Source organism: Engystomops pustulosus, chromosome 2 (genome assembly GCF_040894005.1).
Source record: "Engystomops pustulosus chromosome 2, aEngPut4.maternal, whole genome shotgun sequence".
Taxonomy (NCBI): domain Eukaryota; kingdom Metazoa; phylum Chordata; class Amphibia; order Anura; family Leptodactylidae; genus Engystomops; species Engystomops pustulosus.
In genome coordinates this window covers 138,926,208-138,987,155 of record NC_092412.1, presented here as the reverse complement: position 1 = coordinate 138,987,155, position 60,948 = coordinate 138,926,208, and the positions used below count along the sequence as shown (strand labels likewise).

General features: G+C 40.7%; 1 protein-coding gene across 2 annotated transcripts; it reads right to left on the bottom strand.

The window, feature by feature from the left end:
• Positions 1-12,484: 12,484 nt before the first annotated feature.
• Positions 12,485-56,563, bottom strand: LOC140118586 (ultra-long-chain fatty acid omega-hydroxylase-like). 2 transcript variants are annotated; one of them, XM_072136691.1, is made up of 13 exons: positions 56,433-56,563; positions 43,089-43,311; positions 39,361-39,505; positions 23,280-23,333; positions 22,734-22,861; positions 22,244-22,365; positions 21,070-21,337; positions 20,528-20,594; positions 19,396-19,522; positions 16,060-16,193; positions 14,626-14,690; positions 14,459-14,541; positions 12,485-14,203 (listed from the first exon to the last, which is right to left on the bottom strand). In XM_072136691.1, the coding sequence occupies exons 2-13, from the start codon at positions 43,308-43,310 to the stop codon at positions 14,032-14,034; spliced, it is 1,587 nt and encodes a 528-aa protein (XP_071992792.1). In that variant the 5' UTR covers position 43,311; positions 56,433-56,563; the 3' UTR covers positions 12,485-14,031. The 2 variants fall into 2 exon arrangements, with proteins under 2 accessions (XP_071992792.1, XP_071992793.1); XM_072136692.1 differs by lacking the exon at positions 39,361-39,505 and adding an exon at positions 29,492-29,636.
• Between the last annotated feature and the right edge of the window lie 4,385 nt (positions 56,564-60,948).

Below are 60,948 nucleotides of genomic sequence, written 5' to 3'. Positions count from 1 at the left end.
GAGCGGGTTTTCAGTGCAGCTGGTGGCATCATCACCGATAAGCGTACACGCCTGTCGGCTGACAGCGCTGACAGGCTGACGCTTATCAAGATGAATAAAGCCTGGATTTCTCCGCATTTCCATTCTCCACCAGGTGAAAGAAGCTGAACCTGAATAATGTATGCACTCCTCCTCCTCATTGTCCTCCTTCTCCTCCTCTTTGTACACTAAAGCAGAGGAAACTGGCAATTTTTTTGCCAGGGCCAACTGGCTCTGGCTATAGTACTCTATGTATTTAATTTTTCTGGAGGGCCAACTACCCTGTCCCCTGTTTTAAACAATTTTTGGGAGTGCCACATACAGGCACTCAATCTATGTAATTTTTCTGGAGGACCAGCTACCTGCTCCTCTGGTTTGAAAACTTTTTTGGACTGCCACATACAGGCACTATCCAAATTACATTGTCTCCATAGCAGCCTCCACACGTCGTCTTTTTAGCTGCCTTCACACGTTGTCTCCATTGCTAACTCCACACGTCATCGCCATAGCTGCCTCCAAAAGTAGTCCATATAGCTGCCTCCATACATGGTCCCCTTATCAAAGGAGCTGTGTCAGGCAGAATTTTGGGTTGTTTTCATGGCTTCCACATCAAACTTGTTAACTTTGTCGCCACCCTGCTGTGTAATCCACAAAATATACTGGCAAACTTTTATCATTTACCAATATTATTTCAGCGCTTCTTGCGCATCTGTTTACATTCCCCTCACCCGCCATATCCTAAACTTATAAGAACGCTACTACACTTGATCTTATACAAAAGGTTCTTAAAAGTGCTGTTTGGGGAGTAGCCTAGAGACAGGGGCTTGGATTGGCGAAAGCTCGTCTGGCACCGGAGCGCCAGCTCCATCCCAAGATCCAACTAACATAGTTTTAACTGCAGCACCTTTAATCTACTACTAGTTCACTGCCTCCATACATGGTCCCCTTATCAAACGAGCTGTGTCAGGCAGAATTTTGGGTTGTTTTCATGGCTTCCTCATCAAACTTGTTAACTTTGTCGCCACCCTGCTGTGTAATCCACAAAATATACTGGCAAACTTTTATCATTTACCGATATTATTTGAGCGCTTCTTGCTCACCTCCTTTGGTTCCTCTCTGCCACCCATTGGTTTTAAGCCTGAGTCCATTTAGGGTATGTCGCCATGCTACTCTCTAGCCTGCCGCTGCTGCCGCTGCTGCCGCTGCATGCCGTCCCCTATAGTGTCAGGGTCAATTATTGGATGTTTTAGATGCTATCTAGCCTCATTCGGTCACTCTGTCATTGCCATGCTGTTGCCCATAGTTTTGGCATAATGGTGCGATTAAGCAGCCTCAGGGGCATCCATGCATGCTGCCCCTGCTGTTTCCTGTCCATTTCCGTGGTGTTTCCATCCTTTTCTGAGGTTCCCAGGTGCTTGGCCAAGCTTCCCTGTGCAGATCCTTGGTCCCCTTGAAAAATGCTCGAGTCTCCCATTGACTTCAATGGGGCTCGTTATTCGAGACGAGCACTCGAGCATCGGGAAAAGTTCGTCTCGAATAACGAGTACCCGAGCATTTTAGTGCTCGCTCATCTCTAGCGATTAACCCAAACCAGTATATATTATTTTAGTGGGTCATTAGCTTATTGATGGGATTTTATTAACTCCGAATTATCAATTCTGGTTTCAAGGTTTATTTTGCATTTTTATGGTCGTTCACCTTACCATAAAAATAATATAGTATCTTTATTTTACGAATCGCTATAATTATGATGATATCCCGTTTATATAGGTTTTTTATATATATTTTTTTAATATATTTTTTTTTAAACTCAAGGTTCTTAGTTACATTTTGATCAAATATATATAAGCCCACTAACCACGTCATAGTGACCTTATTTTAGTGGATCTCTATGCTAGTGGGTACAGCATCCGGCGTCCACCATTGCCTCATTACTGCACCAGCAGATAGTTTGTTGGTTGGATTTCTTCAATTATTCCTGAAAAAGAGAGGTGTGTCCATCTCCTTCTTGAATAGATATACTGGATTGGTTTTAATCCTGCATCATGTCATAAGGCCTCTTGTAGGTCATGCTTCATGTCAAGGGGAGCTGCCTTAGAAACGGTCTGGGGGAGAAGCAGCGCCTCAGACCGCCCCCTCGTGAATACGCTTTTAGCGCGTAAAACTGGATTCTACATATGATGTCTTGGTGGTAAGATGCATTCAAGTAGGTTTCACATTCAGTACTGGTGGATTCGGTTCATCTCAATTGGTTTATTACTGAGATTAGGCAGGGAAGCAAAGAACTCTGGGACAAATACATCTAGTACCTGGTTGCTATTTTTGCTAAGGTCCTGAAAGTAGGGATTATTTTGCCTATGTCTTTTTTCAGTATCCTCACTATGAGGATGTCTACAGTCTATGCATGTTCATGAAGGCCCTAAGGATGAGCTATATGAAGTGAGCTCTCTGTTCTCCTCCATTCTTCATGAACTCCATCTTCCCCTTATGCGAGGCCTACAACTTCTGGAGCAGAGTTAATCTTTAGTTGTTATTGCTTTGAGTTGAGACACCCAAGCTCTGATTTCTAGTGATGATAACTGTCCCATCCTATATACAGGCAGTCCCCGGGTTACGTACAAGATAGGATCCGGAGGTTTGTTCTTAAGTTGAATTTGTATGTAAGTCGAAACTGTATATTTTATAATTGTAGATCCAGACAAAAAATGTTTTGGCCCCAGTGACAATTGGAATTTAAACATTTTTTGCTGTAATTGGACCAAGGATTATCAATAAAGCTTCATTACAGACACCTTACAGCTGATTATTGCAATCTGGGACTATAGTAAAGCATTCAGAAAGCTTCACCAGAGGTCAGAGGGGTCTGTCTGTAACTATGGGTTGTCTGTAAGTCGGGTGTCCTTAAGTAGGGGACCGCCTGTATTCAAAAAGTAGTCAAGTATGTCATATATTTCATTAAATAATATGGAAGCACTGTATGTTCATTTAAGGACATCCAGGAACAGGTCATAGTGACCTTTGAAGAGGAAACAAAAAGTATTCCAGCGCAAATCTCCAAGTGGTCTAAAATCTCCTTTATTCGTGCATCGGCAAGTTCGGGAACATATACAGTGAAGAAACGATCAACGCGTTTCGGCTGTTACGCCTTAGTCATGATCCATAAAAACTACTAAAATCATACATCTTAAATGCAGGTTGCAATCACGGTCACATGACCCTAGTGGTGAGGTGGAGCAAATTGGAATTAACCCTTAAGGGCATTAACCCTAGATTGCATGAACGGACATAGTATTGTAAAGGGAATATTGGCTTCACCTCAACACTAGACAAAATGTATAAATCCATCAGCCTATAACAAAAGAAAACTAGATCAAAACAAATTAGATATTGTATGTTACAAACATATATGAACATGCTTATTAATAATAACTGGTAATTAAATCATGTCGGCTATTCATACCATGCGGTTGTCTTGTGTTTAGAACAAAGATCCAGTAAGACTCTCTGCTAAGTAATTTTTTATGGAAGTCTCCTCCCCTGGTGGGTCTGGAAACTTTTTCTATGCCTAACCATCTAAAACTAGAAGTATCCCCCTTGTGTATATCTCTGAAATGACGGGAAAGGGATGAGACATTAAATGCATCATTTGTTGCGTCTGAAATATGCCGTCTGATGCGGTTTTTGGCAGGACAAGTAGTACACCCTACATATTGAAGGTGACACTGTGTACAAGATGCCAGGTAGACAATGTGAGACGTATTGCAATTAATGTAGAACTTAATATTATAGCAAATTTGAGTGCTAAAGGAAGTAAAGGAATTTCCTTGTGTAATGTATTCACATGTTTTGCAGTGTTTATGTCCGCATTTGTGAGAACCTGGAAAGTTTAACCAGGTATAACTATGGGTATTGGATTTTTCGCTGGTAAACAAGCTTGGTGACAGGGTAGTACCTAGTGTGTTGCTTTTTTTAGCTACAAATCTAACTCCCCTTTAAATAATTTCCTGGAAATCTTGATTGCATGAGAGAATGGGTAAATATTTTTTAATAATGTGCTTAATATTATTAAACTGATTGCTGTATTGTTTTGAAAATGTCTCTGGTAAGTGATCTTTACTGTAAAACTCACAGGAGGCTTTATTGCTTTTACTGTTAAGTAATTCTGTTCTAGATTTAGCACTAACCTTCTTATATGCTGAGGAAATTAATTGGTTGTTATAACCTCTCTCTTTTAGTCTGTCTGTCACCACCGCTGCTTCTTTCTTAAAAATAGCATCGCTGGAGCAATTACGTTTAGTTCTAATGAATTCTCCATATGGTATATTAGAGGTAACATGTTTCGGGTGACATGAGGTGGATAATAAAATAGAGTTGCCTGCAGTGGGCTTCCTGTATGGTGTAACTACGATGTTACCATTCTCTATTTGCAAGTTCACATCCAAGAAAGTGATGCTAGGATTCCCAAAATCATGGGTAAATCTAAGATTCATGTCATTGTTGTTGATCCAATGCATCATATCCTGAAAGGAACTGACGGAACCCTGCCAAATCCAAATGAGATCATCTATGAATCTCCCCATCCACCTGATGTTATCCTTAAATGGGTTGGATGGGGAAAAAACAAAGAATTCCTCCCAGGCAATCATATAGATGTTGGCAAATGAGGGGGAAAATCTGGCCCCCATAGGGGCCCCCCTCACTTGCAAGTAAAAATTGCCATCGAATAAGAAAAAGTTGTTATTCAAGAGGAATTCAGTGGCAAGAACAATGAAAGCTTTAAGCGGAGAACTATAGGTACTGTATTTTTCAAGGTGTGTTTCTAGATGGTGAGGGATAGAAGGATAAAGAGCTACTACGTCACTAGTAGCAAAACTGCATCCTTCCAAATTCTCCATTTTATCAAGTGTACGTAGAAGATGTGGGGTGTCCCTGAGATGGCCAGGAGTTACCTTTGTTAGGGGCTGTAAATAGGAGTCCAACCATTCTCCTAACCTCTCTCCCAAAGAACCTATTCCAGCCACAATAGGGCGTAGGGGTGGTGGAAAAGTCCCTTTTTGTATCTTTGGGAGAGAGTGTAAAATGGGAACTATTGGGTGTTATTGGGTGTTCAGGACATAGAGAGTCTCTCAATTTCATATCTATAGCTCCCATTTGAAAACCCTCATTCAAAAGACGTTTGCGGTCTTACAAGAAGATGTTGGATCATTAGTGAGCTTGCGGTATGTTAGAGGATCCTCCAATAACCTTAGATTAAGGATCCTATACAGTGTTGAATTCATAATTATGACTGAGCCTCCCTTATCCCTCCTTATAGTGACCTTTGCCTACCAGCCACTTGCCTTCCAATTACGGGCAACAGAAGATGTAGAAATCTGTTGTAAGATGCACTTGAAAAAAAGAAACGATGACCCAAAGGAGCATTTCCTTACTGTCCAGATCTCATTGCTGCCTTCAGACACAGGAAAGTCCATAATAAGATCCATACCCAGTACGCTGCCAAGGTTGGTCAGGAATTGGAAGAGGCAGAAGAATGCCTTGCTCTAGGCTCATGTGGCACAAGGTGATATATAGTCCTTGATGTCTGAATAATTAGGCCATCAAAATAGAGTTGTGACCCTGATATACATTTCTTTTTCTGCAGAAATATTCTTCTGTGGGACCCAACCATTAATTTAGGCATTAATTAATGGAAAAAATACAATGACAGCAGATAAAGCTATCAAGCTTCAAATTGTAGAATAAAGACATAAATGATTTGTGATTCGCTAGTTGTGAATAACAGCAAATTAAAATGAACAGTTTCATATTGTATTTAGTCTCTTAATTTGCATAAAAAGTGTTGTCTGGTAATAGACAATACACCATAGCAGAACAATGAAACTTGATTTTGCTATTAGTTTTTAAGTATATGTAACTTTAAATGATTTATTTGCTTTGGCTAAAATCTAAGGCCCACAGTTATTAATCATTTGCATCATCTTACTAATTTCTTAGACAAAGTTTGCCTTCGGCAGAGAAAACAGCAAAACCTCAGATTTACTTTCCATTAAACGACATTTGAAGTTTCATTTTAAGGAAAGGCCAAAGACATTTTTAATGCCTACATAATATGAGAGGGAGATCCCAGGGTGGAAAAGTGTCATGTAGACAGCAGACACTTGAAGAATTGTAGGTGGATACGGAATGTTAAAATTTTACATTTCTGACAGACATGCCTTTTGTTGTGGTTTCTAATGTTTTTAAACATCCTCTTTCACAGTTGTTTATTTTGGTCAGTCTCACGTACACATTGTACCCACATACACAGACCAAACATATTATTGTCTGTAGTGCAAATAAAAGGTACAAAAGTTTAACACTCAAAATCTTTATTTGTTGCTTCTCATTGAAAGAAGAATCTAAGGACTTGAATAACCCCCCAAATCATAGCATTAGCCATATTTTACCTATTATAAATAGTTCATTGTCGCCAAAATAGCTTCTAAATTTGAATAGTCTTCAACTCCTTAAAAAGCAGGTCCCTTTCTATATTTGCTTTTCTTTTGTGAGGACTTGTTTTCTGAAGGACTATTTTACTTCATAGAAGTACAATTCAATATTCTGGGAAGCTGGAAGATGCAAATGACATATCCTCTTTCTAATTTAGGTGAACTCAATCACAGAGATACCCAATTTATAAATTTTTACATCTCGGATCGTAGGCATACCCATGCCCCTCTCCGTCCCAAACACACTCACCTCTCTGCGTTCCATCCCGACTGGCCAGCGTGCACGCGTCCCGGCTTCCTAGAGTATTTGTCTTGTTGCTTAATTGTGCAGTGGGGCCTCCCACTTCTCTTTCTACTCTGGTTAGAGCCTGTTTATGCTTCACGCTGAAGGGAGTAGTACACACATTATAGGAAATCTTCAGTTTGTTGCCAATTTGTCGCATGGAATAGCCTTTATTTTGAAGAACAAGAATAGGCTGTCAATCTTAACATAGAACAAACAAATGTTACTAGCACAAAGAAAGGTCAGTTTTATAGCTTCTCTAATCAGCAAAATGGTTTTCAGCTGTGCTAGCATACTTGAACAAGGGTTTTTGAAACATCCATTAGCCTTCTTACACAGTTATCAAACACAATGTACCATTAAAATGAGCCTGTATACAGCTATGTAGATATTGCATTAAAAATCAAACGTTCTCAGCTAGATTAGTCATTTACCACATTAACAATGTGTAGAGTATATTTATGATTCATTTAATGTTGACTTTTTTCAAAAATAAGAAATTTCCTAAGTGACTCCAAACTTTTGAGCGGTAGTGTATGTATAGTATGTTATTTGATTAAAAGGTAATTAACAAGATACCCAAAACAAATTCTAGTTCTGATACTAAAAATGAAAGATTTAAAATCAATGGTATAGGAAAAGTGTAATTAGAAATTGTTCAAATCTGAATTTTGTGCAGCACTGCGATGCATTGTGTCATTCCTCTACATGAACGTGCTCAGTGGGAAATGACCCATGTTCTAGTCAGATCTCATGAACTGAGCACAGTGCAGTGGACAAGGGTCCTTGCATGTAAGGACTCCTTGTCTGCCAGCTGAACGGCAGCACCCATACTGTGATAGTTGTTAAAGCATCAGCGCCGCTATTCGGCCGTTAGGCCTTCCATCGCACTGTGCTTTTCTTTTGTTTTTTGTAAGGAGGTTACTAAATGTAAAAATCGGCTGTGCACCAGGAATTGACAACATTTTCATGGCTTGCAGGGGTTTGGACGTGGGGTCTACAACTCACAGAATATGCTCTGGCAGTGCAGCTCATCCAGGTTAGCCCAACAATGGGAGCTATGACAAGAAAGTTAGCTGTGTCTGTCCGCACAGTGTTTAGAGCATGGAGCAGACACCAAGAGTCAGGCCAGTACATCAAGTGGGCAACAAACCAGCAGCAGGATAGCTACTTTCTCCTTTCTGCAAGGAGGAACAGGAGGCGCACTGTCAGAGCCCTAAAACATGACATCCAGCAGTTCACTGCTATCAGTGTGCCTGAAACTGTCCGAAACAGATTTCATGAGGGTGATATGAAGCCCTACACATTGCAGGGAGCAATTGGCAGAGAACACCAAGATTGGCAGATTTGATGTTGGCGCCAAGTACTTTTTAATGAAGAACATTTGACAGACATGACAGAATGTTCTCTGTGGCATCTCCAGACTCTGTTGCCTGCAACTTCCTCCAGCATGACCAGGTTTGCAGTGGGTAAGTTATGGTATGGAGCGGCATTTCTTTGGAGAGCCACATAGCCAACTATGTGCCATCCAGGAGTACCCCGACTGTCATTAGGTACTGGGATGATATCCTCAGACCCATTATAAGACCAAGTATAGTGCAGGGTTCCTTCTGATCGGTCACAATTCCAGGCCTCATATGGCTGTAGTGTGTCAGCAATACCTGCATGATGAAGGCATTGATGCTATGAGCTGGCCTACCCATTGGTCAGACCTGAATCCAATAGATCACATCTGGGACATCATGTCTTGTTTAATCCAGCTCACGGAAAGGATCCCTCAAGAGAACATCCGCCACCTCATCAGGAGCAGGCCCAGGGGTTGTAGAAGATCATGACGAAAGGCACATGGAGGCCACACACAGACTACTCAGCTTGTAATTGAGTTTCCACTTCATTCCAAATCCAGACCGCCATTCTTTTTGATTTTCATTGATCATTTTTGTTTTATTGTTCTCCAATCATTTCAGTATGTAATTAATAAAGAATTGCAACTAGAATATTTTATTCACTCAGATGAACAATGTGGTATTTTACCATTCCCTTTATTTTTTTGAGCATGGCCCCTATAGATAGCAATTACTGATGGAGGCTGTCAACTGGCTCGTGCCGCATTATATAATAAATTTAATTTGATCATTTATTTTCATACCTCATAAAGAATGGCTGGACCATTATATAAGTACTGTCGTCTCCTATGTCACCCCTTCTTCATCATAAATTGTAAGCTCTAGCGAGCTGTAAAAATAATGGTGCCATATAAAAATATACAATTATTATTTAAACATAAGTGGACAGATTTACTAAATGTTTCTAGCAGATAAACAGATAAGACCAGAGGCGAGAATCTTGCCTCAGGCGGCATGCCTTTTGCTGGACGAGGGGGCAGCATTGTGCTTCCGCCCGCCATCACATGCTCCAGCCAGCCGAAACATCCCCATGACCGCCAGCCGGCACATCCCCGTGATTGCTGTGCACCTGCCCGCCCACGCCCAAAGTGCAGCCCCACCTGTCTGCTCCGGGTTCCACCACTCCCTGCATCCCTCCCTCTGCTCCCAGCTGCCGCTCCCCCCATAGCTCCGGAGGACAAGGTCGAACCTGCCAGTACCATTAAAGAAGAAAAAAAGTAAGGTAACTTTATCTGTATATATATATATATATATATATATATATATATATATATATATATATATATATATATATACACATATACACATATATACACACACATACATACATATATGCAGTGTGTGTATATGCTGTATACTGTTGTATATGTGTATTTGCTGCATGTATACTCAATTGTTGTATATACTGTATGTGTGAGTATATATGCCGTATGTATATGCAGTTTTGGTGATAGTTATCAGGCACGCTGTTTCTATTTTATACTACATGGCGGCACGCTGTATGCATTTTATACAACTTGGTGGCACACTGTATTTATTTTTTCTACATGCCGGCACCACACCATTATTGTGGCATAGAAGTCTATAAGAGGGAGAAGCCATGTAGAACTGTAAGGGAGGAGCAGGAAATCCAGTGTGCCAAGTACATGACGGACATGATGAGACAAAGATTGAACTTTTTGGTGTTCGTTCAAAGCTGTATGTGTGGAGAAAACCACTGCTTATCACCTGCCAAATACAATCCCAACAGTGACACATGGTGGTGGCAGCATCATGATATGGGGGCTGGGACAGGACAACTGTCTGCAATTGAAGAAAAGATGAATGCAGCCAAATAAAGAGATATCCTGGATGAAAACCTCTTCCAGAGTGCTCTGGACCTGAGACTAGGCTAAAGGTTTACCTTCCAACAAGACAATCACCCCAAGCACACAGCTAAAATAATAAAGCAGTGGTTTCAGAACAATTCTGTGGCCATTCTTGACTGGCACTGCCAGAGCCTGACCTAAACTCATTGCAGCAAGCACTTACTGGTAACAACTGCAATCGGGGCTAGCATGGGCGCGTCCTTCTTGCTGAGGATCACCTGAAGAACCGAGGATGTCTGGTTATAACCTATTCATTACAATGTGCGATTAGCAGTAAATGGTACGATCAATGATACAACAAAAAGATAAAGTTAAAAATTACATACTAAAAATGAAAATCACCCCCTTTCTCTAGAAGTCATATTAATTAATAAACAGTAAAAATCATAAACTAGTAAGATAGCGCCACGCCCCAAAATGCCCGATCTATCAAAATATACTAACGGGTTTTCAGGGTGTAAAAGTCGCAAAAAATTACACCACCAATAGCTCCGTACAGCGAAGTCTAAAAAAGTTATTAGTGGCTAAGATGGCAAAATATTTTTTTTTTTTTTGTGCAGGAGGTTTTAATTTTTGTAAATGTATGAAAACATTATAAAACCTATACACATTTGGTATCTTCGTGATCGCACTGACCCAAAGAATAAATGAGACATGTAATTTGGGGTGCACAATGAAAACCGTAAGTTCCAAGCCCATAAAAAAAACGCTATTTTTATACCAATTTCACTGCATTTGGTATTTTTTTTCCCACTTCCCACTACACGGCATGGAATGTTGAATACCGTCATATGAAGGCCAATTTGTTACACAGAACACAAGCCCTCACACAGCTCTCTACATGGAAAAATAAAAAAGTTATAGATTTTTGAAGGTGGGGAGTGAAAAATGGAAATGCAAAAACAAAAAAGGGCCTCGGTGTTAAGGGGTTAGTAAATTAGCAAAAATCTCTACATTTCTGGGGGGGGGGGTTCTGCCAAGTTGGGGTGCAGAGTGTATATTAATGAGCAAAAAAATAACTTTAATTGGCTGCAATGAAACAAAACGTGAAAAATTGTAAAAGGGTCTGAATACTGGCATAAAGGGTGGTGGGTCATCCGCACAATTTCTTTCAATTGTAAAACATTCAAAGTATACATTGCCAGTAATAAATACATACAGCCCCTAGTAATATATATATATACAGCCCCTCGGTAATATACATATATAAAGCTCCCCAGAAATACATATATACAGTCCCAAGTAAAATTACAAAATAATAAAAGTTTACTTGCCTCCTCCTACTCCCCTGGTGCCAGCACAGTGTAACAGCCTGTGAATTTGAAGCAAGTTCTGGGCTAAGGAGCCCTTTAGGTTCATTAGCATGATTTTCAAATTAATTCTGACACCACTACCTGTTGGAGCAGCCCACAAGGATGCCATCTAAAATTTTATCTAGTCAATTTATACATTCATCATACTAAAATCATATTTTTGTTACACAAATAAGCCTGAGCACATGGAGAAAGTGATGTCACCCCTGTTTACCCCCTTCCTCCCCCTGCTCATTTCTGTGTGTAATGTATAGTAAAGCATTGCTAGTGTCTGTGCTTTATCTGCTGCCTGTGAGAGACACAGACATCATATACACCTGACATGCTTTTTCCTCCCATACACATGGCTGAATCCTGTAGAAGTTGTATCTCTCATACACACACAGGGTACAGGGGGGATCACAGCCAGCACCATGAAGCACATAGCGACACCAGCACCAGGAGTGTCACATCATTATACAAGCTGTCAGTCATGTGTATAGGAGTATCTCTCATATACACACACAGGCTGCAGGGGATGTGGCTGCCAGCACCAGGAGTGTCAAATCATAATTCAGGCTTTCAGTCATGTGTATAGGAGTATCTCATACACACAGGCTGCAGAGGGCATGGCAGCAGGCACCAGGAAGCACACAGAGGCAGCCAGCAACAAGAGTGTCACATCATTATACAGGCTGTCAGTCACGTGTATAGGGGTATCTCATACACAAACAGGCTGCAGGAGGCATGGTCGCCAGTAGCAGGAAACATATAGGGGAGCCAGCACCAGGAGTGTCACATCATTATACAGGCTATTAGTCAAGCACTGGGGGTGTGGCTGTGCCTCCCACTCATGAATAAGCTGGACTGCTGAATATGATAAGGGATGATTGGACCCATCTCAGTTCATTTGCATAGAGCTTTAAGACCTGATTAAGTTTACAGGCATGTAGAGGGACAATGAAGGGATAGGGGCAATGCTTTCTAACAGAAGTTTATGAAAATATATTTAATTTTGGGGGGTTAAATTTGCCTGACAGGTTCTCTTTAATACCAATACTTTTGTACGGAAAATGGTTTTACAATAGATAAAAAGCATAAAAACAGAATAACTACAAAAACTATAAACTGAATAGAAACAAAATTATCAATTTATTATTTTTGTAAGCATTTGCATTGAGCATAGCAGAATTAATATTTTCACTTCAGTCATCCAGTAACAAAATCTTTATTCCTAAATGGGGAGATTCAGCCCCACTGTATATTATCTTGGGTCTTGTGATAAATACAATAACATTAAAAGCTTTTCACAGTAAATCTTGTTGTGGGGGATTCCCAATTACCATGTGATGAATGAGAAGTGAGTAGCATCTTCCTTATGCAATGCCAAAACTAGCTGAGGCAAAAATTCCCTTTTACTGTGTTCTCTGTAGCCATGGAACAGGATACAATAAATTCATTTATATCTTGACACTAATAATCACTGAATTATACTCAAGTTTTTGCTGATTAATATTAAACAGGTTGGATATTCATATGAGGTGCTGTGTAACAGCATTGTAGCTTTGAAATATGCATCTATAGTCCAGGATTGTAGCTGGACTTGGCATACTGTTGTGAGATATCTCACTGTACATCCAATCCCATAGAGCAGTAGCACGCTTCTGCATAGATATTACAGCCATCTACAGCTTGTATATCTACAGCTTTGTATGGTGAAAACTGCTGGTAGGCTCCCTACCTTTTTAAATAGTACAATTTGTATGTTCCATATACATAATGCATACATGATCATATACTAATTCTCCTATTAACACAGTATACCCAAGAGATATGCAAATATGAGGTAGAGGGACTGTAAATAAATTAAGGGCCCCATTTGGAATATAATCAACAAAGTGGACTTATAATTTTTGCAGTCTTTTTAATCGTTTAGGTATTAATGCACTTATCAAAATAAAGGGGCTGAGGCCAGGATGGGATAAAAAGAGCACAAAATTCTAAGCAGTAAAGCAATTAATGGGGACTTTCGTGTCACAATTTTTTATATAGCATGGAAGGCTACTATATATAGGATGCAGTGCATTTAAATGGTCAATAAAATGTCAACAAACATTGCATGAATCAATAGTAAAAGTGAATATAAGAAACTTTGTTGTATAACTTATCAGATTCCCCTTGCAGCTTCATTAGATGTCATATTACATAGAAGCTCATTGCAGGGGGAGGGGGAGCAGCGAGTCTCCTCCCAACACCTTTGAAAGAACAGGAAATTCACTGAAAGGCACTGCTTAGCTGCCAAAAAAATGACAGTGGATCCCCTCATCTACACACCCTTGCCAACTGATTGCAGCAAAGTTTGTTGAAAGGGTAAGTGGGCCAGGGGATGCACTGGTACTTTCAATTTCGGGCCCTGCATTTAACCGGAGGTCCAGTTGGCCACTTTATCTAAAGCCTGGCCACCGTGGATCTAGGGACAACACAGAAAGTGTAGTCCCCTGTCAATCATAAGTGACTTCCTGTGGTCAAGGAGGTCACTCTTGGATAAAGCAGTTCCTGTGACACCCCGGAACTTTTGATCAAGAGCAATGTCGAAAACAAAAATACTGGAGAGATGCTGTTCTGTTTTTCTTCTTATTTTGTCCAAGTGCCATGGAAAACCCCTTTTAATATGCTTTAAGGTTTTAGAGCTTCCACTTGAAGCCACAGCCCACCCTCTGCTCTTAAGATCAACTCCGGCTTCCTGCGAACCGACCTATTGGGATCCAAGGTCACTTTGAAGTTAAGGAGTGTAAGAGCAAGCACTACTTTCATTTCAGCCATGGCAAAGTTTTGTCCGATACAATTTCTATAAAAAAAATTAAAAATATATATTATGCTAATAAATACAGAATTAAACAAAAAATATATTATTTTCAAACATAATTACACTCTGAATATATTAGAAGTGTTAAAGTTGTTAACCACACAATTATAATTATGTAGAGTATGTAGAGGGTTAACTGTTGCTGCTTGTGGTTAAAAATGTATAGGGTATATAGTAACAGATTTTAAACACAGTTTATAACATTGTAATACATATTAAACATTGTCTGATCTTTACCTAGGTCCCGCAGAAAACGGTACAAATGCGTGAGACGACCTCTCCTGTGTGGATGCTGGATCAAATCGATACGGATCATAGACCTGCAAATACAGAAGATGCAGTTCTAAAAAATGGACATAAAGAATTTGAAAAATATCAGTATGAAAAATGAAAAACTCTTATACCTCAGGATTCGGCCACACAGCAGGGTTGTGATGTGTTCCATAAATACTTATCAGGCTGATGTTCCCTGAATAGGGCAAATGTTAGGAAGTAGTTAGTGTGATAAAAAAAACTCTATTGAGGAGATTTATGTTTTTTTCGCTTTATGTATTTGCAACTTTTTCACCTGCCCAGAAAAGTTTGCCACAACCAAGTTTTATTTTTCATAGTCGTGTTTGATTCATCTTTAGAACTTAGATGTTGATATTTTTAAAAGTTTCACTTTTTTGCACAAGAAAACTCCACTACGCTTTACAGGGGTTTGCTACTTTTGGTTTTCACCACACGCATAAGCCAGATATACCAAGAAAAGCATACATTTTCAGACTAAAGATAAATGACTCCCTATGAGTGGCTAGGAAGTGTGCAAATGTGTTTTCCAAGGTGATAAATGGAAAACAATGCCTTCTTTTGCTACCTTGAAAGGCACCCCCTTAACTCCAAGTATGACCTACAAGAAGTCTAAAAACATGACGTGGGATTAAGCCAAACCACTATATCTACTCAAGAAGAAACAACTGTAGAAACTCCCAACTGTAGACGCCACTGTTTGGACCTGATTGGGTCTCCTCAGTACAGCGTAGGGAACTGGTAAAAGATGTGCACAGTCTGGCATACAATAGAGACTAACTTTGCATTTTTTTTTTCATTTTTGCTGTTTAGTCACCGGTTAAAAACATACAGGGATTCAAATTAATCCTGGATAACAAAAGAATATTCTTGTAATTTTATTGAGTGTTTTAGGGCAGAAAAGGGGATAACTAGGGGATCTCAGGCTACTGAGCCTGAGAAAAGCTGCTCCTTTTACTTCTAAATAAATAGTGTGAAGCCACATTATCGAGATGTATGAATGTGGCACAGGTATTGCTAATGCATACTCAGACAACACTAGTTTTTTGCTGCACCATATTTATCACAGTGATGTTAAATTGTGGCCCAGTTTAAAACTGATGTGTTCTAATTTTTTTTAGCGCGTGGCCCATTTTTTCACCGACCATGTCCCCTTTGTCAAAAACAACGTCCCATTAGATGGACAAGTTGGAAAAGTGGTCTAAAAGCCTTGATAAATGTGGTGTAAAGCAGTTTTGTGGCACAAATTACAGCAGAAATCAGGAAAAATGGTTTAATACATGACCCCCCAATGTGTGCATATTTATCAAACTGCCCAAAACAGAATTCTGACAAAAAAAAAATTTGATGGAAAAAGCCTCTAGGGCAAGTATTAGGCAAATGCGCCAGGTTTCTGGAGTAAACTGGACCTACTATTGCACAGTATGACTAGATAGTGTTAACATACACTCAATGTATCATCTGGCATCAGACTGTGATAATTCCAGGGTTCTGCAGCATTTCTTTTTCATTTACAAAACCCTTTTTGATACAATGCTAGACTTTACCTTTTGGAAGGACTTTCCCATCAGGCATTGTAACATCCTCGGTACAACGCCTAGACACTGCTGTGACTGGGGGATGTAATCGGAGGCTCTCCTTAATGCACATGGTAGTAAATGGCAGTTGAGACAAGTCATCCCTGAAGTACAGATTAATCAAGAAAAGAAGAGGAAAAGAAAAAATCAGAACTAAAATTAGAGTTTACTAGAATTTTCTACATTTACATGGAATCATTTCTAGGATGCTAATATACTTATATATACCACGTTTATCTTCATCTTTAAATTTTATACAGCAGAGACCTGTCATTCCAGATAAACCTCCCAGCAGAAACTTTTGCTTTCTTTTAAACAATTACAAACCACATCATTACTCCTTTTACATTGAAATATATGGTTCTAGGAAATCTCCTTACAATATTGTCAACAAGCAGCAAAAAAACCACCCAAAAAGTCACCGTAATACTGAGGTCCTAACAATCTATGAGATTTATTTACCAGTTAGGAATACCACACAGCTGCTATAGGGCCCATGGGGGATCTGAACTTTTTCTGCTTTCTGACAGTGGAATTTACTACAAAACCTCCACACATCTGCAGATGTGGCCATTATAGCAAATTCTCTTTCACAAGTTTTCTTACTTTGCTAAACTAGTCTACACCCTCTAACCTAGCCAAACCAGTTCCCTACACTGTACGAGATGCAAACCCAATGAAACACAATGCAAACACAAAATGTGCTGTCTATAGTTGGGAATCTGTTTATTTTGGAATAGATATACTGGTTTGGCTATTATCCTGCATCACGGCATTAGGTTTTCTGAAAAAAACTACCGTATTTTTCGGCCTTATATATGAACTTATACAGAAATGTACTACAGACAAGATGTACTGTACATTTACCAGTGTGTAAATAGCTCCATCCCCAGAAATTTCCTGCACCTTCCCACACAGTATACAGGGTCGCTAGCTCCTGAAGTGCCCTGGCACCACAACTATCATTGTGCCCATCCTGCCCTCCCCTAGCACGGCGAGACCGGAGCTGCCATCATCATCAGTAAACAATCCCCCATACCTGCCAGCCCTGTAACAGGGGAAAGAGAAGGAGCCACAGGGAACCCCACAGGAATAACACCCTGGCTGAGGAGGGAAGGAGAAGGGGCAGAGGGAGACCGCTTAACCCCTGCTGCATCACCCTGCATTAACCCCCAGCAGCCCATACCTCTGAGATTGGAGCTCTCTGACACGCTGAAGACAAGTTTCCCGGGAAGTGTAGCTGGCTTGAATTGTGCACAGGTCTGCTGGTCATTTTTAGGTACTGCATTTGATCCTGCGCCTTATACTCCAGTGCGCCTTATGTATGAACCTAGATGTCTTAGCAGGCATTTATTAGAGGTGCGCCTTATAGCCCAGTGTGCTTTATAGGTCAAAAAATACGGTATGCTTGATATTAAGGGGGCTGCCTTAGGTCTTACAAGGTAGTCAAGAGGGAAATCCTAAAAAAATATTTGCATATTTTCTTCTCAGAATCCCTAGTGGCAACATGCATTTGCCTTTAAGTCTCCGCACACTTGCAGAAGTGGCCTTTAATGGCAAGTTCTTATTAAAAGGAACCTGTCATCAGAAGCCCTTTTTCTGACTCCCACATAGAATAGTGTAGACATTGCCAAAGAGTTTTTACAGTAAAACTGGCTTTTTTCGGAGTTAGATGAAAGTTTACCATTCAGTATGCACAGCTGTGTCCCTAGTTCCATGGGAGTGGCCAGTGAGGAGTGGTTCCTCAATTGGGAAACTATTCCGTCATGCATTGATTTTAAATGAAAAAAAAAAAACTCCCATATCCCCCATATCTCCTACCTGTAAAAGCTCTTTGGCAATATGTATGCAGAGATATATCAATGAAAATTGATGTCTGATGTAAATATATTGCAAAATATGTCATCTTGAATATGTTCCATACACAAACTACTGGAGGCAGAATGAGACAAGTAAGGTTTTCTATTACTACATCTGACTGATGGAAACCTACTCTACATCTTCTATGGGCCTATCACAAAAGAGCTGAATCATTAAGTGAAATACACTCTAGGTATGTTAAGGGTTAATCAATAGCTTCCTTATCTATTTGAGGTGTACAGACATAAGAAGGCTTTCAGATAAACTGCTCACTGTAGAGGAAAGAAGAAGCAGAAACAAGCTTTATTTAAAGGAAAACTACCATTTGTTTTTATGCATTATGAACCAAACATACCCTGAGAAGGATGTAGCTACACTGATGGAGAAACACATCTTGTTTAATACCTGAACCAACTGGTTTTGCTGAGAAAACTATTGAGAAAATTATGATAAAAAGAGGCTCTCTTGCTCCTATGGCTGGTTCATAGCTTCTCCTCACCCTAATTATTCACGGCTTCAGTCTTGTCCTGTTTAGCATAAGCTGAGAATACGCTGTGTTATCCCTGACAGGCAGAAGTAATCAATTGCTGCACCATGTCCCAGCTGCTGTGTACGAGTCATCCAGCTCAGGTTGATTATTCTGGACAGTTCAGGGAGCTCCGTGTGTAATGTGTTTATGTAGCTTTCCCAAGGTCCTGAATTTTATAAATGTTTGTTCAGCAAAACCACTTGGTTCAGGGTTCAAACAAGATATATTTCTGTATCAGTGTAGATACGGCGGTAGTGCGCGTCTGTCCCCGTCTCCTAGGGCGCGTGCACAGCGCACCGTTGATCGGTGCTGGCCATTCCCAGAATCCCTTATAACCCAGCCTCTCCATGCACACCCCGCTGGATCTTTGTGCCTTGTGCCTCTGAGAAGGCTTTGTTCCTGATGCCCTGTGCTCGTGTTCTGAATTTCTGTTGTGATCCTGGTTCTGTTCCTGACTATGCTTCTTTGCTGCCTGCCCTTGCCTTCCGCTACATCCCCGTGCTCTGGTGAAAACCAGGTACCACTTAGACTCCGCTCCCAGGTGCCGGCTTATATCATCGTCTGCGGTGGTCCAGTGGGTCCACTGGAGCCTGACAATTCTCAAGGTATGTTTGGTTCACAATGGTAGATTTCCTTTAATGAAGTATAATACAAGGTTTACTATTATCTGCTCTTATGGCTCCCTGAAATGCATCTATGACACACTGTCAGTTTGGCCAAAGACAAAATAGACATTTTTGTAAACAAGATAACCCCCTTCTCACACACAAAAAACATAATGGTAACTGAACATTCTTGGCACTTGCCTAAAGTTCCCCAATGCAAAATAGAGCCCTTGACCATACTCTTCCTGCCCAAGCCACTGGCTGTATTTCCTAAAATTGGATACATTGTATAATATTATAAAAAGTATTAACCATTCCAAGTGTGTTGTTTCTCCCTTTAAAAGCTGTTTCACTTCTTCTCTGCATTTTTCTTGATATTCAGGATGAGAGGCCAAGTTATACAAGATCCAGGAGAGTCCACTGGCTGTGGTGTCATGTCCTTGGTATAAGAGAGAACACATAAGAGAATTGATGTAGTAGACAATTGAGAAGCAGCACTCCGGAAATTCCACTGAAGAACAAAGTTTTATTCCACCATAATAGTCCGACGTTTCGCCAATTCAATCAAGGCATTATCATGCATGCTTGATAATGCCTTGATTGAATTGGCGAAACGTCGCACTATTATGGTGGAATAAAACTTTGTTCTTTAGTGGAATTTCCGGAGTGCTGCTTCTCAATTGTCTACTATTGGATGTTGGGGTCCGTGTCGGACCTCTTAAGAAGACCTGCACCCGAATTATTATATACACGGTGCCGCTCTACACATTCTGTTTTGGATTGTAAGAGAATTGATGTTGTGCATTCATGGATTTTTATTTAACTCCTTTGAGAACAATGCAGAAACCATATAAAACATAGAACTGTTATAAAATGTTGCATTTCTTTATCACAGAAAAATATGACATTGGGGTACAGAAAATATAACTAATGTACATCTACAACCAGGATGAAGGATTGTAAACCAACAAAGGATATATAACAGTGTATTGAGATACACTTTTGTTATTGACCAAATACTTATTTTCCACCATAATTTAGAAAAATCTGGCAATTTGATTTTCTGGATTGTTCTCATTTTGTCTTTTATAGTTGAGGTCTACCTGTGATGTCAATTACAAGCCCATCTCATCTTTTTAAGTAGGAGAACTTGCACAATTGGTGGCTGACTAAATACTTTTTTCCCGACTGTATGTTAGGTTTTAAGCAAAGTGTCTAAAGCCTTTCACTCACTAAGCTTGAATGGTTTTCCAATCTATGGATGTCAAATAGTCTGTTTTTGGGTTCTCGGTCATTGACAGATTCATGTATTTTATTGTAGAAGACATCGATTTATGCCAAATAACCATGCGCTCTGGTACAAAGGATTTTACATACCTTTCCTTATGTACAGTATATGCACCATAAAAATAATACAAAAGGAAAGGTTTAACATGAGCCATACCTTCAAACATGAAAGTGTCCACCTCATCTCTCATCTCTTCATCTGTTAGTGGATTTCCATCTTCATCCTAAGTAAAAAAATTATTACAAAAAGGTTCCTTTAGGCTGGAATTATGATTTTCCTTTTGGTTAGTTCATCTGTATACGGGCTACTTTTTTATTGAGGGTACATTAAAGGAATTGGCTGAGCATATATTTTCATTCATTCTCAGCTAGTCATGAAGCTGCAGTGATAGTCAACTTTCGATAGGCCCTGGAGCTGCAGCAATGGTTCACTTTCACAGTGATAGCTTTTAGCTGCCACAGATGCAACTGCTTCTGACTCTGTGTCATGATTTTATATTTTGCTGTACAGTTGAATGGTGTGTGTGGGGGAGCAGATTTGACCCCCACTTTGGGCCATCAGTATATCCAGTTCAAACAGCTCTGAAGTTCAAAAACAACCTTTGTGTTTAGACAACACGTTCAATGATGTACCTCATATTTATCATCATGTCAGGTTGGTGAATGAGTGTCACATTTATAGGTTCTACTTGATCTCACCTTTGACAGCAAGAGGATATCAATGAAATCCTTTGTCTTTCCTTGCTTGGACTTAATCCAGTTCTCTACCCCCTTCTCTTTCAAAGCCTTCTTTCTCAGTTGTACTACATTTGCTGTAAACTCATGCACAATTCTGCATGCTCGACGGAACTTTCTTCCATTAGAGGAAAGGTAGTAGATAAAATCAATGTGATGTGGAAGGCAGTGTTCACGTTTCACAATCAGACTGCTGAGCTCATAGATTGCAGCAATATAGTCACTTGGCTTCCTGTAACATTAACAGAGTCTGTAAGCTGTCATTATTCTAAAATGTAGTAATATTAGAGCTTATTCACATAGTTGTATTTGGTCCATGAAATGTATATATATATACAGGCAGTCCCCGGGTTACATACAAGATAGGTTCTGTAGGTTTGTTCTTAAGTTGAGTTTGTATGCAAGTCGGAACCGTATACTTTATTATTGTAACCCCAGTCAAATTTTTTTTGGTTTCTCTGAGAATTGGATTTAAAAAATGTTGGGTTGTTATAAGAACCAGGATTAACAATAAAGCTTCATTGCAGACACCTGTGATAACTGTTACAGCTGTTTATTGTAGCCTAGGAACAAAGTACAGCAAATTACCAATTACCAGGGGGCCGTTTGTAACTAGGGGTCGTATGTAAGTCAGGTGTTCTTAAGTAGGGGACCGCCTGTATATATATGTATATTCAGGAATGTACGCTGTTATAGTTCTATATAGTTATCTATAATCATGTTTTCAGTGCAGGACAGAATTCCCCAGGGAAGCAGATAACTAACCTCTGCCTGAAACCTTGTCCATATTTCACTGAGCAAATACTCTTGCATCTTTTATGATAGTGATGACCTGTCCATATTCTATCAATAACAAGTCATTATGATCAGCGGATTCCAGCCGCTGCAACCAGCACAGAGAACAAAACAGAAAGTTCACTGACCATGAGTCGAAACAAGACTCAAAGCATCATGCTGGTTTTTATTGCCGATTTGGATTATTAAAGAAGACTTTTATCTGGTATCCTGGGTTCTGGAGAACCCATGTTTTTCCCATGTGTTGCACTGCCTTAGGGGCGAATGTCCGTGCACCTGAATCCAATGTGAGTTGCTGTTCAGCTGAGCACTGGATTTAGTTAAATATAAAAAAGTTACATACTCTTGGCAGTCACTGTCATAGCTAAATGTACATTTCAACAAGCTGTCCAATGTCATCAGGCTGATGTGTTCAAACATATCCAGAAACACCGGGCCTTCTACACACAATCTGCGCCATTTAGCCTATGAAAACATGCACACATATATAAGTATTATATTACATCAAATACCAGGAAATGTTACAGATTAGGAAGATTTTTAAAGACACATAAGGTTATTGTATAGGATCCCAATAACAGAGTACCTGTTGACAGGTGGAGTCAGTCACATCATACAGGGCACATATCAGTAAAATCTATAATCTTCTTGCTATTCTTAGTATTTTTAATGCAAAATTACTGTTCAGTCTTGATCACATGATGATCACACAGGTACTTGGCTGACCGCTATTCTTCAATTTACCTGTATCTTATATTTTACTACCACTATGTAATGTCCAGTGCAAGACAATCCAATGACATAAATATCTGAGATAAAATGCTTAAACCCACGTGCATAATATCTGAGCTGTGGTTAAAAATCTTCACATAATGTTTTAAAATATCAAAGTGAAATGCAGGTGTCAAAAGACGTCGGTGCCGAGCCCATTTCTCTCCACGGCTGAGCAGAAGGCCATCTCCTAGACACAGAATATTTATATTAGTAAACTTTACATTGAGGCTGGTGTTTTTTTAACAATATTACCACTAACCCATTAATGACCAATTAATGTGGCCCACTAATCCCAGCTATTTGACATCACAGGGTGAGCAGTGTTCTATTCACAGCCAGGAACAGAACTGACAGAAAAGACAAAGTGTCTTCCATTTTATGCACATAAACCAATTTAGGTTTTTGGGGACCCCTGTGTTAAGAGGGTATTTTCTACGTGGCTTCTGCTTTTGACTTGCCATACTAAAGGGACCAAACTGACCCCAACATAAATGTCTGAACCAAGTAGCCCCATTCAAGGCTGTGAGCAAGTGACTATGGCACTGTACAAGCGAGTTAATATCATATGCATTTTATATAGAAAAGCAAAATGAAACATTACTTACCCAACCAGGGTCTTAGAAAGCCATAAAACAGTTCATCTTTAGGTGCAATGGCAGCTGCGAAAAAGAAAATATATTAAATACTTTTCATAGACATTCATAAACCTGAACATAAAGTAGAGTGAAGGGTAACTAGTGATAAGTGTTATGGAAAAGATATAGATTTATTTGGAAGGTCAGTAAATGTATCTTAAAAAATGTAGATGTGTAGAATCAAACATGTCTCAGATTTCATAAATCTGTATGATCCACAAACTAACCATTTTGATGACTTATTGTATATTGTAGTCCTGGGTATTTTTACTTGTTAAACGGAAATCAAAATCAAGCATGAATAAACCAGGGACTCATTAGACCCCGGGACTATGACTGTGGAAATCTGCTATCCATGGCCACCTCCCTTCAAAAATCAACTTTTAAAATAATGCTACTAACCCCCAGGGCTGAATTAGGAAGGGGAAGGGGGGCGCCTGGGAGCGCCCCCCACCACTTTGCCCTTAAAGTGGTCCCTACAAAATGTGGCCAATTCTGGCAGTCACCAGTATGTACGCTCCCGGCTCCCTGAGCGTTATCCTATAGACTTCAGTCTACAGCAGAGCGAGGGAACAATAAGTTCCCCCATTGTTTCCTGAAAGTAAAATAAACTAACCCAACCCTTCTGTTCCAGCTTCAGCTACTTTACTTTGGCTATTGTCAAATCATGGGCAATTGTATTGTACTGTGTTACATTACAGGAAAATAGAAAGTATCAAGGGACTAACAGCATACAGTGAACCATCTTGGGATGACCACCAAAAGCTGTATTGAAAAATTGTTTTTTGGGGTGGAGGGAATCTTCTCATGGAAAATAGCCAGCATGCAAAATATTTAATAAATCTGAAAAATGTGTAACAGGAAATATGGTAAGGGGGTAGCCTCTGGAAAAATCTCAGTACATACAGTATATTATACATGTGGCAACAGTCATAGATTCAATAGCAACAACTCGCAAGGCAGCACAAACAGCTACAGTGGGGAAAAACTATTTAGTCAGCAACCAATTGTGCTGGTTCTTTCTATTAAACGAGATGAGACCTGTAATTGAGTTCATCGGTAGACCAGAAAATCATATGCTCTGATTTTTAAATAATTTATTGGAAAATTATGGTGGAAAATAAATATTTCAGAATGCAAAAGACTTGGTAGCACAGCCAAAAATAGTCATGGGAGCCCGAACAAACAACCACACATGAAACAATAAAGATAACACCAAAATATGGGCTACATATGCTAAAAGGGATATCAAATGGATGCATTTTTTCTCCATGATAGCATCGCCATGATGTACTCCTAGAGGGGATTCCCTTTTTCCTTAATGCGTCAAATCATAAATTGGCTAACAACTACTAAACACCTACAAACAGAACATTAAGCCAATTCAAAAATTACATATATTTTATTGCATATTCAGTAAAAACAAAAAAATCCTAAAATAGGTTCCCCTGCTTGTGGCAGACGGGTGGTGTATTATGGCTAAAGGTATGCTCCTATTTTAGGATTTGCACATGCATTGAGCACTTTATATACCCATAGGGAACCTATGTACATTAAGCTGTATGGCAAGCACTTTATTGCAGTATTTGCACAGCAACCCACTATTGGGTATGAATTGCATTATGCATTTGAAATTGTATATGTATGTGATCCATATGACTATGTACCCCACCTTTTGATCCCGTCCCACATGTTTTTAACATTTCTATGTGATAGCCCCACTGACCCACATGCTTCTCCCTGTTGAATTGTATATGTATTGTAATTTGTTGTTTTTACTGAATATGCAATAAAATATATGTAATTTTTGAATTGGCTTAATGTTCTGCTTGTAGGTGTTTATGAAACAATAAAGATGCACGAAAACGGCTCAACAATGTCTTCTAGTACAAACAAATATCAAATTTTATTTAGAAACATACCCAAACAAAGACATACATTTAAAAACATTTAAAAATGTAATGTACAGGAAATACAAGGCGGCAACCCCAGTATCGGTCAGCCACATACCACCAATGTTCGGGCCCCCACACCTCTCTAAGGAATCATGTATATAAGAAATAAGTGACACATGAGTATCGAATTCCTAAACATAGTCACCAGTAATGACAATCCTGTAAGAGTGAGAATTTGATAACGTGTAATATAGCACTAAGCCCAGTTATAACCCGGCCAAACTTTATCCAAGTACCAAGAATAATAACAAAATGCCTATGCAGTAAGCAAAAAAAGAGTAGAAAAGATGTGTCACTTAGTATACAAAACCATTCCCTCACTGAAGGTGCAGCTAGAAGTTAAGGCATCATGAAAAAACTCCTTTAGGACTGGCATAAAGGCGAAAGGGTAAATGAGAAAGTTGGTGGATGGCTCCCCATGTGTATCCCCATGTCATGCAGGATAACTTCGGGGGAAAGTGGCCATGAATCTGACAGACTCAGCTTAAACACTCCCCATGCAGTTGCTACACATAATCAGCATCTCCCTAAAGCTTCAGCGCAAGTCCGGAAGTCAAGAATTGTAAGTCCAGGGTGCCGGCGTCTTACTGTACACGCGCGCCCCAGACGGGGCCTAATGTTAGAAGGTAGCTAAGCGACGGGATGACGTCACTCACATACTATGCGTATGCACTAAACGGTTATCCCGATTCATACCTTTAAAGTAACTCAATACTCAATATGAATCAAAATAATAGGAAAGTCTGAATGACATGATACATTGTGTGAGACGGCGCAATTATTATAACAGCGACGTGACTGACAGCAATGGTTATAAAGGCATGAAAGTGGCACCATTAGTGTTTGTTTAAAGCAACACAAAGCTGCATATGGATCACAATCGTGATCCTGCACTCTGGACTAACAGTTCTTGACTTGCGGACTTTAGCTGAAGCTTTAGTAGCAGCTGCATGCAGCATGGGGATTGTAAGGGGAGTCTACTAGATTCATGGCCACTTACCCCTGAGGAAGGTGTCCTGCACGACAATACGCGTGGGGAGCCTTCCACCAACGTTCTCATTTACTCTCCCGCCTGTATGCCAGTCCTATAGGAGATTTTTCATGATGCCTTGACCTCTAGCTGCACCTTCAGTGAGGGAATGGTTTTGTGACACATCTATTCTACTCTTTTTGCTTACTGCATAGGCATTTTGTTATTGGTACTCTTGGTACTTGGATAAATTTTGGCCGGGTTATAACTGGGCTTAGTGCTGTATTACACGTTGTCAAATTCTCACTCTTACAGGATTGTCATTACTGGTGACTATGTTTAGGAATTAGATAGATACTCATGTGATACCTATTTGTCACTTATTTCTTATATGCTTCCGTAGGGAGGTTTACAGTCATTATCAGGTGACCGAACGTTGGTGGTGTGCGGCTGACTGATACTGGGGTCGCCACCTTGTGTTTCTTGTACATTACATTTTAAATGTATGTCTATGTTTGGGTCTGTTTCTAAATAAAATTTGATATTTTTGTGCACTATAAGACATTGTTGAGCAGTTTTCGTGCATCTCTTTATGGAAAATACATTTTTGGTCAATAACAAAAGTTCACTTTGTTTTAAATCCTTTGTTTGCAATGACAGAGGTCAAACGTTTTCTGCAAGTCTTCACAAGGTTGGCATACACTGTTGCTAGTATGTTAGTCCATTCCTCCATGCAGATTTTCTCTAGAAAAGTGACGTTTTGGGGCTGTCGCTGGGAAACAGGGACTTTCCACTTCCTCCAAAAGTGGGCTTGAGATCTGGAGACTGGCTAGGCCACTCCAGGACCTTGAAAAACTTCTTACGAAGTCACTCTTTTGTTTGCCCTGGCAGTGTGCTTGGGATAATTGTAATGTTCAAAGACCCAGCCACGCTTCATCCTCAATGTACTTGCTTATGGAAGGAGGTTTGCACTCAAAATTTCAGGATACATAGCTCATTTATTATTTCATGTACACTGATAATCTGACCATATGACATTCTCCCAATACTCTTCTGCAACATCCAAATTCTCTGTAGCAAACTTCAAACAGATCGTATATGTACTGGCTGAAGTAGGAAAACATGTCTGGCACTGCAGGATCTGGTCCCTGGTGAAGTAATTTGTTACTGACGGTAGCCTTTGTTATGCTGGTCCCAGCTTTCTGCAGGTCATTCACTATGTGTGTGTGGTGCTGGGATTTTTGCCCACCCCACCAAGAGAGATTATCAGTGGTCTTGTATGTTTTAAATTTTTTCTTTCCGCCAAGCTGTAGATTCAGTATTTTCAGACTGGTGCAGGTCTACAATTTTGTTTTAGATGCCCTTCAACAGCTCTTTGGTCTTCACCATAATGGAGTTTGGATTGTGACTGAAGTTGTGGACAGGTGTATTTTATACTGAGAAGTTCAAACAGGTACCATTACTTCAGGTAATGAGTGAAGGACAGAGGAGCCTCTTAAAGAAGAAGTTACAGGTCTGTGAGAGCCAGAAATCTTGATTGTTTGTTATTTTCCTCTATCAAATGCAAAAAAATTCTTTAAAAATCAGAAAGTTTTTTTCTGGATTTGTATTCTCATTTTGTCTTTCATAGTTTAGGTCTACCTATGATTTCAATTACAGGCCTCTCTCAACTTTTTAGGTGGGAGATCTTGCACAATTGGTGGCTGACTATATACTCCCCCCAAACTGGAGCATCATTTTGCTAGCAGTCCATATTGTAACATAGAGCAACATCAAAAGCTTTGACAGACCCTTAATAGAATAAAAGAGACAAATTAGGACACCATAACCATCCTTCAATTGCTATGGAAGTATAGTGGAGAAGTACTCAAGTAAGACAGTGTTCCGGGGCCTAACTAGGAGGGCATTCCCCCTAAAAAATATATATGAATTTGTACACTCAAACACGTTTATAAAATCACACACATGTAGACACTCAATTTATACATACAATTATTTATATACACCTACATACAGTTCTACACTCAGTATATTGTATATACACATCTTATACACACAAAGGGGAAGATTTATCAGGGCTTTTACACCCGAAAAAACTGACAAAGGCTGTAAAAGAAAAATCGCCACAGCCAACCACCGAATACATAAGGAGGAGGCCAAAGCCTTTTAATGTATCTGGCAACACCAGATAAAAAAATCTGGTATACATAGTATAAATACATTATTACACAAACTATTTATACACACCAAATATACACATGTATATAGTATTATAGACTCATAGAATAGTAGATTCATACAGTATAAAAACACTCCTACATACAGTGTATTTCTACATGCATATATACACACATACGGCATATACACACACAGTATATACATACAATACACCATATAAACATCATATATAATATATATATATATACACACAAATAAAGCATTATCACATATATATTTACTCGCTGTCAGGCAGTCTTCTAATCCCAGGGGGTTGTCAGATGCCACAGATCTCCCTTCACACACCCAGTAGCAGTAGACCACATGGGGGAAATAGAAGGCAAGAAATAGAGATAAGAGACTCCTAGTCCCGCATTACCGTCCCTGGGCATTTCTTATCGGAGCTGTGCTAGTTTCTGGGTGAGGCTATGTATTAGGCTACGTTCACACTACCGTTCAAATCTGCATTCCTTACCTTGGTCAAAAAAGTTAAAGACCGGAAATTTAACGTATCAGTTAAAAATTCCAATGACATCAATGTAAATTTTATGTCATCCCTTATGTTCGATTAGGCAGGGATCCATTATCCATGCAGTTTTTTTCAGATTTTCAAATGAGGAAAAGTACTCCGGCCAACCTAATTTTTTCCGTCCAAAAAACATATGGATAACGAATAGCTGCCTAAACGAAACATACTGTAATGGATGACATAAAATGTACATTGATATGTTAAACCTCCGTTTTTACTTTTTTTAAACAGAGGTAAGGAACTTAGCCTTTGCGGTCATGTATTCGTCTGCGAACATGTTCTCTGTATATGCAGTTGCTGAACATGAACACATAACCTAGAAGCTTATGGAATGTACAATATTTATTTCCAAACACAAGCAAAAAACAATCATGTTATGGTGCGACTAACTGATATTTTATTAAAATTATTTAAGAGCTACGAATTAACACATCTTCATACGGAAAAGCAAAGGTACAAAGCAAAGCATACACAAATGCTCAGAACAGTAACTTCAGAAATGAGAGTCTACCTGGGACCTGAAACACGGGCTTAATGTAATTAGGATGGAAGAGCCTTATGATGGGATAGTAAAGACTAAACCACCAGGAACAGCCATAGACGTAACGTTTCACCAATTCATTCGCCACCAGTAAGCCTTCTTCTGTATTTTTAATCTAGAGTGATGGGAAGTTACAGTCAGAAGGTTGTTAGCAAGAAATTATGATGAATGGATATGGGATCTCTTTTCTGGAGCCCATATACCAGAAAGTGAAACAGAGAAGAATACAAGTTACTAATTGCTTGGAACATGACATGACCATTAAGATCATATAGTTCCCAGAGAAAGCTCCAGAAGCAAATAAGAACACTTGGCAATTCTTAGATACTGTGATTTAGTAATATTAGGCCCAAGCAATGCAGATAAAAGATCCCATTCCTGTATATGATTTAAAGCTCTAAATTATTTCATGGTTACCAGATGTAATTTCAGGATTTAGAAATCATTTTTAACTATTTAAATCAGAGCTATAACAGATATTCAATCAAACAATTGTTAAGGATATCACACTGGTCTTGAATGCCATCTTACATACTGTCAGACATTTTAAAGACTCAGCATTCATTTCACATAACTGTGTAGTAAAAACTAAAGTTTGGGTGGGGTTCGCCCCTCAGCACACAAAGACTTAGTGCTCTCTAGCACCACTTAGAGGAAGGTATCCAGGTGAACATCTGGGCATTTTGTTTATGTGAAGACAGCCAATGGTTCTACATTCCTTTGTGTGCTTACATCCAATAGTGTTGCATTTCCAGGGTCAAACCACCCAGTAGTATTGCCCGCTTGTGTATTTGCACGCCCCTTGCAGAGTGTTTTATGAATTTCCAGATAAGAGTTTCAGTGCCAAAGAGAATAAAGCAGTCTTGAGCTAATCTTCAGAAAGGACAGTGTGTCTTTCCTGGTTTACTCCATTCCAAGCTGGAATAAAGACTATAATTTGAAAGTCACCTTTACAATGATTAGGAGTTTGAGACCCAGATAAAAATCTTTAAGACAATGGAAAATATGAAGGGATATAATGTGAAGCATACATGCCTACATATGGTTTTTAGCTAAAAGAAGGGTTTCTTTTAACCTGCCAATAGCTGTACTTGTAAAAAATGTGGTGTCAGGTTTGTTTTAATCAAGTTCTCCAATGTGTGAGAGGCAAGGAGACTTACATTATACCAGAACCCTGAAGAGAACAGAAAACTACTACCCATCTTGTTGTTCCTGGGTTACGCCGAATGTCGTTTCTAAATAAAAAATTTGTTTGGGGGGAGGTGAAAAAACAGGGTCAGCTTTTTAAGAAATATTTGTTAGATATTTTTAGGTTTTTGATCTCATGTGCATTTCTCGAGATATCCCCATATTTGAATTTTTTTTTACCCATTTTGAGATCTCAATGAAAATTACTTTAATTACTTTATATTAAACGTTGCCCCATAGGGGGTGGAGGTAGGAGGACATGTTTGTTATTATTGGATAGATTTTTGAAAAATATTTGCCATGCATATTTTTAGTTTTTCGATCCCATGTATATTTCATGAGATATTTCACCGTGCCAACTTTTTTGTTACTTCCTGTATAATACACATGCACATATGCCATATAAACAGTAGCTAAAGATCAGCTGTTTTATGACAGAATTCTGTCTGTGCCACATTGAGGGTTTTTAGACACTTTTCAGACACTTAACTCTATTCAGACCGCCCGCTGACTTTAGACATCAGCGAGCGCAGGTCCAGAGTCATTGCTGCAGTTCTCTACTGCTCCCGTGCTAGCCGCCACAGCAGGACCCAGTCTCTGGGTGTCAGAGGCATCCGGTGACACTAGGGAGAACGGAGATGCAGTTCGTTACCGCTTTTCCCATCTCCGCTCCTCACAGCAATGTGCTGAATGAGCACGATGCATAGACTCGGCGGTCACAAGGTCGCCGGGTCTAATGGGGTTAATCAGAGCTGCTGGGTCTAATTAGACCCAGTACAGCTTTGATTAGAATCCCCAATCTTAGTTGGTCGTTTTCCTCAGTAACTTGGACTCTTATAGATGCCTCAGCTACAGGGGAAAACTTGTAAAAGAAGAAAAAAAAATGAAATGAAAATGTCCCCCCAGGGGTCTTTTATAAATTAAAAACACACACACACACACACACACACACACACAAATATTAATAAATATTCTTAAAAATACAATGACATTTCCCCATATAATAATAAAAAAAAAATCCCCCGCTACATTACAAAAACCACCGCCATAGTCGCCCCGTTTGCCCGGGACAATACATATTATATATCAAAACAAAATAGGGAATTCATTAAATGTTCATTTTGAGTCACTAAGGAGTTAAGACAAGAACGACAAAAGGGGTGGGGCCTATAACATGGTCCGTGGATTCTCACCAAAAAAAAATTTATGCTCCAAAAGTAAAACTAATGCACCAGAATTTTGGTTCAGCTTTTTGGTGTAATGTAAGCCAACTAACAGAAGGTGTAGAGTAGGTTTATTATCCTGCATCAGACACTGTGATAAATGTGGCACAGCAGAAGACTGTCTAATCTAACTCCGCACCTCAAGACACGGTTGATAAATCTCTCTTGCCCATTCTCTAACTTATAGGCCCAGCTTGGTTTTATTTATACATCTAGTAAGGTCTGGTTTCCAATTATAGCTTTTAAAAGTGAGTTACCAGGAAGGGTCTACTACACTACATTAAATGTAAAAAAAAGGCATCAGACCTATGATTCAATGAACTGGCTTGAATTTGCACCAGAGAAAAGCATTGAGAGCAGTGTATTTCAAGAGAACTGAATATTCTAAGTATAAGGCTACATTCACAACAAAAAATAAAGATAAAGAAGTTTGTGTTCACGTGTGAAAGAGTTACTGCCTGTTGCAAAGAACACTTAAAATATTAAATTTTATTTCAATCAAAATCTAAAAAGGGCCACTCTTCAGCCACTAAACTTTCAATATTTCAGGCAACTCAGTGTATGTTTTGGGGATCGGGAATATGTTACTATTCTCATTCAAATGTATCGCCCCTTTGAACATACAGCTGACTAAGATATGTGTCACACACACGCAGTCATAATTTAACCAGTTTCGGTCACTACACACTGCTGGCACACAGGCCACCTATAGAGTGCTATTCACATTGCTATACTTTGCACTCTATCTAATCCTATATTGTCCTCCGCCTGACGCGTTTCAACACTCCCCTGCAGGGGAAGTGTGTCATCAGAGGCTTTTGGATGTAACCTATAGGATAATGCCGATGCACAGGATCATATTTGTGTGTGCATCGGTCGGCGTCACCCGGCACTATTGAGGCCGTGAACGCGCGCGGCTGATCGCGTGAAGTATAAAGGGGAAGCCACGCCCACAATGGGAGGAGCAACCTCCGGCAATGGCCAATCGCGGCAATCCCCCAGAAGAGGGCTTGTCCCCTGATTGACAAGTAGAGAAACCGAGGACATCGCGACTCCAGCAGTATCCGTGAGTATACCCCATAGTCGCCGATGCAAGTAGCGATCCATTTAATTGTGTTACCATGCCTAGAGCTGTTTATACATGCACGGCCCCCACATCGGATTGCATTAGATTATTTAAAAGAGTAATTGAGGATCGAATTGCGGTTCCCATACTCCTAAATCTGACATTGGTAATTCATGAAGGCAAAGGAAATATACAGCAAGAGATCCAGAAATGCAAAAAAAACATGTGTTCAAATCCCAATTAAAAGAGAACAACAGAAGGGAATGAGATATTTTGGAACGAAGAATGCTATACATGGATTGTGACATCCATTCATGAGATGGGGTAGAGCTTCCTATGAGGATTCATAGGAAACAACTATAGTTTATTTGGTCATTCAGGCCCATAGGTTTCTCTGTGGCCAACACACAGATCCATCTCGCCTCGCGTTGGAGGAGGACACGATCAAAATCCCCTCCACGCGCTGGAGGTGTCACTAATTCCACCCCCTGGAATTTTATACTTAGGGGATCGCCATTATGATTGTCCCAAACATGACGGGCAATCGTGGTGTCTTTGGAATTTTTGATGTCCCTAACGTGTTCTCGGATTCGCACCCGAAATTCCCTAAAGGTCTTTCCAACATATTGGATGCCACAGTGACATGTGCCAAGGTAAATCACCCCCATGCTTCTACAATTAATAAATTGTCTGTTTTTAAACACCCGTTTGGTTGATGTACTGGTGAATGATCTACTCATGGCAATAGATTCACAGGCTTTACATGACCCACATTTAAAAGGTGCCAGTCGGTGGTTTAGGCATCCATGTTCTAAAAACTGCGCATCAGGCTGCCATCACCAGCAATAGGGATTATCTCCTTGTCCCTAAAATTAGGGATCCCTCGCCAGGTACTGCAAGGATCATAGGGACCTATGACTCTCGATACCAACAAGTGAGGGATATCCTATCTACCCATTGGAAAATCCTGAAATTGGACCCGGATATAGGGGACCAAGTGGGTGATGTCCCGCAGATTACTTACAGAAGAGGTCAAAATCTGCGGGACAAACTGGTCCATAGTCATCTGGGACCACCCACGGTCAGTACATGGATGCCTAAACCACCGACTGGCACCTTTAAATGTGGGTCATGTAAAGCCTGTGAATCTATTGCCATGAGTAGATCATTCACCAGTACATCAACCAAACGGGTGTTTAAAAACAGACAATTTATTAATTGTAGAAGCATGGGGGTGATTTACCTTGGCACATGTCACTGTGGCATCCAATATGTTGGAAAGACCTTTAGGGAATTTCGGGTGCAAATCCGAGAACACGTTAGGGACATCAAAAATTCCAAAGACACCACGATTGCCCGTCATGTTTGGGACAATCATAATGGCGATCCCCTAAGTATAAAATTCCAGGGGGTGGAATTAGTGACACCTCCAGCGCGTGGAGGGGATTTTGATCGTGTCCTCCTCCAACGCGAGGCGAGATGGATCTGTGTGTTGGCCACAGAGAAACCTATGGGCCTGAATGACCAAATAAACTATAGTTGTTTCCTATGAATCCTCAAAGGAAGCTCTACCCCATCTCATGAATGGATGTCACAATCCATGTATAGCATTCTTCGTTTCAAAATATCTCATTCCCTTCTGTTGTTCTCTTTTAATTGGGATTTGAACACATGTTTTTTTGCATTTCTGGATCTCTTGCTGTATATTTCCTTTGCCTTCATGAATTACCAATGTCAGATTTAGGAGTATGGGAACCGCAATTCGATCCTCAATTACTCTTTTAAATAATCTAATGCAATCCGATGTGGGGGCCGTGCATGTATAAACAGCTCTAGGCATGGTAACACAATTAAATGGATCGCTACTTGCATCGGCGACTATGGGGTATACTCACGGATACTGCTGGAGTCGCGATGTCCTCGGTTTCTCTACTTGTCAATCAGGGGACAAGCCCTCTTCTGGGGGATTGCCGCGATTGGCCATTGCCGGAGGTTGCTCCTCCCATTGTGGGCGTGGCTTCCCCTTTATACTTCACGCGATCAGCCGCGCGCGTTCACGGCCTCAATAGTGCCGGGTGACGCCGACCGATGCACACACAAATATGATCCTGTGCATCGGCATTATCCTATAGGTTACATCCAAAAGCCTCTGATGACACACTTCCCCTGCAGGGGAGTGTTGAAACGCGTCAGGCGGAGGACAATATAGGATTAGATAGAGTGCAAAGTATAGCAATGTGAATAGCACTCTATAGGTGGCCTGTGTGCCAGCAGTGTGTAGTGACCGAAACTGGTTAAATTATGACTGCGTGTGTGTGACACATATCTTAGTCAGCTGTATGTTCAAGGGGGCGATACATTTGAATGAGAATAGTAACATATTCCCGATCCCCAAAACATACACTGAGTTGCCTGAAATATTGAAAGTTTAGTGGCTGAAGAGTGGCCCTTTTTAGATTTTGATTGAAATAAAATTTAATATTTTAAGTATTCTTTGCAACAGGCAGTAACTAATAAGGCTACATTCACACTACAGTATGGGGGACATATATACGGCCGACGTATATACGGCCCATATACGTCCCCCATAGACAGTAATGGGCTCACGGCGCCCTACGGGAGCGGTACGGTGCAGCACACGTGCGGCACCATACCGCTCCGTACCTGGGAAAAAGATAGGACCTGTCCTAGCTTTACCCGTAATACGGCGCTGTGCGCCATGTATCCCTATGGAGAGTGGCAGGGGTGAGCTGCGCTCACCTCCTCCTCCTCTCCCTGTGCACTGCCATTGCCCGCTATGGTACGGTACGGGCGGGCAATGGCAGTGTGAATGTAGCCTAAGCCATACACACAGTAATGTCATTATGCCAACATATATTTCCACTAACCAGAAAGCAGCTCCGTCCATATCAACCAAGTGGAATAAGCAGGGCAGATTCTCCACCACCAGGTAAAAATGGTTACTATCTTATTCTCAGATACCACATCTTCGGATAACCTACAGCTGGCGATTTGAAGAAATGTTGAGCCGGATGTAATACTAAAAAACATCATCCTAAAGGGGGCGCTGTTTAGTCTGCCACACTTCAATGGCTCTCAGTTTATCCACAGTAAACATTTTTCTAAACTTCTGCTGAAGATTATGTATAGAGATCGCATATAGATACTGAATCATCTGATTTGCCATACTGAATGAATGGATTGGCATGGTACATGCTCAACCTGATTACGTTACTAGGGATAATAGGACACACTTATAAAACAGGCTGCAGCAATACACCAATAGTCACTGCACGCTTTAAACTTACAGTGTCACCTTGCACAGCAGGTTTTTATGCAAAACGTTGATGGGATTTGACATCTTTTAAGAAACAGTGCTATAATATCTAGCATTTTCATACAAATAAACATAAATCATATGGTGTGTACATGAGCACTGACACAATTACTGCCCATTATAGACCTTGTATTTAGAATGTTTTTTAGTTTTTCTTTTGCATGTTCTAAGTGTGGTTCATGGCTCCTCCTTAGCTGTTATGTAAAGACTAGCTACTCTCACTGTATAGCCACTAGGCTGCTTAAAGGGGTATTCCAAGAATCTGATACAAAAACCTGTAAATGAATACAACAGAACTAAATGTCATTAATCACAAAACGCAGTGGTAGCCATCTGCAAGATGGCTACCACCTACAATTAAAGGTCCCATGATCCCGCAGTTTTCAATAACAGCTCCTCCCTCTTATGCTCTGCTCGCAGTGATGATCTAAAAGACTGTCTGTTACCATACTAATGATGTGTAACTGTCATCACTGCACTTAGATGACGTCTCACCACAACACTGGCCATACTGGATGCACTGCAACCATGCAACTACAGCCTAACGTAGTGGTGATCACATGACATGTGATATGGACATGTGACCAGCGGCCATCTTCTGTCCTGCATCTCCTCCACAGGGACAAAATACACAGACTGATTTAAAGGCCAGTAGCATTTTAATTTTTCAGTATAGGGTATCTGTGCAACAGTTTTCTGCTAAGTGGAGCAAAACTTTAAATAACAAACTAATTACATTTTAGCCATTAGAACCAACCATTAGAACATTTGGCCCTCAATCATGTACTAATAAATATACAATCACTAACCACATAAATTGCCACACCAAAGGAGTAATATATTGCATCAAGTGTCCATGCAATAAACTCTATGTTGGCCGCACTAAGAGAGCTCTAAAAGATCGAATCAGTGAACACAGACGCAATATTAAGAAGGGGTTGGAAGAGCATCCTTTGTCCAGACACTATAAGATGTTCCACCAAGGATGTTTCTTTGGTTCGCAGTTTTTTGCAATCGAAAAGATTCTTCATAACTGGAGAGGTGGAAACTATATTGCTCAAATGTCTCGTGCAGAGAGCAAATGGATATTTTTATTGGATACATTGGCTCCAATGGGTCTTAATCAAGAAATAGAATTGTTCGGATTTATGTAAAAATAAAGATAAAGATGAACGAAAAAGAGGATATTAATTATTATTATGTTTTACCTATATGTATGTACACATAGTGGTGTACATACATGCATTGTTCTATATATATATTCTCCCTTTTTTATTTTTTATTTTTTATTTTTATTTTTGTTTCTATTATTCTTTTGTTTTTCTTCTTTTGTTTTTACCTCCATGCATTTTTAGAGTTACAAAATAAAACACAATTTTAATTAGTTTTACTACTTAAAGCACATACTATCAATGGCTTTTGTTATCTATTAAGGCCAATATTAGTGCACTATACACTGTAAACATCTTATCCAATTATACAAAATCCACGTACCTGGTTCCAGCCTATAAAACTGCGACTAACCTGCAGAAACAGGATTCCCTGACGAAGGAGGAAGTATCCTCCGAAACGCGTAGGAAACTGTGTCCATCTCGACTTACCGTAGTTCTTTGGTGACGTCACCATACGAAGACCTGCCGGAACCAAGTGTAGAGGTAGAGCCACCGGCCGGGGCTTTCCTCCACGGGTTTCCATCTACGTGGATAACAGTGCACTGGACTCTTCAAAACCCAGCGTTTTAGCAAAATACACTTAGAGTATCGGACTGCTACTCAACTGAAGAGATTCACAGCATCCCGGGAAACTGACAAGTAACCGGTGAAATAGGAACCAGGTAATAACATAAACGCATCACTATCTTTATTAACAATTTTATTAACAAACCACCATAGTTCAGACTAACCTATATTCCTCTAACTAGAACATTATGGAGAATTAATTGTATCCATTTCTGGCACCTACTGTTATTCTATATGTATATATAGATACACCATTTGATTCTGGCGCAGGTATCGTAATTATTTGTTTTATGTATTTCGTGGCTTCCGATTGTGTGGTAACCACGTGGTAGATTTGGGTGCAGGTCACCTTTCTATAGATACCAGCGACACTCGTTAAAGGTTCTTCACCATATTGCGCCAATCCAAACAATTTTTATCCTTAATTACATTTTAGCTTAGATTTTAATAACCCATTTGAATATGAGGTATGCTTATTAGAGAGAGAGATGCATATAATAAAATTGCAACAACAAAATTTGACAAAGTTATGGTCTTCCACATGGTTGGATTATTGATAATGTATTTTGAAGCCTGTTCTTGTTATTTCCTGAATATCAGTCTGCATGCCATGTGTTTTTTAAAAACCGCTTTACGAATAATAATATATAAAATGCTAATACTGCCAAAAATATTATATTACTTTAGAACTGTATTAGTTCCTATCCCTAAACTATATATAGCTAAACTCCTAAAACAAATGCTACCCTTTATTTGGGGAGCCAAAAAACTTAGAGTAACAGCAAAAATTCTATTCTCCAGTAAATCCAAAGGAGGCTTGGGAGTACCCATCCTCCAAAGATACAGAACAGCCTTCCTACTCCAACAAATATGTACTAGTGGGGGCTGGCGGGCTATACACTACAGGGGGCTGGCGGGCTATACACTACAGGGGGCTGGCGGGCTATACACTACAGGGGGCTGGCGGGCTATACACTACAGGGGGCTGGCGGGCTATACACTACAGGGGGCTGGCTGGCTATATACTACAGGGGCTGGCTGGCTATATACTACAGGAGCTGGCAGGCTAAAAATACTTATTTCTTTATTTTTAATAGTTGATTTCTTTCCCAGTGATCAAAGTTACCCCTTTATATATGCACATAACTAATTTTGTACCAGAAGAACTTTAGCACAATATAATTTTAATGACTCATAAGTTGAATTTTGCAAGTTTGTTTAATTAACTAAAAAAATTACACTTCACTGGAATCAAAATTACATTGATCCTGAATACAGCACAATACCTGAAGCTGCGACAACAGATTTGAGTGAGTCCGGATGAATCAATGATACTATGGGGATGGTTGGTCCCATCCATGTCTTGATATAGTGGGTAAAATGACTGACTTGCTTGCTGACTTCCTGCATTCCCTCTTCATTAGGAAAAAACTAAAAAGCAATGATAGGCAGAATGCAAGGTTACATTGCAGAAAGAAGCAACATATTGTTAGCAATGAAGCATATTAAAAGAAAGTAGCAAAGACAAAGTGCAATTTTATAGCTTTGGAGCACAAACAATCCATGCTGTATTCACTAATCCATTTAAACAGCCTTGCTGGTGTGTTAGACAGCTGTGTTAATAAAACAACAATTTTAGCAAAATTTTACTGGTATTCATCTGCAAAGAGAAACACAAAGTTTAGAAGGACAAACAGAAGATATCTAGTATGCTAGAACTGTAGGAACATGGGAAGACTCCATATACAAAAAGGTGAAAATAAGCATTCTAACTTTTGCAAAAAACATTGAGATCACTTTTGAAAAGGATTTTCCTTGTACAGTTGAAGGCAGGAGATCTAAAATGTGTTTTGATTGGATGATTCTCATTTTAAAGGTGGCAGCATTATTTATAGGTTTATAGGTTCCAGAAGGTTGGAAATAGGTAAAATTAATACACCTTTCTGGAAAACTAAGCCTCTAGCGGCACCTAATGGAGGGTAGTGTCCTGCAGGTCAATGTCAGACCTTAAACGGGTCTTACCTAGTGGCTAGGGAAAAAAGTTAAGAACAGTGGCTGATTTAGTGTTTTTGGGGCTCCAGACATGTACAGTTCTGGTCTGAAAGGTAAAACAGAAAGTCTATTTCTGCCTCCTCTTCCATAGCATAAACTGCACTGGCATCCTGAGGATGCAGATACAGTTGAAATCACACAGGGTGTCTGCATACTTCATCACAGTAGTTCCCCAAATTGGAAGTTTTTTAACATTTGATCTGGGAGAACTTGCTGTGTCATATAACTATGAGTCGCCCCCCGATTTTCACAACCCTACACCATTGTTTGGGATGAAGTATAAGAGTATGGTCATCCATTTCAAATTCAGAAAAGCATTTATAATCACATTTATAGTACATAAAAGTAAAACAAAAAAGCCTAGTATCAGATTTTTTGTATATACTGATTTCATGACAAGTATGGTATAAATTTCCATTATACAAACAATAACATTTATTTGCTTTAAGCGTAACTGCAAAGTTATGTTGATTTTACCAAATTGTCATATGTGATTCCTCCCGTAAGAAACAGACAGAATGATGCCCATATTGTGTTATTTGCTCTTTTCTTTCCAAAGTTGTGGCATTTTCTGTTCCAAAACTCTTGAAACAGGAGGTAAAGAGGGTGGAAATCAATTTACTTTGCCCACAGATCCCACGATGCCTTGTGTTCTCTCTCAAAATAATTTAGTAGCAAATCTAGTGTGATTCCTACAAGTAAATCCATTGAACAATGCACAGTATATATACAGGATATATATGGTGACTTGCCTGAAAGCTTTCATTGCATGGATTAGCATGAAACATGTAATAAGTGGTAGAAATCATAAGTAAAACAGTTACATGAAGTGTATAGTCTGTGCTGTATGACCACCTTATGGTTAATAGCTTCTCTGCACAGAGCTTATAGTGTTGATTACAATGTGGGAAAGGGCTGCTGCATGAGGTGAAGAGAGAGACAGAGAAAGTTCTGTTGAATCACATTTGGATGGAGGTGAGATCTTGTACCTCACTATTGTATGTAGGCGACATCTGTATCCACAGCACTGAACACACTAAGTTCTTTTACACACACAGAGAAGACTGTCACGTGGCTTCCTCCTTTGTGAGCAGTGAGAAGCAGAGGCCGTGTATATTTGTTGTAGAGTATGTGTATACTACGGACTCCAAGAGCTATGGATATGTGGGGGGAAAAAAACTTTACAATTGTTCTTTAACTTGGACACAAAAATGTGCAATGCTGATACCATATATTTTTAATAAAATCTTTCCAGAAAAAGACATCCCAGGAGATACACACCCATGCACTACACCAATGTTAGAACCAATTTAAGCAGGAAATATTCAAAGTATTTGGCTTCTTCAAGATTTTATACTTCTGCATTGCATGACCTGACCATTTGTATTTGCTGGGACTGTCACTCCAGGGAAGCTTGTAAAGTAAAAGTTATCCACCCCTGAATACACTTTATCACAGCAGAATGATAATCTTCTGTTTGGAAATCGTCTTCTAATTTTAAAGGGAATCTGTCACCAGGTTATACCCCAATAAACAACCAGATCCTGGGCTAGAATTACATTTTTTATGTAAAATATCACCCATTTACTAATAAATCTCCTCCAAAATCAGGCAAAACGACTCTTTCCATTCTGTTTTCACATGAGCTGAGTTAAGTTTAATGGTTGCAAGGGTAGTGTCTCTTCAGAAGTCTGTATCTATGGTTATATAGCAGCTACAAACATGCTTTTTCTGTGATATTAAAAGCAATAGCCATACAGGCACTTTGTCTTTATCTCCATCTTGCATTTCTAACTTTAATTTTACCTGACTGCATCTCTGGTTCTGCAGTTTACATAAGCATGATGGGATCTGAAAGACGAGATCCTTATCTTTAATATGACATAAAAGACATGTTTCTAGTAACTACATAACAGAATATATGGGCTCCTGGGGGAGAAACTACCCCTGTAACCACTAAACTTGACTCATCTCATGTGAAAATGGGGTAATAAGAGTCACCTTACTTTGGGGGGAGATATTTTATAGGTAAATGGGCGATTTCACATAATAGAGGGAATTACTCTAAGACCATTACCGCACAATGCTTCAGACCAGTAATATGCCACACCTCTGCATGTCGCTTCTACTTCCCCTATTGCTTCCTTCCTAGCACTAAGTGTTAACTTAATTATTCTCACACTATTTCTTCATTTACCCTAGTTCTTTTTTTTACCATGAAAAGCTTAGAATCCATATAAGATCTTTTGTTCTCTCTTCATATCAGTTTTGTTAATATCATTTGAACACTGCTTTCTATTGTTGCACGCCATGAGGCATTTGTTGATTAAGCACAACCTTCTTTTACTATATTAATTAATATTAATAATGCGAGCCTAACTTAGGCTGTACATGGGTGAGTATATTACAGTTGTTTCTGTGCAATTTACAGACCCATACATGGAACTGCAATAGACTAACGTACTCGCCTGTGTACAATTGGCCAAAAACATACTGGTAGGTAGATTAGATTGTGAGCCCATGGGGACAGGGACCAATTTAGCAAACTCTGTGCAGCGCTGCGTAATCTGTGTGTGCTATATAAATAAACAATCATTATTATTATTATTGGCCTTAGACCCAGCACATCCCTAATTTTGTCAGAGCCATTTTCCCTATTTTTGTCCCCTATGAGAGCTTTGTTTAAAGGAGGTTGTAATAAGGTGACAAGTTAGGTTGAGTTTACAGCTTTCATTATACCCTACCATTATTTACAGTGCAAAAAAGAGTGCAGCGGCCTGTGTATTTTTTGATGGAAGCCATTCAATACCTTTGGGGAAAAGACAATCTTCTGTTCACCTACTGTCATTTGTTTCCATTACCTTCATCTCACATTGAAGAGTCGTAAGGCAATCCTGGTTTAAATGTGAATTGAACCATAGTTTTAGTTCAATTCCAGTGAGTTATACTTTTTTGAACTTACCATTCCTAGGTGTCCCAGAATCCAACTGCGCCTCGGAGGCTCAGGAAAACAGCTGAGTCTTTTGGCATTTGCTGAATATGCATGGATGTATAGTATCACCTTTAGGACAGTGCGAGCAATGAAGCCAACAAAGAGCAGGAGTAAAGCAGTGACTGCATAAATTCTGAATGGTGTGTGCTCTAAATTTAGCACATCAAGCAGATGATCCACTATGGGCAGCATCCTGATGGAAAGAAAATAAGAACAAAAAAAAAATAGTTAGAAAATAAAAGCCCTTGTCATGAGTCTCATTGTAATGAATACTGTGCAAAAAAAATGCCATATACTGCAATACAGTAGTAACGATCAGACCAATACAGTAGTAACAATCAGACCATCTAGGGTTAATGTTCCCTAGAGGGTCTAAAAAGTAGTAAAAAAAAAAAAGTTCCAAAAATAATTAAAAAAGTAAAAAACCTAAAAATTCTAATCTTTTCCTTAAAACTGATATAAAATGTAATAAACAGTAAAGATCACAGACAAAATAGGTATCACCGCATCCCAAAATGCTCGCTCGATCAAAATACATCACATTAAAAATGGTAAGAAAAGTCACCAAAATGTCGCACAGACCTCAAAAAGCAATTAAAACGTTGTCTAGTTTCGCACCTTAAACAGTAATTAGCGTCAGGAAATGGGGAAATTTTTTTTCTTTTTCGTACACATTTGTTTAATTTTTGAAAATGTATTAAAACACAATAAAACCTATATTAATTTGGTTTCACCATGATCATACAGAACCAAAGAATAAAGCAGAGGTGTAATTTGAAGCGCATGGTGAAAGTCATAAAAGATGAGCGCACAAGACCGTGATGCGAACATGCTTTTTTCCAATTTTTCCACATCTGGAATTTTTTTCAAGCTTCCCAGTACATGGCATGGAATAATAAATAATGTAAAGGAGAAGTAAAATTTGTTACACACCAAATAAGCCCTCACAAAGCTCTGTACACGAAAAAATGAAAAAGTTATAGATTTTTGAAAGTGGAGAGCAAGAAATTTGCGAAAAAACCCTGCGTCCTTAAGGGGTTAACTTACCAATGTGATTTTGAGAATGTTTTTTGTGATGCATTGTTCTTCATATTAGTGGCACATTTTGTTTTCCATATATTTTCTTTTTTTAAAACCTCCAAAAATTTGACAAAAATTATTTCCTTTTCAGACAGATTCAGCGTCCAAATTAGTTACTAACTTACATTTCCCATAAGCATGCTCTATGTTTACATCATTTTTAATATGACGTCACATGTCTTACAAGTCAAACAGCAGTTTTAGCAAACTCTTAGGAATCACCCATTTTTCTAATCTGCACCTTTCAAACTATAAGCAACAGCTTTTAGGAAGATTCTTAATGCTTTGAGAGCTTCATAATCATTAAAACAAAATGGAGTTGGAGTGGTCTATTTTTGTGGGCAATATGTTAATTTAGTCCTAAAATTGAAACATTCATAAAAGAAAATGAGAAAACACATCTTAAAATTTGTTAAGCAGTCGGCGATCTCCGTCAGCTCCATAGGGATTAATGGAGCACAATGGTCATGCGGCCATCCGAAGTCATTTTCGATCTGCGGGGTCTCAGCACTGAGATAAGGCAGTTCCCACATTGTAATGAATAAGTTAAAACCAGACAGTCTTGGTTCTTCGTAATGCCGGAGGCATTTACAGGGTTAATCCCCGCAATTGCCAGTGCCAGCACTGACCGTGGCTGTTGACCGGTGGGTGTTTGCTGCAATATGCCCAAGAGGAAAATCAAAATCCATCATGATAAACCAGGGACACTTGCTCATAGCTCCAAGCACTGTGACTGTGGAAATCTTCTTACATTTGTTATCCATGGCCTCCTTCCTTCTAAAATCAACTTTTAAAATGATGCTTATGTGCTTCAGTTCTGCAGATGCATGGGCTGTTACAATGTCTCACCCAGCCCCCTGCCTGTGTAATCTAGCAGCAGCAAGAAAAGCAGGGAGAGACCTGCTTTTCTCATTGTAACAGACTGTGAATCTAAAGCACTGATGGTCTCTTGTAACACCCCCAGAGCCCTTAAAGGGCACCTACCACCACAAATCTACCTATAAAGGTAGATTGGGTGGTAGGTGGATCAATGGGACGTGAGGATAGCCCTTTTAAGGGCTAATCCTCACGTCCCTGCACTTTTTTGATAACTTTTATCAGATATTTATTTAAATTTACTTATGCGGCTACTGGGGCGTGGAGTAGCCGCATATGATATTACACGAGGCGGCTACTCCACGCCCCGGTAGCCACTTTACCCCTCCTACTCACCATCTTCGGCGCGCAGCTCCGCGTAGCTGCGCGCCCTCGTCCGGCGATCTTGCCGTCTGCGCATGCGCAGAAGAGCAGGCCCGCGCCTGCGCGGTCACTGCTCCGAAACAGATGCGGGCCTGCTCTTCTGCACATGCGCAGACGGCAGGATTGCCGGACGAGGGCGCGCAGCTACGCGGAGCTGCGCGCCGAAGATGGGTGAGTAGGAGGGGTAAAGTGGCTACCGGGGCGTGGAGTAGCCGCCTCGTGTAATATCATATGCGGCTACTCCACGCCCCAGTAGCCGCATAAGTAAATTTGAATAAATATCTGATAAAAGTTATCAAAAAAGTGCAGGGACGTGAGGATTAGCCCTTAAAAGGGCTATCCTCACGTCCCATTGATCCACCTACCACCCAATCTACCTTTATAGGTAGATTTGTGGTGGTAGGTTCCCTTTAAGGCTCATTCAAATACTTATAAAAGTTTATTTTAGAAGGAAGGATGCCAGGGATAACAGTCACAATGCCTGGAACCATGAGCAAGGGTCCCTGGTATATCATACTTGATAATGATGGTCTCTATCCTAGACCCACCACACAAGTTTGATTTTTATTATGGATGTGCCACAGCAATTCTTCTGTTCCTTGATTTGAATGCACCTCCATCAGTTTCCAAGGTAATCTTATGACATAAGCTCTTGCGAGCAGGGCCCTCAGTCCAATCGTTTCATCTGATTAAGTTATTACTCTGTAATGTCTTGCTTTATTTGTATATGTACCCCATGATCTGTACAGTGCTGGAAAATATGATGCTATATAAAGATCTATTATTATCGTGGCTATGACTGCATTTTACTGTTGTGCACCTTAATAAATTTATAAAGCGCATCCTTTGCAGCTCTCAAAAACTGCTCTAGTTGCCACTTCTCTTTTTGAAGGTGGTTTCTTTTTACAAATAATAAAAGATTACGAAATCCTGATGTTTTTCAAGTTGTTATTCTTTAGGATTAAAATAACAAAACAACAAATCCTATATGAAACATTATCAACCTTTGGATATTTTGTAAAAATCATAGCTGCATACTAATTCTGTTTGGTCTTTCTCACACTGACATGTGTATACCCCATCCACTCCATGTTTTATCTGGGCACATCATGTGATTCAGCACATCTGCGGCCACAGGACATCACTAGTCTGTCACAGTGCTCCGGTGGGATTTTGATCCACTCTTCTTCCAGTCTCTTTCACAGTTCTGTGACTGTTGAAGATTTCTTGCCCATAACTTAGTCACCGAGGATTTTCAGGTTGATAATGTCTTCATAGAGAAGGCGAAATGTCACTTGCTTACTATGGTGGAATAAAGAAATCCTCTTTTCACAATGGAGTGCTGCTTCCTTACCATATTTTCTGAAGACTGCTGTTGGGCTGGTCAGACCATTGGGAGACTTGTACCCGCACATATTGGCTCACAAGTGCTGCTCCAAAAAAACTTTCTTTGTTATATCTGCTCTATGTTTACATTTTAATGTTTTAAATCACATTAAAATCGCATTAAAATGTAAACATAGAGCAGATTAAACAAAGAAAGTTTTTTGGAGCAGCACTTGTGAGCCAATATGTGCGGGTACAAGTCTCCCAATGGTCTGACCAGCCCAACACCAGTCTTCAGAAAATATGGTAAGGAAGCAGCACTCCATTGTGAAAAGAGGATTTCTTTATTCCACCATAGTAAGCAAGCAACGTTCCGCCTTCTCTATAAAAGGCATTATCAAGCCTGGAAAATCCTTGGTGGCAAGGTTTTGGGCAAGAAATCCTCAAGAGTCACAGAAATGTGGAAGAGACTGGAAGAAGAGTGGATCAAAATCCCCCCGAAGCAGTGTGACAGACTAGTGATGTCCTGTGGCTTTAGATGTGCTGAAGTCATTCACAGCAAAGGCATGGACACTTCCACTGCGAAGTGAGAGTAGAAGGAATGTGTGGGCACAGCCGACACTCAATACGGAGCTAAGCAGTACGATGAAGTGGACAGGGGTTATGAAGGTGTATGACTCTACCAGAGTGGTGCTCTGTCCGATAAGGCACAACAGTCCAGATAAATGCAATAGTAGAAAGACGGATGGCACTCACCATGGGTAGATAAAATCTTCTTTATTTATTCATTCAAGGTAAGATACAGGGAGGCACGCAGTGCCGCTATGCCGACGGGCCGTTTCGCGCCGCTCGGCGCTTTCTCCAGGCAATAACAGCGCATGCGCGCCCCTACCGGAAATAGGGAAAGGAGCGGAAGTACGCACGCGTTGTCATAGGAACAGCAACGCAATCTAAATCCCATGTACGCTACGCCCGTAATCATTATGGGAAGAAAGGAACCCCAGCAGTTTGCTGAATACTATCAGTAACAATAAGAGATGCAGAATAGTAAAGAATATATCAGCGGGGTAATAAATTCCCTAAAGGAACATGCGGAGCGTACTGGGAGAAATGTGAAATTAAAAAACGCTATATGCGATATGTAAAACTTAAAACCACATTAGGAGAGACACACATCCATATCATGATGAACTAGATCCAGCACATATTATACAAAAAATTATACAACCAGCAGTTACAGGAAGACCTTCATTTCATTACGATCGTTAAGGCCCAAAGCACCCATAGCATTAAATTTCATAATACACCTGCTTTCTCTGCGCAATAAATTTAGAGCACGGTCACCACCCTCAGGAGTACATTCCACCTTCTCAATGCCAGCAAAACTCAGGACATCAGCATTACCATGATGCTGTGATCTAACGTGTTCGATGAGACGTGGGCACCCGACACCTGTGGTGATAGATCTTTTGTGTTCCCTAAAGCGGGTAAACATGCTCCTGATCGTTTTTCCAATGTAATATCTCTGACATGGACAAAATATGACATAGACGACAAAAGTTGTTCTGCATGTAATAAAAGACTTAACTTCTTGGGTGACCCCTCCAAAACTGATATATCTCGCTTGACTATTAAAGTCGCAATAGCGACAGGTCCCGCACTTAAAATTCCCTTTTGGAATGCCACTGGAGAGCCAGGTATCTCGGGGGGAAGAGTACCTGCTCTGGACCAGCTTGTCGCGCAGGGTCACACTTCTCCTGAACGCCACAATGGGTCTTTGTGTAGTAAGTTGGTTCAATTGAGAATCCTGTTTCAAGATATGCCAATGCCTGTTAATGGCTGTTCTTATGGCTGTGTCACACGGACCATAATCAAAAGTAAATACAAAACGTCTGTCTTTGTCAATGTTCCTATTTCTATGTGGCACTCCTTTTTTCTTTTTAAACAACTCTTCCCGTGATATTTTTAATGCTCTTTGCAATGCCCTATCTACCAATGGTTTAGGGTACCCACGTTCGAACAGTCTTGACTTTAATTGCTCTGCTTGTGTGTGGAAACTGCTATCTTCACTGTTCAGTCTCCTAAGTCGCAGAAACTGGCTATATGGCAACCCTTCTTTTGTGTGCTGTGGGTGATGACTCGTGTAATGGAGGAGTGAATTCGTGGCCGTAGGCTTTCTGTAGGCTGTGGTATGCAATTGTCCTTCCTTTACAGAGACTTTAACGTCCAAAAACTCAAGTTCCATACCTCCAAAAACCGCTGTGAACTTCATGTTCATCTGGTTTTTTTGGTTAAGGTAGGTGACAAAGTCCAAAAAGGACTGCTTGTCGCCCTCCCACACGATAAACACGTCATCTACATATCTGTAGAACGCCTTCACCTTCGTGGCATATGGGTTGTCCAGTGAAAAAACATAACGGCCTTCAAAACAAGCCAAAAATATATTGGCAAGGGTACAGGCCACCGGAGTCCCCATTGCCGTTCCAGTATTCTGGACAAACCACTTGCCATTGAAGGTGAAGGCGTTATGTGACAGAATCAAACGCAATCCCTCGCATACGAAGTCGATATAGATGTCCTTCTTTTCGGCATTGGTGAGAACATCCCGTACACACTCCACTCCGAGTTTCTGGGGGATACGTGTGTACAGGCTTTCAACGTCAATGGATGCCAGTTGATAATTATCCTGCCAATGTACACTTTGAATGACTTCAAGAAAGGCATTGGTGTCCTTTAAATACGACGGAATATTAGAAAGAAGTGGGCGTAATAACCAATCCAAGAATTGGGACAGGGGCTCGAAGAGTGAGCCGATGCCCGCAACTATCGGACGGCCGGGGGGATTATTTAAGGTCTTATGAACTTTGGGTATGAAGTACCAACATGGATATTTAGGATGTTCTGGAAATAGCTTTTTGGCCGTGGACTCTGACAAAACGTTATTAGTGACACTCCACCTAAGATAATCTCGTAATCGTGTTTGGAATTTAAAGGTGGGGTTATGGTCTAAGGGGGTATAGGTAGACTTATCCCCCAACTGGCGCACTGCTTCTCCTTCATAGTATTCCTTAGTCAAGAGGACCACATTTCCCCCCTTGTCCGCCGGCTTCACCAGTATGTCAGAACGGGTCTTGAGCCAATTAAGGGCATCCAGCTCGCCCCTAGTTAGATTTTTGAGGGGTTTAGGATAAACCAGGGATTTAACATCCTTTATGACCGTCTGACAAAAAGTGTCGACCAGTGAGTCCGTCGGACAAGGGGGGCAAAACGTGGATCCAACACCTCCTCTGAAGGCCATAACCTCCAAGACCGAACTAGTCTCCTCCAAATAATTCGACATATCCTCCTCGAGGTTGAGTTCCAGTAATAACTGGATATCTTCACCTCGAACAGGTAATGCCACATTCGGGGGGAAGAAGCCTAGTGGACCCACAGTACTGGGGATCTCTCCTACACACTGCTTATGGGTGGTATCGGGTTTATCATGAAAAAATTTATGTAAGCAAAGTTTGCGCACAGCTTTGAACATATCAATTTCGAACCCTACGGGATCGAAAGCAACTCCCATAGAGAAATTTAGGCCTTTTGATAGCAAAGACAAACAATCATTAGATAATGCCACATTCGTGAGGTTAATCACATTAGTAGAATTGTCACCATGGTCATTGGGACCATCATTCAACATCGTGTCCAGGTTAGTAGGGTTAGTGTCCAAGTCAATTGCATGTGATGGAAAGGGGTGGGGGAAGGAGGGCTTGGGGAGGTTGGGGGGGCAGGGTACGATGCTTGGGGGTTCAGGGGATGGACTTATACCTCTCAACGCCAGGACACTTGTTTCCTCTTGTAGCCAGCTGGACGTCCCCCTCTTCTTCCTCTGCTTACCTCTCCCTCTCCTGGTCTTTCGTCTAAAGGGAGAGATCCCCAGTACTGTGTAGGAGAGATCCCCAGTACTGTGGGTCCACTAGGCTTCTTCCCCCCGAATGTGGCATTACCTGTTCGAGGTGAAGATATCCAGTTATTACTGGAACTCAACCTCGAGGAGGATATGTCGAATTATTTGGAGGAGACTAGTTCGGTCTTGGAGGTTATGGCCTTCAGAGGAGGTGTTGGATCCACGTTTTGCCCCCCTTGTCCGACGGACTCACTGGTCGACACTTTTTGTCAGACGGTCATAAAGGATGTTAAATCCCTGGTTTATCCTAAACCCCTCAAAAATCTAACTAGGGGCGAGCTGGATGCCCTTAATTGGCTCAAGACCCGTTCTGACATACTGGTGAAGCCGGCGGACAAGGGGGGAAATGTGGTCCTCTTGACTAAGGAATACTATGAAGGAGAAGCAGTGCGCCAGTTGGGGGATAAGTCTACCTATACCCCCTTAGACCATAACCCCACCTTTAAATTCCAAACACGATTACGAGATTATCTTAGGTGGAGTGTCACTAATAACGTTTTGTCAGAGTCCACGGCCAAAAAGCTATTTCCAGAACATCCTAAATATCCATGTTGGTACTTCATACCCAAAGTTCATAAGACCTTAAATAATCCCCCCGGCCGTCCGATAGTTGCGGGCATCGGCTCACTCTTCGAGCCCCTGTCCCAATTCTTGGATTGGTTATTACGCCCACTTCTTTCTAATATTCCGTCGTATTTAAAGGACACCAATGCCTTTCTTGAAGTCATTCAAAGTGTACATTGGCAGGATAATTATCAACTGGCATCCATTGACGTTGAAAGCCTGTACACACGTATCCCCCAGAAACTCGGAGTGGAGTGTGTACGGGATGTTCTCACCAATGCCGAAAAGAAGGACATCTATATCGACTTCGTATGCGAGGGATTGCGTTTGATTCTGTCACATAACGCCTTCACCTTCAATGGCAAGTGGTTTGTCCAGAATACTGGAACGGCAATGGGGACTCCGGTGGCCTGTACCCTTGCCAATATATTTTTGGCTTGTTTTGAAGGCCGTTATGTTTTTTCACTGGACAACCCATATGCCACGAAGGTGAAGGCGTTCTACAGATATGTAGATGACGTGTTTATCGTGTGGGAGGGCGACAAGCAGTCCTTTTTGGACTTTGTCACCTACCTTAACCAAAAAAACCAGATGAACATGAAGTTCACAGCGGTTTTTGGAGGTATGGAACTTGAGTTTTTGGACGTTAAAGTCTCTGTAAAGGAAGGACAATTGCATACCACAGCCTACAGAAAGCCTACGGCCACGAATTCACTCCTCCATTACACGAGTCATCACCCACAGCACACAAAAGAAGGGTTGCCATATAGCCAGTTTCTGCGACTTAGGAGACTGAACAGTGAAGATAGCAGTTTCCACACACAAGCAGAGCAATTAAAGTCAAGACTGTTCGAACGTGGGTACCCTAAACCATTGGTAGATAGGGCATTGCAAAGAGCATTAAAAATATCACGGGAAGAGTTGTTTAAAAAGAAAAAAGGAGTGCCACATAGAAATAGGAACATTGACAAAGACAGACGTTTTGTATTTACTTTTGATTATGGTCCGTGTGACACAGCCATAAGAACAGCCATTAACAGGCATTGGCATATCTTGAAACAGGATTCTCAATTGAACCAACTTACTACACAAAGACCCATTGTGGCGTTCAGGAGAAGTGTGACCCTGCGCGACAAGCTGGTCCAGAGCAGGTACTCTTCCCCCCGAGATACCTGGCTCTCCAGTGGCATTCCAAAAGGGAATTTTAAGTGCGGGACCTGTCGCTATTGCGACTTTAATAGTCAAGCGAGATATATCAGTTTTGGAGGGGTCACCCAAGAAGTTAAGTCTTTTATTACATGCAGAACAACTTTTGTCGTCTATGTCATATTTTGTCCATGTCAGAGATATTACATTGGAAAAACGATCAGGAGCATGTTTACCCGCTTTAGGGAACACAAAAGATCTATCACCACAGGTGTCGGGTGCCCACGTCTCATCGAACACGTTAGATCACAGCATCATGGTAATGCTGATGTCCTGAGTTTTGCTGGCATTGAGAAGGTGGAATGTACTCCTGAGGGTGGTGACCGTGCTCTAAATTTATTGCGCAGAGAAAGCAGGTGTATTATGAAATTTAATGCTATGGGTGCTTTGGGCCTTAACGATCGTAATGAAATGAAGGTCTTCCTGTAACTGCTGGTTGTATAATTTTTTGTATAATATGTGCTGGATCTAGTTCATCATGATATGGATGTGTGTCTCTCCTAATGTGGTTTTAAGTTTTACATATCGCATATAGCGTTTTTTAATTTCACATTTCTCCCAGTACGCTCCGCATGTTCCTTTAGGGAATTTATTACCCCGCTGATATATTCTTTACTATTCTGCATCTCTTATTGTTACTGATAGTATTCAGCAAACTGCTGGGGTTCCTTTCTTCCCATAATGATTACGGGCGTAGCGTACATGGGATTTAGATTGCGTTGCTGTTCCTATGACAACGCGTGCGTACTTCCGCTCCTTTCCCTATTTCCGGTAGGGGCGCGCATGCGCTGTTATTGCCTGGAGAAAGCGCCGAGCGGCGCGAAACGGCCCGTCGGCATAGCGGCACTGCGTGCCTCCCTGTATCTTACCTTGAATGAATAAATAAAGAAGATTTTATCTACCCATGGTGAGTGCCATCCGTCTTTCTACTATTGCATTTATATGGACACTTCCACTGCTGTAACCATCACCAAAATTTAATTATAATGTTTCTCTGATCTACAGCCATTGCTCATGATGATTAATTTTTTTTTTTTTGCAAAATAAATGTTTTATGCTCAAACTTTTTGTATACATTATATATGTTAGTTCCATGATGTACTCAATATAAAAAAAAATCAATCATATGTTCATCATTCTAAACTATTTTATTTCCGAAAAAAATAGAGTGATCATACATTGGGGCAGATTTATCAAGTGTCTGAAAGTCAGAATATTTCTAGTTGCCCATGGCAACCAATCACAGCTCAGCTTTCATTTTACCAGTGCTCACGAATATTTTAAAGGGGAGCTGTGATTGGTTGCCATGGGCAACTAGAAATATTCTGAATTTCAGACAGCTTGATAAAAATTAGAGACAATGGGGAAGATTTATCTCCACTGCAGGAAATGACCAGGCGTCTATGTAAGACCAGTCATAGAGGCGACAAATAAGAAGTTTTATACTACTTAGTGGTTTATCAGAAAAAGGCCTCATGCACATGAACATTATGCTACACCAAGGCTGGGACCCGGGCGTTACATATGACCAAAAGGAGAAAAGGAGCACTCCTCACCACTCCCCTCTCTATGGCGAACTGCGCAGCCGCTGTGTATTTCTGAAAAAAAATAGAACTTGCTCTTCTTTTTTTTGTTAAGGGCACATGTGTATTCACCGTACCATGCCGTGCACAATGCACTTTTATAAGCTAGCTGCCGTTCGTACAGATAGCATACTGCCGCAATATAGGTACCTGAGCATGAGCTCAAATGGCGTGTGAATCCCTGCATCTTATGTGAAGTCATATCACAAAACAGAATAGATGAAAAGAGTCTATTCAGTGCCTGGGGTTCATTACACCAGATGCTTGTAGCCTGGGTTTACCTACACATCTAGTCATGTTTCATAGAAACCAATGTAACTTCCTGCAATCATAAATATCACATACAGTTTTCTGAGAAACAATATTGCAAAATATCAGAACATTCGTTAGGAAGCTGTAATAAGGCCAAACCCTCAGAGCATGTAAACAGAAACAAAGGACGAGGCTAATTCTTAATTTGCTGAATGTTAAAATATAGTTTTCGTAGTTTTTTCTCCTTTGTGTTTTAAACTGACTGGATTCATATCATATTGAGTAGACTAAGGAGGTGATATAGGGGTAGGGTTTTTGTATATATCTATATTCCAATATATACCCTTCGTCAACAATATTTATAGAGGTACATGAAAGTAAACAAACTAGAATAAAAAGCTTTACACTGCACTTGGGGCATAGGATAACTAGTAGAATCAGATAACAGGCATAGTGATCCTTAACCTTACACCTGCAGATAGTAAAATCCATGTTTTATCCATGACCGTAATCTACAACTTTTGATTCTTATCTGTAGACTGACAATGTGACAGAGGCCATGCCTGCATTTTTATACTACAATGTGCAACGTTTACCCCACTTAGGGCCTGAGCACAGTGTGGGGGCAGCTGGATTCCCAGGGACCTGAGTGGCATGCTTGTAGCGTGGCCTCGCTCCAGGAGCCCCAGCAAGGAACCAGCTTTCATTACATCAACATGGCCTAATGAAGACAGATCCGTTAACTTTTACCTAAACAGGTATTGGTTAAACTGAGAATCATGTTTTTTTTTCCAGACTCAGGACTGAGCTCTATCTTTTCAATGGCTATTGATGCATGAAAAACGCATTGCAATTGCATGGTACTTGCAAGTGTCTCAGAGTGCAATGCGTTTTTGATTCATCTCCATAGACTTGTATGGTGCATTTTTCACGCGCGTGACTTGCAAAAGTAGAACATGCTGAGATTTAAACGTGCGTTAAAAAAACAGCGCGTGTGCGTGAAAAAAAATGCAAGTCTGAAAAGACCCATCGATTACATTGGGTCAGAGTGCAATGCAGTTTCTGCGTCAAAAGCACGCGCAGAAAACGCGCGTGAAAAATGCAAGTGTGAAAGGGGCCTAATAGTACGTCATGGAGCTGATGCCGGTTCAGCTCTACAGCGAAGCTAAACCTGCATCGGAAAACACAGAGTATCAGCTGTATCTTACAGCTGACATCCCTGTGTAACATCCAGCAGGTGCTCTTACCTGTCACAGAAAGGGGGTTTTCCCACAGACTAGGGCCTAACTTGCGGATCAGTGAGGGTCTCAGTGCTTAGTTCTGCTCCATTAATCTCTAAGGAGCTGATGGAAATTGTTGAGCACCGCTCTCACAAATCTCTGTCAGCTACATAGAGATTAATAGACCAGAGAGGTCACGTACAGCCGTCTGCTCCATTGGTCTGACGGAGCGCCGAGGGTCAGACGCTACTGGGGGTCGCAGCACTGAGATCCACACTAATCAACAAGTTAGGCCCTTTCCCATACATAGAGCCAAACTTTAGATCGTGGGAAGTATGTGGCCCTTGGACCAATAAATGTTGGTTTCCTAAATCCTTATAAATAATAGAACAGACATTTAAAAGGAAATTTCCTAATTTTTGGGCACTCAATCTCTAAAACGTTCACCTTCAGGGGTAGTGCAAAGGGTGTGGTTTTGAGATAAAGCCCCTCTTTCTCCATCTTTCGCTTTCACAGAAGTTGGGGGGTATGAACAAACTAGTACTTTTAAAAAGGAGCCATTCTAAAATTGGTAATAAGGTAGTAATCAAAGGGAAAAGTAAAGCACAATTTTTGTTGCAAAATCTAATTATTTATGTACATCAGTGAAACTTTTTACAGAAAGTCGTCTTCAGACGCTAACAATAAACACTCTCCTCACAAACTACTGCACACACTAACAGATAAAAGCTCTAGACATACTGGGAGCTGTAGTACCACAGGAGGGAGTAGGCTGCAGGAAGCACAGATCACATACAAATAGTTATTTATGAACACAATGTTTGGCTATTCTGCCATTACAGCAAATAACAGACATTGGTGCCATGTGTAACCACTGAATTAGGAACATTACCTGTCACTGGGCACGATACCAGGTAGTAATACAGTACAAACTTCACCAGCAGTAACTTATCTACAGACACTTCCTGAAGTCACAGGTTGATCCACTGAGCATGCTCAGATGAGAACAGCATAGTGCACGTCCACCAATTGCTCAAGGTCTTATGTCGCCACCATGTAGTCTCTTTATGGAAGTTCTTGCCTGACCTTTAAATATAACTAAAGAAATGTCTGCATGTATGTTGCAGGAAATTTGTAGCCAGTACACGTATGCCAAATAGAGAAATGTCACAACATGTAGTTATAGAAATGTAGTTTATGTCAGGCATGCTTTGATCACTTTTTTGCCAGCAATAAGTACAGTAAAATCCTGATTACCTGGCCTCCGCATGGCTCCAGCACTAGGGTAACCATCTCTTCTACCTCCTCATCCACAGCAATAATCTGTTGAGAAAATTTAAAGCATTTTTAATGGATTAAACAGATGTTATTTCCGTATATACTCGTGTCTAAGCCGAGTTTTTCAGCACAAAAAATGTGCTGAAAAACCTCACCTCGGCTTATACACAAGTCAGTAAAAAAAATAAACTTACATACTCACCCTCCGGCGTCACGATGCTCGGTGTACCTCCCCAATGCTCCGGTCCCTGTAGCTCCGCAATGGCTGCGTCTCTGCTGGCTGTTACATCAGACAGAAGACAAAAGAGGGGCCGTGGGGACAGGAGCAGCGGGGAACCCGAAGTGCAGGGCAAACTGGGGGCTGGCTGTATACTAAAGGATGCTGGCTGGCTAACTGGCTACTAAAGGAGGCTAGCTGGCTACTAGAGTGGGCTTGCTGGCTACTAGAAGGGGCTCTCTGGCTACTAAAGGGGTCTGGCTAATAAAGGGGGCTGGCTGACTACTAAAGGGGTCTGGCTTATAAAGGGGGCTGGCTGACTACTAAATTGGCCTGGCTAATAAAGGGTGCTGGCTGGCTACTAAAGGGAGCTGGCTGGCTGCTAAAGGGGGTTGGCTGGCTACTAGAGGGGGCTGGCTGGCTACTAGAGGGGGTGGCTGGCTACTAAAGGGGTCTGGCTAATAAAGGGGGCTGACTGGCTACTAAAGGGGTCTGGCTTATAAAGGGGGCTGGCTGGCTACTAAAGTGGCCTGGCTAATAAAGGGGGCTGGCAGTTTACTAAAGGGTGCTGGCTTGTAAAGGGGGCTGGCTGGCTACTAAAGTGGCCTGGCTAATAAAGGGGGCTGGCAGGCTTGTAAAGGGTGCTGGCTGGCTACTAAAGGGGGCTACCTGGCTATATACTACAGGGGGATGGCTGGCTGTATACGACTGGGGGCTTGCTGGCTATAAACGCATTGATGTTTTTGTACTTCTATGGATTATCAATGGTGAATTTTACAAAAATAAAGATGCATCATGTTGGAAATTCGCTGGACCGTGACCTCATTTTGTGGCTTGCTGGCTATATACTGGAAGGCTATCACCAATGCATTTCCCACCCTGGGCTTATACTTGAGTCAAGAGGTTTTCCCAGTTGTCAGTGGTAAAATTAGGGGCCTCGGCTTATACTCGGGTTGGCTTATATACAGCATTTCAAACAAACACTGTTGGAATTTCTCATCTTTAGCAAAGCGATTCCTCCTTCTGACATTCTTAAAGAGAACCCGTCATGCAAAATAACCCCCCTAAACTAAATATATTTTCATAAACTGCCATTAGAGAGCATTGCCTCTATCCCTTCATTGTCCCTCTACATGCCTGTAAACCTAAGCAATGAGGTCCTAAAGCTGTATGCAAATGACCTGTGAAATGTCCAATGAAGCATTAGCATATTCAAGCTGTCCACTCTATTCATGAGTGGGAGGCACAGCCACATCCCCAGTGCATGACTGACAGCCTGTATAATGATGTGAGGCTGTATAATGATGTGAGGCTGTATAATGATGTGCTTCCTGGTGCTGGTGGCCACGCCCCCTGCAGCCTGTGTGTGTGTTTAGGAGAGATACAGCAGCTCCAAGCAGCCATGTTACAGCAGAACATGTCAGATTCATGTGTAGCTGATGTCTGTGTCTCTCACCTGTATATTAGGAGGATGCAGCATGTCAGCAGATGCAGCACACACACTAGCCATGCTTTACTATACATTACACACAGACATGAGCAGGGGGAGGAGAGGGGAGGGGTAACAGGAGTGACATCACTGCCTCTGACCATGTGACCAGCCTCATTTACATGATAAAGAATAGATGATTTTACAATGAATAATGTATGAAGTAACTAGATAAAGCCTGGGATGGGATCCTTGTGAGCTGCTCCAACAGGTAGAGGTGACAGGACTAGTGGCAGAGACCTGATGACAGGTGTCCTTTAAGGAATTTTTTTTCCCGCACCTTGATGTCAGAGAACCTTTTCTGTAGTTGCCAGACCGAATGGAAACTGCTATATTTGGCGAGCAGATGGGCAGAGGGCTAATTTTTGTTTTGGCTTTAAGAATGCTGGCATCATGGAGCAACTCCTAGACCTGCTCATCAACAAAAGTAATCATGACAACAGCGGAGCCATAGGCGAAGCAGGAACATGACGGTGGTAAGGGGGGACCTATAACGACTGAATTTAGATGATAGTATTGATGTAAGATGATGGTCATTGTTAAAAGAACAGAGTGGGTGGGATAGTGCAGTGATGTAAGAACAGAGTAGGTGGGATAGTGCAGTGATGTAAGAACAGAGTGGGTGGGATAGTGCAGTGATGTAAGAACAGAGTAGGTGGGATAGTGTAGTGATGTAAGAGGGGAGGAGCTCAGGAGTAGATGTCACTTCCTGTCTTGTATCTCTCTTTCTCTTTCTCTCTCTAGAAGCACAGAAAGAAACATGTCTGACAGACTCAGAAGGTATAACACTGGGGTTACCACTTTATATCACTCTGCTGTCACCACATACACCTCACACATCATGTACCAGGGTAGACTCAGCTTACACATCATATATGAGAGGATTTTACCTCAGGAATCAATCATTACCACAGGAGATCATGTCTCCATGTCTCCTCATGTACCTTGCTCCCAGCTACCTCACACATGGCAGCTATGGCTATGATATATATGTGAGCTTATAACCCCACACACTGTGGATATGACTGGTTAATGTTACAGGGGAGCAGCATTACCTCATGTAATGTGCACATGGCTGAAGGTATGTAAGAAGCCGCTATGTCTCCTCAGCCATGTCTCCTCAGGAGTCTGCTCCCTGCCATCTTATACCCTGCAGCTATGGCGGCAATATCTGTCAGATTATACCTCACACTATAGATATGGCTGCTTTATGCTACATGGCAGCTTTATTTATTTACTAGTGTAATGTGGACATGATAGTTCATGTCTCCTCATGTATCTGCTCCCAGCTATCTTACACATGGCAGCTGTGGCAGGATGGGAGTCCATGTGTCCTCATGTTCCTGCTCCTCACATGTGATGGAGTACAGACACTTATGTATAGGGGAGCAGGTTACCTCAGTGTATACAGCTCTGTGTATGGGGAGATAACTAACCATGTATCTGCCACAGGTCACCTCACATACTACATACATGGCTGATATGTCATCTTATTGCTTAACATACTGCATAATGCACTAATGTACCTCACACACTTTACATATCACTGATTTATATGAGGGTGTACTTACCTCATACACTGTACATATCACTGATTTATATGAGGGTGTACTTACCTCATACACTGTACATATCACTGATTTATATGAGGGTGTACTTACCTCATACACTGTACATATCACTGATATATATGAGGATATAGTTACCTCATACTCTTTACATATCACTAATATATATGAGGATATAGTTACCCCATACACTGTACATATCATTAATATATATGATGGTGTAGTTACCCCATACACTGTACATATCATTAATATATATGATGGTGTAGTTACCTCATACACTGTACATATCACTGATTATATATGAGGGTGTACTTACCGCACACACTGTACATATCACTGATCAATATGAGGGTGTACTTACCGCACATACTGTACATATCACTGATTTATATGAGAATGTACCTACCTCACACTCAGTACTTATCCCTGATTTATATGCGGTCACTGAATTACTTGAGGGTGTGCTTACCTCACATACTGTACATATCACTGATATATATGAGGGTGTACTTACCTCACATACTGTACATATCGCTGATTTATATGAGGGTGTACTTACCTCGCACACTGTACATATCATTAATTTATATGAGGGTGTACTTGCCTCAAACACTGTACATATCACTGATTTATATGAGGCTGAGTGATGAGGGTGTACTTACCTCACTCACTGCATATATCACTAATTTACATGAGGGTAATGACCTCTTGTATACGGTTTAAGGTTACATTTATGCCTTCATGACACAGGTACACATGGCTATTTTAGTACCAATCCTCGTGGCACAGATATGGCAAAGCAATCACAAGCTCCATACTGGAGCTTCTTCAGGAGCCAGTCCCTTTGGATAGA

Coding starts and splice junctions, on each gene's coding strand:
- LOC140118586 (XM_072136691.1), bottom strand. CDS start 43,310: ATGCTGCCCATAGTGGATCATCTGCTTGATGTGCTAAATTTAGAGCAC. Junction 39,506..43,088: donor TTCTGGGACACCTAGGAATG/GTAAGTTCAAAA, acceptor ATTGCTTTTTAG/TTTTTTCCTAATGAAGAGGG. Junction 21,338..22,243: donor TATGACAGTGACTGCCAAGA/GTATGTAACTTT, acceptor TTAATGTTACAG/GAAGCCAAGTGACTATATTG.